General features: G+C 41.2%; 2 protein-coding genes and 1 long non-coding RNA gene across 3 annotated transcripts; 1 reads left to right on the forward strand and 2 right to left on the reverse strand.

The window, feature by feature from the left end:
- Positions 1–6403: 6403 nt before the first annotated feature.
- On the reverse strand, positions 6404–7864 carry LOC145807763 (uncharacterized). Its single transcript, XR_014351115.1, has 2 exons — positions 6915–7864; positions 6404–6789 (listed from the first exon to the last, which is right to left on the reverse strand). It is a non-coding gene; the product is annotated as an uncharacterized LOC145807763 (long non-coding RNA).
- A 299-nt stretch (positions 7865–8163) lies between these two features.
- On the forward strand, positions 8164–8643 carry LOC145807059 (uncharacterized). Its single transcript, XM_082904975.1, has one exon. It carries the CDS (start codon positions 8164–8166, stop codon positions 8641–8643), a length of 480 nt encoding a protein of 159 aa, XP_082761101.1.
- Positions 8644–9547: 904 nt separating this feature from the next.
- LOC114300446 (metallothionein-like protein type 2) lies at positions 9548–10598 on the reverse strand. The gene is made up of 3 exons (XM_028245319.2): positions 10288–10598; positions 10049–10123; positions 9548–9930 (listed from the first exon to the last, which is right to left on the reverse strand). Exons 1-3 carry the CDS (start codon positions 10347–10349, stop codon positions 9837–9839), a joined length of 231 nt encoding a protein of 76 aa, XP_028101120.1. The 5' UTR covers positions 10350–10598; the 3' UTR covers positions 9548–9836.
- Between the last annotated feature and the right edge of the window lie 61491 nt (positions 10599–72089).

Consider the following 72089-nt stretch of genomic DNA (forward strand, 5'->3'; position numbering starts at 1 on the left):
TCTTTTTCCTTGATTGATGGCAATGCTTCTGCTTCAACCCACTTTGTGAAGTAGTCTGTTGCCGCGAGAAAGAACTTCCTACCGCCGGGCGCTGTTGGAAGTGGTCCTACGATGTCCAAACCCCACATTGCGAAAGGCCATGGGCTAGTCAATGGTAGGAGTTCTCTGGCTGGTTGATGTATTTGATGTGCAAATTTCTGGCATTTTTCACACTTCTTCACATATTTCTCTGAGTCTGCCTGCATGTATGGCCACCAATAACCTTGTGAAATGGCCCTGTAAGCTAGGGACCTTCCCCCTTGATGGCTTCCGCACACTCCTTCGTGTATTTTGAACAAGAATGCTTCTACTTTGCTGGGATGAACGCATTTTAGGTAAGGCCCTGAGAATGACTTCTTGTATAATGCCAAAGATGGAGATAGCCAAAATCGCTGCGACTTCGCCCTTATTCTGTTGGCTTCTTTTTTCTCTTCTGGTAAGATGCCGTCTTTTAGGAACAGGATGATGGGATCCATCCAAGAGGGGCCTAGTTCTGCGCAACATACTTCTTCTGCTTCGGGGTCTTCTATGCTTGGTCTTGGTAAGTAGTCGATGAGCAATGGATGAGGGGTAGATGCATCTGCCATCGAGGCAAAGCCTGCTAGTTCGTCTGCTCTGCTGTTTTCCTCCCTGCCAATTTGTTCTATCCTTACTACATCGAACTTTTTGATCTCTGTTCTGACCAGCTCTTGGTATTTGGCCATTCTGTCATCCTTTGCTTCGTAGTCGCTAGAAATTTGGTTTACCACCAGTTGTGAGTCGTTGTAAACCATTAGTTCGGTGGCCTTCATGTAGTGTGTTGACTTGAGTCCTGCGATAAGCGCCTCATACTCCGCTTCATTGTTGGATGCTGGGAAGCCAAGGTTGATTCTTACTCTACAACCAGGCCGTCTGGGGAGATGAGGACTATGCCAAGTCCTGCACCATGTCGGTTGGATGCTCCATCCACAAAGAGCTTCCACATCTCTCCAACGAATAACTTCCAGCAAGTGGAGGGGTCAGATGATGTCGTGGGGTCAAGGATGGTGTTTTCTTCGAGGTCCATGTTTGCTGTCTGCCCTTCGTCCTCTGATTGAACTGTTGGTGAGCCTTTGTTTGTCTCTTCCTTGTTGTCCTTAGTATGGTTTGCCTTGGTGCTTGATTGACTACCCTCTACTAGGGGTTGCGCTATTCCGGCGTCAACTTCCGTCCCTAGATCGGTTGTGTCAGTTAGGTCGACTGGGCAGATATGATGACTTCCAGGAGTAAACTCTGCGACGAAGTCTGCCAAAGATTGGGCTTTTATTGCGGTCTTGGGTTGGAACTTGATGTCGAATTGTCCCAACTCTACTGCCCACTTCAAAATTCGCCCACTAAAGTTCGCCCTTTCAAACAGAGCTTTTAGTGGAAAGGCTGTGAGGACGACTATGGTGTGGGCGTGAAAGTAGTTTGCCAATTTTTTGGATGCCATCATTAATGTTAATGCTAGTTTCTCCAAGGGCAAGTACCTTATTTCGGCTCCCAACAATGTCTTGCTGACATAAAAGATGGGCAAGTGTTGTATTCCTTCTGCACGAACCAACACTGCGCTAACTGCGTGCTGAGAGACTGCCAGGTACAAAAAGAGTTCTTCACCAGGTACTGGAGTAACAAGTAGTGGTGGGGAAGACATGTACTCCTTCAAGCTTTCCAGAGCTTGGTCGCATTCTTCATCCCACTCAAACTTGGCTTTTAAAGCTTGGAAGAATGGTCGTAGTCTGTCTGATGACCTGCTTATGAACCGGTTGAGCGCAGCCGCCATACCAGTGAGATGCTGCACTTCTTTGACTGAGTTTGGTCTCTCCAACTCCTGGATTGCTTTAATCTGAGAGGGGTCTGCTTCTATACCCCGGTTGGTCACAAGGAAGCCCAAGAATTTGCCAGATCCAACTCTGAATGCGCATTTGGACGCATTGAGGCGCAACTTGTGTTTCTTCAAGATCTGGAACATCTCGCCTAGGTCTTTAAGATGGTCATTCTCATCCTTGCTTTTGACCACCATGTCGTCGATGTAAGCCTCCATTGTTCTGCCTAACAATGGTTCAAACATCTTGGTGACCATCCGTTGGAATGTCGCCCCTGCGTTCTTTAGGCCAAAGGGCATGACCTTGTAGCAATATAATCCCCTTGGTGTTGTGAAGGATGTGACCTCCTGGTCTGGTTCATGCATAGCGATCTGGTGGTAGCCTCTGTATGCATCCAGAAAGCTAAGTCGGTTATGTCCTGCCGTTAGGTCCACCAGTTGATCTATCCTTGGTAGAGGAAAGCTATCTTTTGGGCACGCCTTGTTGACTGTTTTGTAGTCGACGCAGACACGTCATTTACCATTCTTTTTTGGCACTACGACTGTGTTGGAGATCCATCTTGGGTAGTGCACTTCTCTTATTGCTTCTGCCTCCAGCAGGTTGCCTACCTCTTCTGCCACTATTTCGGCGTGGTGGAGTGCCGATCTGCGTGTGCATTGAATGACTGGTCTGGCGGATGGGTGGACATTGAGTTGGTGACTGATGAAGTTTGGATCGATACCTGGCATGTCGTAGGGCGTCCAGGCAAACACTTCGATGTTAGAGGTCAAGAATTCCAAGACCTCTAATCTCTCAGCGCTGGACAACGATGAGCCAAGCAAGAAGAACTTATCCGGGCTCTTCTCATCTATTTTTACCTCCACCAAGTCTTCCACCGCTTTCTGATCAGCCTCTTTACCGACGTCCGCGAATAGTTCATTACTTTCTGGTTTTTCTATCGAATGAACACATCCTTTGGCAGCGCGGCTGCCATTCACCGTGGCGAAACATTACTTTGACATGATCTAATCTCCATAGACTTCTTCAATTATACCGGTGTCGTTGGGGAACCGCATTACCTGATGGTATGATGACGCTACCGAACGCATGGCATGCAGCCATATTCTGCCCAAAATGATGTTGTAAGTGGAGGGGACCTTCAATACCCAGAACTCTACTTGTTTTGTTACGCTTCCTGCTCTAACCGGAAGAATTATTTTGCCGACGGGCCATTCTGGCATGGAGTTGAATCCAATTAGGGGAGAAACTGCTGGCGCCAAGTCTTTGTCTTGCAGCTTTAACTGTTTGAATGTTTCGTAGTACATGATCTCACATGAACTACCCTGGTCAATCAAAATCCGCTTGACGTCAAAATCTTTGACTCGGAGAGTGACAACCAGAGCATCATTGTGAGGACAGTATATTCGATCCAGGTCTTTATCCAAAAAAGACATGACGTTTGTTGCCTCTGTCTTCCCTTTCTTGGTGGCAGGTTGGGCACCTAGCACTTCTCTAAAGTGCTCAGCCTTTTTGATTGATCCTTTGAGCTCGCATACGCGCTCAGGTTCAAAAACTCCATGTATGACATTGATAATACCTTGAGGCGGTGCGTCGATTGGCATTCCGTTGGGATGGTTATTATGATCTTGGAGGGCTGGTTGCATCCCTCCTTCAATATATTTGTCCAAGTGGCCTGCTGCCACCAACTCTTCCAAGTGTTGTCTTAACGGTGTGCAATTCTCAGTTCGGTGCCCCTTTTCTTTGTGGAAGGTGCACCGTGATCTGTCGTCGTAGTCTTTCTGAGCTTCCCCTAGCTTGGCTGGCCACTTGACAAAAGGCTCATCTCTTATTTCGCTCAGAATTCGATATATTGGTTTTTTGAACACCGTTGTTATGGTAGTGCGGATTCTCAACCATCTTTTGTCTAGGTCTTCTCCGTTATCTCGTTTGCCACGCCCGTTTTTATTCTGCCGATCTACTGCATTGACCTTTGCTGAGGTCTTCTTTTCTGGTACTGCGGTTGCACTAGATTTTGCTTTGGCACGTGCGCCATCCTCTTCTACCCTGATGTGCTGATGCACTCTTTCCATCAGGGCCTCCATGGTGAGGGGTGGCGTCATGGTGATCGAGTCCCTTAGTCTGTTCCCGACTGGAACGTCTCTTTTATACTGTGCAATGGTGAGATTGGTGGGGCAGTCTCCAATCTGGTTGAATGTCTCCCAGTAGCGACTGTTGTAGGATCTAAGGGTCTCTTTATCCCCCATGTCGATGGAGAGTAGCTGGTCGATCTCCACCGATGTTTTAGTGTTTGTTCGGAACCTTGTTACGAACGCTTCTGCCAATTGGGCCCAGGAGGCTATGCTGCCCTCTGGGAGCTTTTCGAACCAAGTCAAGCCTAGGTCGCCAAGGCTTGATGGGAAGAGTATGCACATTAAAGCCTCGTTTCGCCTGTACACAGCCATGACTTGGCGAAAGTGGCTCAAGTGTAAATACGGGTCCGTCTTCCCTTCATATGTAGTGAATTTCGGCTGAAGGAAGCCTGATGGTAGGGGAGCGTTCTCGATTGCTAGAACAAACGGCGAAGTTTGTAGTCTTGCCAATGCTTTGTCCGTTGGTTCGTCGGCTGGGCGCGGTATTGGCATTCCAACCTCGACGCTTCCATGCGTCCAAGGAGCCAACCGCTGTAAGGCAGAAACTCTGTATGGATCCCTTGCCCTGGCATCCTCCTTGCATCGTGCTTTCTCTTCGAGCACGGTTCGTAAGTCGGATGATCTGGGTAATTCTGTATGTCTAGATCTGGTTTGGTGCGAGTGCGAGGGCCAATACGTGCTCCCTTCAGTGTATGATCTCTCAGATCTCATCCTCTCAGACCTGGAGTGACGAGTTCTGGAAGAAAAGGATTGAGTGTCGCCTGTCCTGAGGCTTCTGCTCTCTCCTTGCGATGGTGTAGTATCCCTACTACGATTTTCTGAGTGGCGAGGGGGCGTCTTGTTTTTGCGCCCCTCTCCTGTCGCCACTTCTTTTTTCTTCATCTGGCGTTTCAAGGCCTCCATGTCCGCCGCCATCTTTCTTATTAATTCATCTTATTCTTTCACGCGATCTTCCAAAACTTGAGGGTCAATCCTCCGTCTTTGCCTGTCTGGACTTTGAGAATGAGAGCGATGGGGGCTGTGAGTCCGTCTCCCCCTAGTATCCCTCCTGGAGGTATGTCTTTGGGGCTCCAAGTCCGCCATGGGAGGGACAGAAGGTAATCCTTCATGCCTTGCGCCCCCATCTGGAGTTAGCCCGTCGACGGCGGACTGCGGTAGTTCTTCAATGTGTGCCATTGATTGAGAAAATGAGAAGCTTAGTCAAGAGGTTTTTGTTCTTGTCTGTTCTTCCCACAAACGGTGCCAATTGTATGGGAAAGAAATACGCCTTCTCGTATAATCCTGTTGACCAAGTCCACGCTCCGCCGTACGACGTTGCTTTGTCACCTGAAAACACAAACGTGAGCTAGCCGGCGGGTGTGTGCCGGAAACCTCTCCGATGCCTAAGTCAGTGGGCTTGACAAATAGACAAAGCTCTATGTTCTCAGAAAGCAAAATTGTGTTGTGTTCAATTACCTCCTCCAAGGTGATGTTTGTGAGCTTTTATCTGTTTCCTGTGGCACAATCCTAGTAGGACTTTTATTCCTCCATGCAGAGTCCTCCTAGGATTCATACTCCTAAGGATAATGCTTATCCTTTTACACCCTCCCCCACTGCTTAAACCAAGTGGGATGGTTTTTACTTTGGTCGAACTACTATATGACCGAAATAAGCTTGGCTATGCAGAGCCACTGAGTAAACCGAACTATTCTTAGTTCGGTTCCACCTTTAACTCTATCTTTATCTCGGTTTTCTCATGTACAACCAATGGTACGGTCTTAGACCGAACCAATGACTTTCGGCCGGTATGACTCCAAGACCGGCATAACTCTAAGTCGTTCCAGGACCGAAGTATCTTTATAATTCCTGAGCCGAAGTAATTTTACCTCCCTAGCCGGAGTAACTTTGTTTCTCCTAGGCCGGAGTAACCTTGCCTCTCCTGGGCCGGAGTTACCTTGCCTCTCCTGGGCCGGAGTAACCTTTTGCATTTTTATTGGGCCAGAGTAATCATTACGGCCTTTTTACTTAGTCCTTCGCATTTTGGGCCACAAAGCCCAACTCGCAGCTCGGCCCAATTTTTCCCAAAAATTACCCTCTCACATACAATCTTTAACCATCTCCCAACAAAAAAAAATAGTGTTAACATATGCCCTTAAGCACATGTGATAAGAAAGTTTGAAACAATTGTGTATTATTTTTTCACTTATTTTTACACATAATGTACAATATTTGTTAACTGGCCTCGTTTACGAACAGGCTATTTTAGTAACTTTTAATTTTTTACGAAAAGATGTGTAGAAAAATAGAGAGGTGATGTGACAACTTTTAGTAACTTTTTGACTTTTTAGCTAAAATAGCCACTCCCCAAACGAGGTAGTAAAAAAATTTAAAACAAATTGTCAAACAAATTGTCAAGAGAGATGCACATATATATGACACAACAATTGAAGGAGCTATATTCATGTCATGTTTGTTTCCACCCTTTCATAGACATACATCAAACTCCATAACCCACAAAGCAGACACAAATGCTTCACAAGTAGCCACAAAAGACATCTACACAATCCAAACAGTTGGACTATTCAGAAGTCCATGGCTGTCTTATTTTACTTTATACCCCAAGACTCTTTCCAACATATGAACACAAAAGCACAGACATTCCTCCTTATTTTTCATTCATGTCAAGCTATATCGCTGCTTTGCTTGAGATCCATTTTTGTTCATTTTAACAGGTACAAGGGTCACACTTGCAGTTTGATCCGCACTTGCAACCATGCCCTCCTTCTGCTCCAAAGCTCTTCTCCGATCCCCCAGAGTACCTACAAGAAATCCACAACTTACAATCCATATCCGTATAGGTACATAATCAAATTTATTTTTTATTTATTCCCAAACGAAAAACAAAAAAATTTAAACTCCGTGAAATGTTGAAGGTGATACGTACATGTTCACTGGTGGTGCAATGCCAGCGATGATGGTTGTAGTGGTGGTGTTCTCTATGTCAGGGTCATCCCACATCTGCCAATAAATTTTCACACAAAATAAAGAAATAAATAATACATAAACACATACTAATTTTTATGTACATGTTGAACCTTTTTTATAGTAAGGAGAGGAAACTATTTTATAGGGAAACAAAAAAATGGCAAGAAAATTGGAGTGCGAGGTTGGGGGAGAGAAAAAGATATACTTGGAGCTGCTGTCGCACTTGCAGTCAGAGCCGCAGTTACAGTTCCCTCCACAGCCAGACATTTTTTTAGGGGGCGAGAAAGAGAGAACAATGGAAAGTTATTTCAGAGGAAATTGAATTGTTTTGCCTCAAAGGTTGGAGGCCTTGACTGCTATTTATAATGCGGGTGAGGGGAGGAGAGGAGCTGATCCACCATATACGTGTCAGAATCACAGAGGACTTGACGCTTTGGTTGGTTATTATATAATAGCCGCACAAAGTGCATATCAGCATAATTTCCTCAAGCAAGAGCTAACAAGAAAATCCATACCTCTCAATCATTGTCAGTATAGACCAATTGATTAGCTCAGTTGAAAACAATATTGAAGAAGCATAGGAAATTGGATGGTGGTAATTTTATTATGTATACTTGCTAAAATAGAATTCAAGAGATTACATAGGCTCTAATGTCATTGTGACTTTGTGTATTTTTAGGTTTATAAAGATCTAAAGCTTACTCAAAACTCAAAAAATAAAAATAAAAATAAAAAGAAGATAGGAAAAGAAATGAAATCGCGTTTTAGTATATGTCACGTCCAATAATTGCTGAATAATTTCCTTATTCATTAAACCATTCAAAACTATTAGATGTTTTTCTCATTTATCAAAGTATTCCTCAATCACTAAACCATTTTAAATTTTAATTATAAAATTATACCACCCTCAAACAGATGGTCAGACGGAAGTTGTCAACCGTACCCTAGAGATGTACTTGCGATGTATCACTTCAGATAGACCTAAGGAATGGACCACTTGGCTGCCATGGATTGAGTACATCTACAACACATCCTCCCATAGCACAACCAAATCCACACCGTTTGAAGTAATCTACGGTCGAACTCCTCCATCCCTGCTTGCTTATATTCCGGGCACCACTAAGCTCGAAGCCGTAGACCAAGCTCTACAAGCTCGGGATGAGATGTTACGGGTGATTCGTCACTAGTTACAGCTGAGCCAAAATCAAATGAAACAAATTTATGATTTGAAGTATCGTGAGGTTAGGTTTTCTGTCGGTGACTGGGTTTACTTGAAGAAACAACCATATCGGCAATCCAGTATGTCCAAACAGTTCAACCAGAAATTGTCACCAAAGTTTTTTGGCCCTCATCAGATCATCCATAAAATTAGTCTTGTGGCCTACAAGCTCTCTTTGCCAACTGATTGCAAAATTCATCCCGTGTTTCATGTTTCACTCCTCAAGAAAAGAATTGGTCCTGAAGCCGTGGTTCAAAGCGCGCCCCCAGCTTATACCAATCTTTCTGATCAGCCCGTCCTGCCACAAGCCATATTAGAAACCCATGTTCGGCCAACTGGCAAGCAACTGCTCGTCCATTGGAAGAATCATTCGCCGGTGGAAGCTACATGGGAAGATTTGGCCGACTTCAAACTACGGTACACTGATTTTGTCCTTGAGGACAAGGAAGCTCTCAACAGGAAGGGATGATACGTGCATGCATGGGCGTGTCCCACGACTTGTCCTTTATTATTATCCTTGTTTTGTATATTGTTTTAGTTTACCAAGTTTGAGGCGTTAGTTGTGCTGGGTAGTGGAGTCTTGTCGTGGGTTGTATATTGTTCATGTCCTAGAAAATACGATCATGCACATATCACAAATCTGCACATATCTATATCTATTTAAAGAGTCCTTGAGTCATGTATTAGGGATGCTTTTGAAATATAATCAGAAAAGACTATTTACTAGTCAACTTGGAGATCCAGCTTCTCTCGAACGAGGCTCCCTCTCTCTCTAAATTCTTTTTGTTTTTCTTTTCCGTAACCAAAGCTCACAACGGGTCGAAAGACTCGAATTAATTCTAAGATGTTGCGATCCGACGAAGGTGATCGCAACACACACCCACCTTGAGACAAGTTGAGCAGACCAACAAAATGCAAACCTAACTACTCTAACAGAAAACCACACTACCAAATATGATTTCCACCTTCCTCACAAAATAGTTTCTCACATTTGCAAAAAACCACATCAACCACCAAAAATAAACATAGTAAATCACCCCCCTAATCACTCAAAGAGAAAGAAACATTATACACATTACCATGCTCATAGCATACTGAATCAGAATGGATAGCAACTAAATCAGCCAATAGAGTAAACAAGTTGAATCAAATAAATCCAAATCAAATAAATTTACCTTTCCAAATCAAACAGACCATTCAATTCATAAAAATTGATCAATATTACCCCATATAGATTTTATGGATAATTTTTCTTTATTTTTTACACTCATTTTTATACATAATATACCATATTTGTTAATTTCGTAACATATGCCCTAAAAGCACACGTAAGTAAAAAAAATTAAAAAAATTTGTCAAAAGATATGCAAATATAGACGACACAACAATTGAAGGAGGTATATTCATATCATGTTTGTTTCCACCCTTTCATAGACATACATCAAACTCCACAAAGCAAACACAAGTGCTTGACAAGTAGCCACAAAAGACATCTACACAATCCAAACAGTTGGACTATTCAAAAGTCCATGGCTATCTTATTTTGCTTTATATAACCCCAAGACTCTTTCCAACATACAAACACAAAAGCACAGACATTCCTTATTTTTCATTCATGTCAAGCCATATTGCTGCTTTGCTTGAAATCCATATTTGTTCATTTTAACAGGTACAAGGGTCACACTTGCAGTTTGATCCACACTTGCAACCATGCCCTCCTTCTGCTCCAAAGCTCTTCTCCGATCCCTCAGAGTACCTACAAGAAATCCACAACTTACAATCCATATCCATATAGGTATATAATCAAATTTATTTTTTATTTATTCCCAAACAAAAAAATTTAAACTCCGTGAAATGTTGAAGGTGATACGTACATGTTCACTGGTGGTGCAACGCCAGCCAGGATGGTTGTAGTGGTGGTGTTCTCTATGTCAGGGTACATCCCACATCTGCCGATAAATTTTCACACAAAATAAAGAAATAAATAAACACTTACTAATTTTTATGTACATGTTGAACCTTTTTTTTTAACGAGAGGAAACTACTTTATAGGGGAAACAAAAAAATGGCAAGAAAATTGGAGTGTGAGGTTGGGGGAGAGAAAAAGATATACTTGGAGCTACTGTCGCACTTGCAGTCAGAGCCGCAGTTACAGTTTCCTCCACAGCCAGACATTTTTTTTTTTGGGGGTGAGAAATAGAGAACAATGGAAAGTGATTTCAGAGGAAATTGAATTGTTTTGCTTCAAAGGTTGGAGGCCCTGACTGCTATTTATAATGCAGGTGAGGGGAGGAGAGGAGCTGATCCACCATACACGTGTCAGAATCACAGAGGACTTGAGGCCTTGGTTGGTTATTATATTATAGCCTCACAAAGTGCATATCAGCATATTTTCCTCAAACAAGAGCTAACAAGAAAATCTATACCTCTCAATCAATGTCAGTATAGACTAATTAATTAGCTTAGTAGAAAACAATAAAAATAAAAAGAAGATAGGATAAGAAATGAAATCACCTCTTGGTATATGTCACGTCCAATAATTGCTGAATAATTTCTTTATTCATTAAACTATTCAAAACTATTAACTGTTTTTCTCATTTATCAAAGTAATCCTCAATCACTAAACCATTTAAAATTTTAATTATAAAATTATAAACACATCATATTTACAACTATCATTAATATATACATATATATATATATATTAAGATGGAAGTCACTTTCAGTGCATGATTAGTGTTGACATGATTGCCGATTTGGCATTTTCATCTGTGCCAAACATTTGGCCGTTTATATCCATGATATGATCCCGCCAAAAAAAGGAGATTGAAATTGTCAATTCCTGGACAGCTGCACAGATCATAGCTCCTCCATAGTCCATACATATAAGACACTTCATTTGTAAAGACAGTAAAAAAAACAAAAGTTGATACAACTTATTTGGAGCTATTGGATCCAAGCCATCACTAAACTCTGAAATTCTCTAGTATGAATACTGTTTTTATTTTTTATTTATTTAGTAACTATTAGGTAATTATAGAGCACAAGTTATGAGATGGCTTTGAAGATAAGCGCTTCATAAAGTTTGGGGGGACATGGCTTTGTAATTAAATTAATTACCAAACTAAATCAAATCAAGTCTTGTGTTCTAGGTCAGTTACTTGAATTATTTTCTGTCATTATCGTGCATCAAATTTGACTAAGAAAATTAGGATTTAGATCTGAACATGTACTGAATCGCAATAGGAGGTAATAAGATGCAAAATGAGAGACTAAAAAAAATTCAAACCAATTGGCTAAATACAATATTGATAACATTTTGTTAAATTTTTTTTTCATAATCTTTGAATTAATCCAAATCTGAAATAGAATATACAATCTAAAAAAATTGATAATCGCAAAACTAATAGTCCTAACGAAGGGTATAAAAGGTGTTGGAAAAAATGATTTTTTGATGACTTTAATGTGAAATTAAAGTAGGTCCTAACCATTGGTTGAGGTAAGATTAAATAGGTTTATATATTTTGTAACAAGGTCTTTACACAACAAAAAGAATGACAAAAAACCATTAAGAATTGAATGAGAAATTGTCTCATAAAATTGGCCTTATAAATGAGGTATTGGGAATTGTGTATAACTACCAATCTCACATTGGTTGTAGAAGAAAGCTTTGATGGGTATTTAAATCTCAAGATTATGAGAAGGGCATGAACCCTTTGGGGCATCCAAATTTTCCGAAGAAAGGGAGGCATGGGTGCTTCAAGGATGGACTTGTGCCAAGACTATAGTCCAAGTTAATTATAACAAAATTGCCACGCGCGCACCGCCCGCCCTGGCAGGGTCGGGTCTGTGGATCATGGGACTTGGGCATGGGCATGAGGCCTGAGCCGGATTGGTGGTCCACCAACTTATTCTTTTTGTTCCAGATCTACTGCAGGCTCAAGTCTGTTGCAGAAATGTATATTATACACATATGTGTATATTGTGTATAACTCACACTTTGAATTCCCATCAGTTTTGTACATTACTCCAGCAGTTTTGCAAGAGTGATGGCCTCCATTAGTGGCCAGCCTTGATGGTTGGAAACTTCTCCTCTCTCCCCCATTGTGTATAAGGGGAGACCCATTTCCCTTGGTTTGGTACATAAGTTTTTGCCTTCCAATCACATAGTCAGTTTGCTTACTATTATAATATTCTTTCAGAAGGTGCTTCTGTTAGCCGATCTAAACTGTCTTATCCTGGGAAATAAAAATCGACGTTCCTCTAGTACTCATGGTGAGGTGGGTAATCTATTTTAAGAACACTGTGGTATCACACAGAATTTGGTTTGATTCCTTTTCAATATTTCTGTTAATCATGTTTCGTGCTCTACAATGTAATCTATCAAATATAAATTTATTGGATGTATTATTTAATTTGATCAAATATGAATCTATTTATCTTGTTTAATCACACAATATTGTTAACAAAAGGTACATCACATGCCTAAAACCAAAAAGCTTTTGATTTGAGAACTTTTACCTTTGCAAAAAGGTGATCCTAGTCTACTCGTGATGCCTCCCTTGCATTGCCATACCTTTAAGTTAACAAACACATATCCTAGTTTCAACTAACATCTTTTCTCTTTTGCGAAGAAAAAAGGTTACATAAACATAATTTTTATAGACAATTTTTATGTGAAATGATAAGATGATGGTATTTTTCAAATTAAAAGTCACAAAAAACACATTATTCTGTATAAATTTTTTTGTATAAAAATATTGTTTGTACATATAGCAAAACTCTTTTATATACCCACATTTCCAACCTCTGAGACACTATAAGTTTCATTTTTATTTATTTATTTATTTATTTGTTATGATATTCTGATTGTGTATAAATATAACACACATTACATGGGAGCACATGGGCAAACTTAACAGCAATTGTTCCCTTAACGTCCAAATGCAGCATCAATGCTACATTGGTATTGAGGAAAACATTATTCTGGCTTCACATAACAAAGTTGCACTTGCAAAAGACCAATCATGCAACCCATACGAGGTAAAGCCATGCGATGATAGAACAACAAATGAATTTTCTTATTGGAAAAACAATGCTAATAAGGAAAGAAACACGATAATATGAACAGGAGATGGCGCTTTTGGAGTAGTTTAACTTTTTATCCATACACATATCAACATTTCTACTCCATGGACCAAAATTCATGTACACAATACTTCAAACCAAATTTAATAATTTGAAATCATATATATATATACATATTCAAGAATGCATCAGAGGCACTAGTTGATTAGATTTGGTGATCCATTATTCTAAATTTACGAGATAATGATTATCTCAAAATTTATTAATTACACTAGGGAAAACAGAAAACCGTAGAGCGGACTGACTCAAAGACAGAAGGTTTGTGAATTCCTGAAGAAATGCATGTTTGATCAGTCTTACGCATCAACGAATCATACCATAAGTCATGTTGAAGTTTCTCAATTCGTTGTGGATCAATTCTATCAATGATCTTTCAACTATGAAGTATGGATACTTTGAAAAACATGTCGTACCCGTACCGGGTACTTACCGGTATATGGTACTTCTGCATACGTACCGGTTACACAAAGCATGTACCCAAATTTTCTTCTTAATCTTTTGGCGTATCCAGACGTACTAAGTATATACTCAAGCCGTATCGTACCTCAGTTGAATCAAAATTTTCTTCTACTACAAAGATAAAATTTCTTTGACTAGACCACTTTTTTATTTTTCGTTTTATGCTTAGCATGATTTTAAAATTAAGTTATGATTTGTAAGTTATTAATATAATTTTAATTTATACCTTTAGTTTTTGCATTAAATGTTAATGGTAGGTTGGATCCTAACAAATTAAACCATTTAATCAATTTTTTACATTAGTCTAAATTTAAAATAAATATTTTTTACAAACGTACCAAGTCATACCTTATTTTTTTTAGATTTTATGGTACATACGTATCTGTATTGTACCAATACTCATACCCATATATATGCTTCATAGTCTTTCAGTTTCAATTTCAATCTATTTGGGCATCAATAAAGAAGTCGATATTCACCATCTGCTTCCTCTAATCTTCTACTGCGAAAAGAGAAACAAAAAGGGAAGATGAAGTCTCACCTAGAGGGGTTCACAAGCTTTGCTAGGCTTCATGCCTTCACATCAGCTGCAGTTAGCAAACAATCTAAATCTGCCATCTTTAGGCCAGCAGCAGCTACCTTTGCACAATCAGATCTATCTGAGGGAGCTACGCCTTTGAACAACTATCTACTCACTGAAGCCAAAGCCACTCTACAATTGGGGGAAACTCTTGGTATCCAATACAATGGGGAAGAAGATGTCGTCCTCAGCAAGATTGTTGATCTAGAACTAAAGGATAAGGAGAAGATTAACCAGGGTGGGAAGGCACAGTAGCAAGCTGCTGCAGATGGGGGATTTTGAGTGCAGCATTTGTTTCCTCATGAAGCTTCTATCTTGGAATATTAGGGGGTTGGGAAAGGCTGAAAAGCAAGGTAGAATAAAAAAAACTACTAAAAGATAGACACATAGATGTTGCCTTTTTTCAAGAGACCAAGAAGGCAGTGGTGTCTGAAATTGCTGCTAGAAGACTCTAGGGTTGTAGAAATATGGATTATATGTCTGTAGACCCTGAAGGAACAGCTGGGGAGTTATTATGTATTTGGGACCCTGATGTATTTCAACTCTCTGGTTGCTGCTGTAGTAGGAGGTACATTTTGCTATCTGGTTCCCTATATAATTCTTTTAATTGTGTGTTGCTTAACATTTATGCTCCTAATGAAGTTAACAACAGATCCATCTTTTGGGACAATCTTATAAAGCTCAAAGTCCCTTTCCCTAATCCTTGGTGCTTGGGGGGTGACTTCAATGAAATCAGGCATATGGGTGAAAGGTTAGGATGCTCCAGGAGAGATAGGGGAATGAGGCATCTAAATGATTTTATTGAAAAAAGTGAACTCACTGATTTACCCCTCCATGGTAGGAAATTCACTTGGTGCAATGCTCAAGAATCAGAGAAATGGAGCAGAATAGATAGAATCTTGCTCAGTCCTGAGTGGTTGATTAACTTTTCAATGAAATTATGGGGGTTACCCAGGTTAATTTCAGATCACTGCCCTTTGTTGATGAAAGAGGATGACAGAGATTGGGGCCCCAAACCTTTCAGGTTCTTAAATGCTTGGACTCTTCACCCTACTTTCCCCCAGCTTTTTGTTTCCTCCTGGTCAAATGCTACCTTTTCTGGGTGGTCTGGGTATATTCTTGTTCAAAAACTCAAACATCTTAAGTTGTCTCTTAAAGCCTGGAACACTGAGGTGTTTGGAAACATTTCTTTAAAACTCAAGACCTTTGAGGAAGAGCTACATGCTTTGGATATTGAAGCAGAGGGAAGGGCATTGCAGAATTTGGAAAAGGCAAGAAGAATTGTGGTTAGAAGTGAAATATGGAAGCTTTATAGAATGCTAGAATGGTCATGGCATCAAAAGTCCAGAGTGAACTGGACTCTTCATGGGGATAGAAACTCTAGATTCTTCCATGTTGTTGCTAGCTCCAGGCAGAGTCGAAATCTAATAAACTCTATTACAGTTAATGGTGTGATTTTTGAGGATCCTAGCAGGGTCAGGCATGAGGTACTTCAACACTTCAAGACTCAATTCACTGAATCATGGGTGAGGAGACCTACTCTAGGTGGGGAGTTCACAACTATTGCGGCTGATTTTGTCTCTCACCATCTTGTACCTGTGTTCAGTGCTGCAGAGATTTTGGCAGCAATCAAAGAATGCAACAACAATAAAGCTCCAGGCCCTGACGGATTCAACTTGCTATGTTTTCAAAAATTTTGGTTGGTTATGAAACAAGAGCTTGTGCAATTTTTTAAGGAATTTCACTCCAACAGCAAACTCACTTATGGCATTAACAGCATCTTCATTACCCTTATCCCTAAGCTAGAAAATCCCATTGGCTTATCAAACTATAGGCCCATTAGTCTTGTGGGTTCTATCTACAAAATCTTAGCCAAAGTTTTAGCACACAGATTAAAGTTAGTGCTTCCCTCCATCATTGGTGAAACCCAGTCAGCCTTCATAGGTGGGCGATATATTCTCGATGGGGTGTTAATTGCTAATGAAGTAGTAGATGGATGGAAGAAGACCAAGAAGCACGAGTTGATCCTCAAGCTGGATTTCGAGAAAACATTTGATTCTGTAAATTGGGAATTCCTATTCTCCATGATGATTAACTTTGGCTTCGGGGTTCAATGGGTCTCTTGGATGAAAGCTTGTGTGACTACATCAAGAATCTCCATTCTAGTAAATGGATCTCCTACTGAGGAATTCTCACCCCAGCGAGGTCTTCGGCAGGGTGACCCACTCTCCCCTTTTTTGTTTAACATAGTGGCTGAAGGGCTTAACATCCTCCTCACTAGAGCACTTAACCTTGGCATCCTTAAAGGTGTGCTAGTTGGAGCTAATAATGTTCGTGTTTCACATTTGCAATTTACTGATGATTCAATTCTCTTTTGTGAAGCTCATTGGGATCAATTGGTGTTAGTCAAAAGAATTCTCAGATGTTTTGAAGTTCTATCCGGTCTCAAAATCAACTATCATAAGAGTGTTGTGTGTGGTATTGGTGTAACTGATGATCTTATGCTTTCCTTTGCTAATCTTCTCAACTGCAAGGTGCAGAGCCTCCCTTTAAAATTCCTGGGACTACCATTAGGAGCCAATCCTGGTAGGAAATCTACATGGAAGCCTGTTCTTGACAACATCAAATCTAAACTGTCAGGGTGGAAGAGAAAGTTATTATCATTTGCAGGCAGACTAACCTTGATTAAGTCTACACTTTCAAGCTTACCTATCTACTTCCTTTCCCTGTTTAAAATGCCTGAAGGTGTGGCTAGAGAGCTGGAAAAGATTGAGGCTACATTCCTGTGGGGTGGCAATAATCTAAAAAGGAAAGTTCATTTAGTGAAGTGGGTGGAGGCTACAAAAAGTATTGACCAAGGGGGTCTGGGCATCAGAAGAATCAGAGATGTAAATTCTTGTTTACTACTTAAATGGTGGTGGAAATTTGGGACCCAAATCAATGCTCTTTGGAGGAGAGTAATTTGCAGCAAATACAAGATTATCGAGGACTGTTGGCATCCTCCTGTAAGGCCCTCTTATAAGCATTCTAGAATATGGAGTGACATCTTATCCATTAGGGCCTCCAGCAACTCCATCTTTAATTTCTTTTTGGCCAATTGTCTAATTAAAGTAGGGAATGAGAAGAGAATTAAGTTTTGGACTGATAGATGGTGTGGTGTTATTTGCCTGAAATCTGATTTTCCACTTCTCTTTAACCTCTCAACTGATAAAGAAGGCTCTCTCCACCACTTCTTTGCCAGGAAAACCAGCTCATGTGCCTGGAACTTTCCGTATAGAAGAGAATTGTATGATTGGGAATTGATTGAAGAAGTTAATTTGATTGCAGTTCTATCCTATGCTCCTCCTTCATGTAATGAAAATGCAGACTACCTTATATGGTCTTATGATGCTGCAGCCCATAATCAGTTCTCTGTATCTGACCTATATGCTTACAGCTCTTCCCTCCTTGGCCCTAATCTAAGAATTTGCAAACAGGTGTGGTGCTCTTTGTTGCCCCCAAAAGTCTCCTTCTTTTGCTGGCTGGCCTGGAAAAATAAAGTGAAATCTTTAGAGTTCTTGCACAAGATTGGCATACTTGATAACAGTACTTCGATTCTCTGTCCATTTTGTAATTCTAATCCTGAAACTAATATCCATGTCTTGCTCCATTGTCCTTTCTCTTGGCTGATTTGGTCTTCAGTGATTAAAGAATGGGGGCTTCAATGGTGCATTTCAAACTCAGTAGCTGGTTTATTTCATTGGTGGATGAGTGAGAAATTTCAGAAGTATGTTAGAATAATTTGGAGAGCCCTCCCCTTAGTCATATTGTGGTCTATTTGGAAGCATAGGAATGACTGTGTCTTTTCTAAGGCTCAGCCCAATTTTTCTGGTCTGCTGGATCTCATCAAATTTAGATCTGCCCTCTGGCTCAAAGCATCAGTCAAGGATTTCCCCTTCTCAGTGGATGATATAGTCTTCAAGTGGAAGCAGATCAGGGGCTCAGATTGATCTTCCTTGCTGCTATTTTACTCTGTTCTACCTGCTGGAAGGCAGTTCGGCTATCAGTCTGGCTCCGCTGTCTGCTGCATTAGTCTGTTCTTCCTTGGTGCTCTGTTCTGCTGTGATCACTGATGCATCAGCTCCTCCACAGTTGGTCAGTTGATAAGCAAAGGAGTTGAGTCCGATGGGTTTGGAAGGAATCTGATCTGTTGGTCTCATCAGTTGCTGGATGTTGGTTCTGGGTTGGCCTTGGCTGGTCTGATCTGTTGGTCTGCTCTCTGGTTTAGGCTCAAGTCTTCAGTTGCTTTGTTAGTTCTGCTGGATGTTGGTCTGCTTTGTAAGGTCTAGTATGGTTTGATCCACTGTCTTTGTGCTGTGTTGTGGTTCAGTGGTTCAGTGGTGGTCTGGGTTTCTTGGCTGCTGATCTGTTTTGTTTTTCTTCTTCTGTTTCTCTGTTGGTTTCTCACCAACTGGAGCTTTGGAGCTTAGCTCCAAGCTCCTCTTTATTGATGTTTTATATCTTTTTGCATATTTTCATCAATAAAGATCTTCTTTGCCGTTCAAAAAATAATAATAATAAATAAAGAAGTCGATATCCGAGTTAATAATTTTAAAACAAAAAAAACACATTCAGCCTTCCCCCAATGCAGGTTCTGTATTCCAAGCGAACATATTGATGATAAACAAACGATCCACATAAAATAAATAAAACACCATAAAAGTTGTTTCTTCAAACCGTTTTCTAGTCACGACAGTGTGTCAATTGGGGTTCAACTTAGCAACAAGTAAGGCATAAAATTTCTTTGGCGCTTATGAGGCATCACTGCGCGCCCCCGCCAAAGAAAGGGAGGTGGAAATCGGTTTTGATCCTATGGGCCTATGACTCGTTTGGCAATTGATTATTGATTATTTTAGATTTTGTTTGTCAATGGCATATTTTAGTCAAAAAAAAAAAAAAATTAAAATGTCACTATAAATGATCACATTCTGTTTTTTTTATTTTTTTCATAAAAAATTAAAAAATTACTAAAATAGTATATTTTCAAACGAAGTCTTAGTTGATTTTTAAATTTTTTTTTTTAAGAAAACAGATTTTAGAAAATAAAAAGAATAATAAATTCAAAAATATTAGAGATTCTAAAAATTCTATCAAAAATTCTACATGTGAAACATTTGATAAAATTTTAAAAATTTCTAACATTACTTTAATAAATTTTTAATTTTTAATTTTTTTTGGTTACAAATGCTAATTTCCTAACGGACCTATATTATATAGGACATTTGCTTCTTGCGAGAGAATCACATCATGATCACTATAAAGATGTTTTTAATACATATTTTTTTGAGGTTTTAAAAATTACTACACATGTATTACACGTGGTATGTAATTTTTCATTAATTGTTAACATTGTAATTATATGTGTCTCTTAAATTGGTATGTGATATGTATACAAAATAAGAAAACTTGTATAGATAAATTGATCTGTGTGGGAGCTGAATAATTTTATATGTAGGAAAGCCGAATAAATTTAAAGAAAATCAGGATATATACTATTCGGCTCCATCTTGGGGGATCCTGAAGCTGAATAACTAAATCGGCCATAAAATCAGCTGTACAATAAGCCAAGTGTGAATTGGCACACAACAGAATGACCGAGTGAGCAATTATGTGCTGGATTAAAAGTGGGCCCGACCCCCGAGATCAGGGACGAGTATAAAGGAAAGGAGCATCAACCAAAGAGAGATATGTGAGAACAGATGAAAAAAACTTAAGACACAAGCAAACGAGAGAATATATACTAACTTGTCTGTCGGAGTGCTAATTTCGGCACCCTCGACCGGAGTGTTAATCCCTTTTTCAGGTGGCAATCAGAGGATCAAGAACGTTCTTCAGGATCCAAGAGTATTTCCAAACCACTTCTCCACAATCTGCATTCAAAATGTAACTAAGTAAAAAATGAACACATACTTAGCTGAAAAATTTTAAAATAATAAATGAGAAATTTTATAAACATAAAATGTGTACATGAGGTACATTATTTTTATTAAACTTCACAATAAATAAGACAATTCCTATTTCAGTTTGTCAAACTTTACTTAGAGAGTATGTTGCAATAGATCTTCTGTAAATTTTGTTTCACCATCTTCTTATTTTTCTTCTTACTTATCATTATAGCTCATTGTAATAAAAATATTTTGATGAGTAAGAGTTTGAAAATATCATATTGTTATAATTTTCAAAATCTATTTTCCTTCAATAATGTGATTTTTCCTATGAGGGAAAAAATTAAACACAATTATTGTCGCGATGGAAATGTTTTGCAAAGTGTTAGTTTGTTATTGAAAGTGTTTGTTATGGGTACTTGTTTGTATGATATGTATGTATATATGTATTGAATATAAATTGATAGGAAAACAACACCCAATTCCGTAGTTTTTTCTTAACAAATATAACTATATTGCTAAAGGAAAAATGTTTGGGGGCCCTAATTCTGTGGCTCAAATGTGGCTCAAATGGCCAAAACGACGTCGTTTTGGCCATTTGAGCCACATTTGAGCCACAGAATTTGGGCCCTCTACCATTGCTCATTGCTAAAGCATTATATGTTAAAAAATTAAAATTTTAATCCGATGGTAATATAGCATTATAGATGAACAATGTATAAACACAGTAACATATATAAATTTGCATTTATATTATATATATATATATATATATATGTAGACATTGACATATATAAATTATCACAAAAGTAATATGTAAAATATTTTTTAATAATATAATACAGGTAACAATAAGAAGTTAATTATTAATAATTAAATAGTTTTTCGTAATGTAGATGTTTACATTTTTGTGTGTACGCACTATTTTTTAATTAAATTATTAAATTCACATAAAAATTTAAAAGAATTTGTGAAAAATTTAAAAGAATTTGTGAATAATTTATGTAAAATTAGAGATTAGTGAAGAAATATTTTAAAAAATAGAAGTTTATAGTATTTGGTTTTGTTTGTTTTTTCAAATTTTTGTTTTAACTTTTTTGATTTTCATGTTTTATTGTCTTTGACACTTCTTTTTTTTTTTTAATAACGCCTTTATTTTCTTTTCAGATTCACTTAATTTAATACTTTTTTATTTTTAAAATTTTACTTTTAGATTTAGATTCACATAATCTAAATACACTTAGAAAATATTTGTTGTGTATTCTTTTTAGAAAAAAATTATGAATATTAAATAATAATAATAATAATAATAATAATAATAATAATAATAATAATATATAATAATGAAAAATCAGTACATGTTTGAATTCATACGATTTTTTTACCAATATTTTACATTTTAATTCTATTTAAATTACTAGATATCAGATTTTCATGTAAAAGTATGATTTAAATATAAATCTGAAGAAATTTCAGTATCTTTAATCACAAAAACTGAAAAAATAATCAAAAATTAAAAACCAATTTTAAAAAATAAAACCAACGAAAGTGATTCTTATCTAGAATTTTGGCATCATACCTTGTGTGAGACCCCTAACTTTTGTAAACCTTATTAGGTCCCTAAATTTTGAGTTATTATAATAAAACCCTTAATTCGTCGATTATTCGCAAATTAAACCCTAGAACCAAAAACACATCACAGACGAACCCATATAAACCCTAATTGACCCTGGAAGCTTAGAAATTATTTCTAACACTCTAATATTGATTATTTAACTCTCAAATTTTAAATTAATCTCTTTAAACCTTAACTTTCGATTTTCACAGTTTTCGTTCGATTATTTACCTTTCAATTTCAAAGCAAGATAATACAAACCAAATTATTTTTCCTAACACTAATTTATTAACTCTATACTTGAAATAGATACTTTAATTGAGCCCAAGCCTTCACATTTTTATTAAATCACAAATTGACCCCAAACAAGTAACCATTATATATTTATATATACACTTATACCTTAAAATCTTTTTTTAACACTATATTTTAAAATTTCCAAGATTTGTACACAAAAAAATATAAAATAATTCCCTCAAATCACTATTTATGGCCAGCCATACCTACATAGATATGATGAATATATTTTTTGATACAATTTTGCATGATTTAAGGAAGAAAATCTTTGATTTGGTGCAAACTTTTATATATGTATATATGCAACTCGAATGGTTTGATTAGGAGAAAAACCTTAACTAGATCATATTTAGGAACCTAATTAAGACCTTTAATCCTCCACTATTCCATTGAATTCAAACTAAATTCAAACTATCCAATCCAATTCATTAAAAACGAGTGAGCGGTTTGTGAGAAAATATGATTTTCGTAATGGTCGATGAATTTGAACAAACCTGAGTATTTCTGAAATAACTAAAAATCTGGAAAAGCTATTCCATTTCCGAAATATGTTCTGAAAACTAGATAAAATTCCCTACGAACCATAGAAAAGCCGAGCTCTGGAAAACTCTGAAATAGCCCTTTTGAGTATAATCTTTAGGTAGTACTGAATTTGGAAATTCTGTTTCCATTGGTGTTTTATGCTCTTGTGTTCATGAATATGCTTATTAATTTATGATCATGTCTCGGTATGATATTACACGTGTCATAGGTTTATATATTTTATTTTAATCCATCGATGGTTCTCCACTTATGCAAATCTGGAAATTATATTCTTATGCGAAATTATTCCCTTAGTTACTTGAATATGCCTAGAGCTACTTGTGTCTATCTTCATATGTGAATCTCATGTGTTGTAACTTTATTTCCTTCTATTTGTACTATTTAGTTGTTCATACTTGTGCAATAGATGTTGTTTTAAGAGCATGTCCTAACTCTAACTTAATTTATCTAACTCAAACAGGAAACTTAATGGGTGGTAATGGGTTGCAAATTTTTGGACATGTTACTAAGATATCGATTGGTTGACGAGATGCGTTCCCTATTTGGAAGTAAAAGTCTTGCGCAAGTGGTTTTGCAGAACCCTTGAACGGAGTGGTTGTATTCGGACCCCAGGTATTTGGTGTAAGGAGGGATTTGGGCAAGGCCCATTATTACTGTCTCTTTTGAGGCCCTACGATTGGCGCTACGCGGTAAATAACTGTTGCTATGCATTCGAGGTAAGTTTTGTAACAAAGTAGCAAAAGAGGGGGCATACTGAATAATCTGCGTCCAGTTCTTGCGATTGAGGGAACGAAATCTCTTTGGGGGATTTCTAGACTACTAACAACTAATCCTATAACCTGTGTTAATTACTTGAATGTCACACTTATTTCCCCTATTGTTGTAATTTGCTATTGTGTATTAGATTGGGAAAAAGGGACGGGGTTTGTGTGCATTTACTGGGCATTTAAAGCTCATGGCGTTTCATGCCAAGTATCGAAGAAATGTACGAAGCCAACGAAGAGTCAAAGACATTTGAAAACTTAAGTTTGCCTTAGAGAAAGTTCGGAACCATTTCGCTTATTAGTTTGATTGTGCTTTTATTTATTCTTGGATTGTAATAGTAATGGGACTCGTTTTGTAAATTTAAAATTTGAGACACTGTAATTATTATTTACCTTGTAATCATGTGCCTATCTCTGTGTTGCTTATGAGACCTTGCGACAATGCCTTTTAAGATCTGTCAAAAGGGTAGTGCGCTATCTAAGAAAGCTGGACTTAGAAGGGAGGCTAACTTGACTCCTCCGGCGATTTGGGATCTTACTTGGTTATTGGCCATAGGACTCATTATTGTCGTTTCCTAGACTCCTAACCTTAGATAAACCCTGTATTTAATTATTAATATATTTTCTGATGTTTGCAATTTTTGGGACGTCAAAACTTGGCATCAAAGCCTACGTTCAACCCTCAACCCATGTAACTCGATTTGCGACTCTAGTTGCTTTTTCCCATACACTAGTTTATTATTATAACACTATTATTTAAAATTAACTTAAAAGAAAACTAATAACGGATTCCCTCTCCTTGACATAGGATGACTAGTGACCCATCAAACATCTGGTAATACAACCACTGGGGTTGTTATTGTTTCCAAGAAGACCAACACATTGAACTCCTTGACCCACAAGTTTACGACCAATGGTGTAGAAGAACAGAGGAGGAAAGATGATCGAGGAAGTAAGGAAAGTGGAGGAAATACACCCTTATCTCACCCCTGAACAAAAGGGAGCCGTAATTCAACGCCAACTCAAAAGTCAGTATCGGGCTCTCAAGTATGCACCTGAGCTTGAGAAGACGAAAAAATTTTAGAAGCAATTTTCGAGGCACTTCAGAATGGGCTTGGGTTTTTCTCACATTCCACAATTCGAGAGCGAAACTTTTTATTCGGAGTTCATACTCAAACCAAAATCCCATCTAATTGAACCGGCAGAGATTCCCAATAAAGTCAAGAGCGGTAGGCGCGTCAGGGTCACTGTTCCTCACACTACGGCAAGAAGTTGACTCATTTCAAGACCTTGATCGATGCAGTAGCAACCAATGTTAGAGTTGTAATCTGTAATCTCTAATTGTTGTAAACGTATGCGTCAATATAGGTGTAGTACGATCTAGTATAACTCTAAGAATAGTAGTAGGAAGTGTGGCAGCCATAGTTGTGCTATCAAATTGTAATCTTTTGTAATGAAGCCTACTACCTTTTGTAATGGCACCTACTATTATATATGAAGTAGTATTGTGTTTTTCTCTAAATTTGTTATCTACTATTTGATCTTGTTGTTTCAAACACCCTAGGATAACTCTAACTTAAGATTAGTTGATTACCCTTTTGCATCCATAATTAGACTCCGACTTATGCCTTACTATGTACTATAAATAGAGAAATGGTGGACTACACTCAAGCCCAATGCAATAAATGGTGCCGGGAACTCAAAATTCTGAGAATGAACTAATGCACACGATTGAAATTTTGCATATCGGGGGTCAAATTTCGGAAGGATTAGGACACCTATGAGGAAACAAACAAGATGGTAGGATTCACTTCTTTTTAGAGTTTAGGGGACAAAAATCGCCCTAGTTTACAGGAGTATTAGATTCAAGGACGGTAGGAAACTGGCTTCAGCAAATTGAGAAAATACTAGATACAATGGGAGTAACAGAGCATGCTTATAGAATTACTCTAGCTGGATATGAACTGGGAAGGGAAACAGACCATTAGTGGACCTTAATCAAGGAATCTAGGGACACCACAGTGATAACATGGGCACAGTTTAGAAATTTATTCTTAGGAAAGTATCTCTCGGGTGCGATCAAATAGGAAAGGATTCGAGAATTTCAGAAGCTAGAGCAAGACACAATAACTCAATATGTAGTAAATGTTGAAGAAAAGACGCGAAGATTCGAGTGGGGCCTAGACCCTATAATTAGAGGAAGGGTCTTACCTCGACAACTCTAAAAATATGATGAAGTAATAGACACTGCCTTAGATAGGCAAATAGCTAACGCAAGGAGGATTTACAACAAAAGGAAAAAGAGTCAATCATTTGTAGGACCCTAGAGAAACCAAAAGGGAAACGTGGCACAAAAACCTTATTCCAGGCTGCCACCATAACAATCACAACAGCAAAATTTGAAGAAAAATTTTCAGGAAAGACTAGCAGAACTGATCCAATGCTATCATTGTTAATAGATGGGATATAGAGGGTTCAAATGACCCCAACAGGACAGAGATCAAGAAAAAAAACTTAAGACAATGACCATGGGTAATTAAGCTAGAGACTGCGAAACAACAAAATTTCAAGGTGAATGATATTAGGAACCAAGCCAAATTAGCACTTTATGATAAAGGAACACAAGGACAACAAAGGCATAGTGAAGAATGGAGGAATATGATGAGGAAATGTTACAAGTGTGGCCAACCTAGACATTTTAAGAATAGGTGTCCTCAACTCGCTCAATTAAGATATCAAGTAAAAAGAAAGGGAGCAAACATGCAAGGGATTAGCGATCAGAAGCCACGGACAAATATAACAAATTGGTCGACTATATCAGTGGGTAGGAAACAACAAGAAGCCTAGGCTTAGCAGCAGTTAGAGGCCAATCGGCAGAGCATTCACATTACTAGCAAAAGAAGATCTCACTGCGCCACATCCAAAGGACAAGTAAGGTGCCGCAAACAGACTTGAAGAACCACAAAAAGAGCTTAATGAAGGTATAACTAGGATAATAGTTAGGACTGTGAGGCCCCTAAAAATCTTAATTTCTTAAAATCCCCTTACTGTTAAATTATTTCCTTGAAGTCCCTCAGATTCTTAATTACAACCCTAGGATCAAAATACATGCGCCAACAAAAAACCGCAAACCCTAGGATCAAAATACATGCGCCAACAAAAAACTACAAACCCTAATCGATTTTGGAAACTTAGAAATAATTTCTAATACTCTAATTGACTCCCTAAATATGAAATTACCACTTGGAAACCCTAGGTTTTTCTGGTCTTTATCATGTTCGTCGATTGATCGCGTTTTTGTTCGAAACAAGAAATTCAAACCGAATTAGATTCTCTAACCTTAACTTAGTTAAATCTTACTCTAAAATAAATGTTCCAAAATTAAGGCCTTAGCCCTCATATTTTACTTAAATCACAAATTGACCTCAAGTTAGTACCATTGTATATATATATATTTGTATCTCTTATTCATCGAATCTTTTTGTACACAATATCTATGGAATTTGTACACAAAATAAATAGGAAAATCTCCCCAAATCTTGAGCACATGGCTAGCCATCATACCTCCTAGGCTATAATCATTGTACTTTAGTACAAACAAATCCCTTAAAATCTTGGAGCAATAATGATCTTGGTACCTATAAAGATTTGCTATGAGTGTACTTCTAACTAGAAGGTATTTAAATTAGCCCTAAACCTAACTAGGTCATAATTAAATACATGAGTTTAATTCCAAGTCATAATTAAACTAGTACATGTACTTTTTATACTATAGTACCACCAAATCAATTTGTGAATCTATATATATACATTGGGAATATATCCATAGTACTCATATATTGAACAAAATATATCCCATTTCCCTTCTCCATGGCTGGCCAACCTAAGAGAGTGTGAGGGATCAATTTTCAAGGCCTGTAATCATGGCAATCTAGAAGCAAAAGTACCAAGTACCCCTAAATCTAGGGATTGTGTCCCCAACCTAGTTCCATTCCAACTAGAGACTAACTAAATCTTGTCTAATCACATAATTAAGCCCCCTAATCACTCCCTATTCCATTAGACTCCAAGTAAATCCAAACTTTTCAATCCAATTCCAATTAATGGGCCTTTGTGTCTTTTCACACCAAATTTGACTATATATACAACCACCTACTTAGCATAGCATACACAAACAACACACACACACACCCCTACATTCGGCCTAGAGAAAAGAAAGGCGAGCAAGAGAAAAGTCTTGAGAGGGAGAGGAAAGAAGAGGAGAGCAATCTTGTTCAACTTGGCCTAGCCTAGCAAGTAAGCCACAATACAATTCTCTCTTTTATTTTCCTTTTTCAAATACATGCTCTTAGAAGTTTTAAACATTCATTTCAGATGTGGTTTGATGGTATTCTTGTGTTAGAAATGAAAGAAGAGCCTTGATTCTGCCCTTCTTGTATTTCTCTTAATTGGTATAAGACTACCTTTTTTCCATATCAAACTCTCAAAATTTCCAAAGGTACACCTTCACCTCAAATTTTTCAGTTTAATACATATTATTTGGCATGTTTTCATCACAAGATAACTAGAAAATTTCCCCTAGTTGACCTCTTTTCTCACCAACTTTCTTGTTGTAAGAACTGTGCCAGAAAAATCTATTTTACAGCCAACTTTCAAAATTTCTAGAAAAATGTAGAAAAATATTATGGACCTCCATTTTATGTAAAAATCTTCCTTAAGGAGTTATCTTTAAACTAAAATTAGTTTCATTGAAAATGAGTGAACGATTTGTGAGAACCTCCAATTTTTGTAACGGTCAACGAATCTGGACAGCGCTAGAACATTTCTTAAATAACTAAAAATCTAGAAAAGCTATCACATTTCCGAAACATGTTCTGAAAACTAGATTGAAATATCTACGAACCATAGGAAGGCTAGGTTCGGGAAATATCTGAAATAGCCCTTTTGATTTTAATCTTTAAATGGTATTAAATCTGAAAATTTAGTGTTGCATCGGTGTTTTATGCTCTTGTATACATGAATATGCTTATTAGTTTATGATCATGTCTTGGTATGGTATTTCATGTGTTATGGTTATGTTCCTTATCTTCTTCATTTTAATGATGCTCATGCTTATGTGGCTATTACTATCTTTTTGAGTTTGTTCTAACTTGACTTAAAATATTGATCCAAACGGAAAACTTAATTGGGATGGTATTGGGTTTTCGATCACTTGAATAATGAAGAGATGATAATGTGTTATGTATGGATTGATGGGATGTGCTCCCTAATTGAAGGTTAAGTCTTACGTAAGCGGTTGTCGCATAAACCCTAGAATGAAACAGACGTATTCAGACTTTTTACGATGGTTTGATTGGTGAGATAAGGTTGGGTTCGGATGGGACATTCAGGAAGACAAAATTTTTTTGGAAGGATAAGGTTAGATTCAGGAGATAAAACCTTTTCTTTTCGCTGTCCCTTTTGAGGCCCTGCGGTTGGCACTACGCGGTATATAACCGTTGGTAGGCATCCGAGGTTAGTTCTGCAACAAAGCAACAGAAGGGGGAGTTCTGAATAGTCCGGTGTCCAATTCTTGTGGTTGGGAGGATGAAATCTCTTTGGGGGATTTCTAGAATACTAACCACTAACATTATAACCTTTGTTATCTATTTGAATGACATGTTCCTTTCCTTTATTATTGAAATTGTTGTTATTGACTTGAATATCATGCTCCACTACTTGCTTGCTATAAATATGATAGTGTATTGGATTGGGAAAAAAGGAATGGGATATGTGTGCGTTTACTGGGCATTCAAAGCTCATGGCGTTTCATGCCAGGTATTGAAGACCATTAGACCGGTCGAAGGCAAAGCTGAAGCATTTGAGGATGTACGGCTACCCCTAGGAGGATTAGAAACTAGTTTGTAAACGTGTTTGACATTGTAAGTGATAGATTCCATGTTGTATTTAAGACATAATTTGTAATTTGTATATATACAACATTTATAACATATCCTTATACCTCGTCAACTCATGTAAGCCTTCTGTTAATACCTTGTCAAGATCTGTCAAAAAGGTAGCTTTGCTATCTAAAGTGATTAGACTTTGAAGGGAGGCTATTTTGACTCCTCCGACCTTCCTGGGATCTTCCTTGGTTATTAGCCAAAGGACTCATTAGTGATGTTTCCTACTTTTGTAACCTTAGATAAACCCTGTATTTAATGGTTAATATATTATCTAATGTTCCCAATTTTTGGGGCGTCACAAGGACCCTCTTTGAAGGACTTTTTGTAATCCGAGTATAAGGTGTAAATTCTCCTTAATTAATCCAAGTCTTAGTACTTTTACACTCGTTTCATAATTCTTAAATACATGTTTTATCCATCACATCCCTCATAACTATGCTATATTGGACCATTAGAACTTGTATGTGGACCCTTAGAAATTGAATGTACGACAATTCTTGACTCCCAAAGAATGAAGACACCCAACATCAACCTCATCCGAGAAATAGATTTGTTACTCGCGCCTTAGCTATTATCGAAAGTTACCAAAAGAAGGAGACGACTTACCCGTCCAACGGAATGCTTTAAGGGGGATAGATTAGTTTTCATGATTCAACAAATCAACAAGCACAATGGCATCAACAATTACCAAAGGAAAAAGTAGATCACCACATTAAGGATTTGGCAATACAAGCCTTCACACTGGAACAACAACGTCATTACCCATATAATTAACAGTTCAAAGTTTTCAAAGAACGCGAAAGATTAACGCATCTCCTTAGTCATTAATCGAGGAGGAATTCGATTCAAAACACTACTATTAGAACAAGACTAAGGACAGAACGGGAAAGAACTTAAGCCGAGACATTTGAAGACTTAAGTTTGCCTTAAAGAAAGGTCGGAACTATTTCGCTTATTAGTTTGACTGTGCTTTTATTTATTCTTGGATTGTAATAGTAATGGGACTCGTTTTGTGAATTTAAAATTTGAGACATTGTAATTATTATTTACCTTGTAATCATGTGCCTATCTCTGCGTTGCTTATGAGACCTTGCGACAATGCCTTTTAAGATTTGTCAAAAGGGTAGTGCGCTACCTAAGAAAACTGGATTTAGAAGGGAGGCTAACTTGACTCCTCTGGCAATCTGAGATCTTACTTGGTTATTGGCCATATGACTCATTAGTGTCGTTTCCTAGACTTCTAACCTTAAATAAGCCCTATATTTAATTATTAATATATTCTCTAATGTTCGCGATTTTTTAGGCGTCACACCTTGATTATTGAAGTACAATGTAAAATATTACAGTTCGTAAAATATAATTTAAACAAAAAGAAAGTGCATAAAGATAACCTACGAATTTTTGAGATACAGTACAAATCTCTATTTTAAAAATGTATGCTCTTTCCTCTGTCTAAATTCAAATGAATGCACATGTACGAGCGTAGAATAATCTTCTCGTATAATCCTGTTGATCAAGTTTGAGCTCCTCCAAACGTCGTCGCTTTACTCCCTGAAAACACAAATGTGAGCTAACCGGCGGATGTGTGCCGGATACCTCTCTGATACCTAAGTCAGTAAACTAGACAAATAGACAAAACACTCTGTGTATTCAAGGACTAAAGTTGTGTTACCTATACATAGGTTCTGTTGAGAGCTTTGTGGTTTTTGCCTAGCACAATCCTAGTAGGACTCTTACTTCTCAATGTAGAGTCCTCATAGGAATCACACTCCTGAAAGATAATGTTCATCCTTCAACACCCTCCTCACTGTTTAAACCAAGTGAGATGGTTTTACCACGGTTGAATAACAAAGCAGCCGAGCTAACAAACGCTGATGCAGCTAATTACACCGAACTCTCTTTAGCTCGGTTCTACCTTGCTTTACCTAGCTTGGAATGAACTTGTTTGTACGACTCCCTGTACCTCGGTTCGGAATACTCGAACCGAGCTAACTTTAGTTATCCATGACCGGGCTAACAGAGTCCAGCGGCGAAACCCATTCTTCTCGGTCCATAGTTCGGTGCGCTTCTTCCCTGTCCTAGCTCGGCCCAGACTTACGCTTTTTACCCTCTCAATTGCCCCTTAATTCCATCTGCGTAGCATGATTGGGATAACTCTTCTTTAGCCGAGCTAAAAACATACAAGCCAACCGAGGTCACTCCCTACCGGGCTACCGACTAGTCCAATTCATAAACGTCCTTTCATTCTATACATATGAATCGTTTCCTATTCGTGTGGACATGTGGCTGGCCACTACTAGTCAAGTACAACTGTTGCCGTCGCCCTCGTACTCCGAAAATTTGAATAGTCCTGCCTTTTCTTTGCTTTATACGAAAAACCTCCTTTTTGAATCAAAACGCTCATGTTCATCTTCTCTCTCATGCTCTCTGAGTTTCTACCCTTTTGATCACAGTATTTGTGAAGCTCGCGTTTTTGGCCAACATCCTTGCTGTTCTAATCTTTGTTCTTCCATTTCAAAGTGGTAAGTAGCTGAATCCCTGCTTTTTTGTTTTTACTTTTGCGAATGTGTATAGTATAGCATTACACACACATGCTTTCTGAAACACATTCTTGTAGTTTTAAAACAAATCTTCAAAAAACTCACATACCCAAACTTCTTAACCACACTTTATCTGAATATCACGATCAATCCATTTATGAAATCCCTTTTATCCAAAATAGCACCACGACCGAACTAGGAACTCGTTTGTATTTCATGTGTACTCAGCCGAACTAGAAAGCTTTCCCAGTGATCGAGCTAAAAACCGGTTTAAGCAACTCCAAGCTTAAACTCGACCGAACTAAAAACTCGTGCCCTGACCGTGTTAGGGTTCATAATGCTCAATGACCGAGGCTAAAAACTCGCACTATGACCGAGCTAAAGGTTGCAACCCAGTTAGCCGATCTAGAGTTTTTATCATTTGCTTATCCTTCTTATTTAGCCCGGTGTAGTTATTTAGGCATAACACTTTTTATCTTCACTTTGCAGACTGACTAGGTTTGACCAGGCACACCTTTGCACGCTCAACCGAGATACTCAACGTTATCTCAACACCGGGCTAAGGCTCCGAGCTAATTTATACATAATTTTAATTGAAATGGGTAAATACCGATTTTTAGTAAATTCCCCTGGCGCTACTGCCGAATTCCGCAAGGATTACAACATCCCTGACGACGTCCACCTTTCATTAGCCGAGCTAGATACAACTCCATGGGGAAAAGATGGTTTCGTTCCCTTCTCCATCATATCCATTGTAGAGGCCGATCTCCGTTTTCCCGTTCAGCCTCTTCTTTGTGAATTCCTTAGGCAAACAAGACTTTGCCCTACCCAGCTTTCCACAAATTCATACAGAATAATAAATGGTATCGCCGAGCAAAATCGCCGGCTTGGCCTCAACCTCGGTTTAGTCGAGCTATTTCACCAATACTCCCTTGGCCAGAATGAAGACGGCTAGGTATATTGTTTAAGAATAAGACGCCGCTGAGAGAAAATAATTAAAAATACACCGGACAAAGATGTCAATGATGATGACTTCTTCTGGGTTTCTGGCAACTTCGAAGACTAGGAAGCCCTAATACCGGGATACGAAATTAATTGGAATAAAGGAGTAGCCAGTATGAATACTTTGGCTTAGCTTGTGTATTCTTTACTCTTGCTGTTTATAATTCTTGTACCGGGCTAACCGTTGCCTTTTTTTTATGCAGACTTGAACCACCTAAAGTCACAGTACCAATATCCCAACTTAGACACACTCCGCGCTGCGCTTCGGTACCGTGACCAAGGTTGGGCCGAGCTACTCAATTTCTAACCGACATACAGATACAGTAGTAAGAGGAAGACCAGGGTGACAGATTTCCTTCTGGAACCTTCACCAGAACCAGATCCAACACTACCCCAAATAAATCTCATTCTACTAACCGAAGAACAAGAAATGGCAAAGCACCGAGCTGTGCGAGCCCTTATTACCGAGACAACCTCAATCCTAGATAGCGGGGTTCAGACCGAGACCACTCCAGCTGGTCAAACCGTTGATGCAGTGGTGGCTCTGCCAACAGTCCAAGCCTCGTCATCCCGGTCGAGAAAGCGCGCTCGCACTCCTTCAACCGAGCCACAACACCTTGTGGATGACGATGACACCCTGCTCCCCCAGTCAACGCAACCGAGCCAAGAGCCCGCGGGTTCTGACCGGGCTAGCCCTTCTTAATGGGCTCCAAAGATCACATACAAGAACCGGCCTGTTTCCAGCACTGATTCGGTGGTAGCAGATAAGGACCACTCGCTCGTTTTTAATCTTGCCAAAAGCATGTGTCTGCCCGCCGATATGGAACATCATGACCATTTGACCGAGCTAAAGGCCATCCGGTCGGCGACAAATTCAATGGTGTTGGTAAGTGCTTCTTTTAACCATATTTCATTTTACATCGTCTGTTTGCTCGGCTTTTATTCGTAATTACTATCTCTCCTTTTGTAGGCCACGCAGAAGAACCACATTGCTCACAAATGTGTGTTGGAACATCGCAAGACAACAAGGCTGGCCGTGGCTAAGGCCGACAGCAAGACGACCAAGTTAAACAAAGCCAAACAGAAAATGGCCGAGCTTGAATCAGAAATCGCCCGACTTACCGGGCTGGTTAACTCGGCTGAAACAGACAAGCAGAAGGCTTTGGCCGAGCGGAAAGACAAATATCTACGAGAGCTGGCCAAACTCATGAAAAAGAAAGATGTGGAGATTGCCGAGCTAAAAAAGAGCGCGGACGATGCTGAAGACCGCGGTTACAAGGAAGGAGAGGCCTCTTACATCCAGCAATGTGAAGCTGCAAAAGATATGTTCTTCAAATATGGATGGAAGGCGGCTGTGGTGAAGCTCGGACATGACCAAGAGACCGAGGTCTTTCAGAACCCTCCTCCCCATTTTATACCAAGCTACATGGCGGAGTATGCCAATGCCATTCAGCAAAAATTTCTTCAAGTTGGGGAGGAGGATGAGGCATCCCCAGAGCCCAACAACACCCCGACTGTTATTACTAATCCCGGTCTGCAAGCCGCTCAATCAGCTCGAGTGGAGCCCCAAGTGCCCAGTACAGTTGAAGATGTGACCGACCTTTCTACTGGAGCTGGGCTACGGAGTGATGAAACTCGAGTTGACCTGGACGCAGACCTGGATGATCTTTTTGCTTGATTTTGTATTTTTTCTTCTTTTGATATCAATAAAGTTTGTAACCGGGCTATAGCCCCTCATTTTGTACTGCACTTTGGAATGAAATCTTCAATTTGGAATGAAGTCTTCAATTTCTTTATCTTTTTGTACGGTTATGCTTTGTCTTGTAATTTGTCTTCTTTTTGTTACCGAGATAACCATCTTTGCATTAAAAGTTTTGACAACTGTTTGCTGTGTTGGTTATACAACACTTAGTTTTCTCCAGCCCACCTCTTTTCAGCTTAGATCCTTATCTCGGCGGAAGAGTACCCGAAGTCGGTTAGTCCAATCAACCACTCTTCAGCCTAGATCCTTATCTCGGCTGAAGAGTACCCAAAGTTGGTTATCCTAGCCAACCACTATTTAGCCTAGATCCTTATCTCGACTAAAGAGTACCCAAAGTTGGCTATTCCAACCAACCACTCTTCATACTAGATCCTTATCTCGACTAAAGAGTACCCAAAGTTGGTTATTCCAGCTAACCACTCTTCAGCTTAGATCCTTATCTCGGCTGAAGAGTACCCAAAGTTGGTTATTCCGGCCAACCACTCTTCAGCCTAGATCCTTATCTCGGCTGAAGAGTACCCAAAGTTAGTTATTCCAGCCAACCACTCTTTAGCCTAGATCCTTATCATGGCTGAAGAGTACTCAAAGTTGGTTATTCCTGCCAACCTCTCTTCAGCCTAGATCCTCATCCTGGCTGAAGCGTATTCAAAGTTAGTTATTCCGACCAACCTCTCTTCAGCTTAGATCCTTATCCTGGCTGAAGAATATTCAAAGTTGGTTATTCCAGCCAACCACTCTTCGGCCTAGATCCTTATCCTGGCTGAAGAGTATTCAAAGTTGGTTATTCCTGCCAACCTCTCTTCTGTTGCCCCTATCTAATATTGTCTAAGAACAACTTTACAATAGAGAGAAAAACTACTTGTTTAATTAAAGAAAGAAAAATTACAAGTATTTAAAGAAAAGCCAAAAATAAAATAGTTTGAGACTGGCAGTGTTCCATGGCTTGGGTACAGGCTTGCTGTCTTCATCTTCCAAGTGATATGCCCATTTTCCTACTAAGCCAACCACTTTGTATGGTCCTTCCCAATTAGGCCCTAACTTGCCATCTCCGAGTACCAGAGTGTTTCCCATTACTTTGCGCAGCACCCAATCTCTAATCTTGAATTGCCTCAGATGTATCGTCTTGTTATATTTTCTGGATAACTCTTGCTGGTATGAGGCAATGTGAACCAGTGCTTTTTCTTTTCTCTCTTCTGCAAGGTCGAGTTCTAAGGCTATGGCTTCTCCATTTAAGTCGGGGTCAAAATTTTCACTTCTAATAGTGGAGAGGCCTACTTCCAGTGGGATTACTGCCTTCATGCCATAAGCCAGTGAGAAAGGCATTTCTCCAGTTGACAGCTAAGGTGTGGTACGGTAAGCCTATAAAACATGAGAAAGCTCTTCAGCCCACTTGCCTTTTGCCTTCTCCAACCTTTTCTTCAATCCATCTAAGACGACTTTGTTTGATGCTTCCGCCTGGCCATTTGCTTGGGGGTATGCTGGTGTAGAGTTATAAAATTCTATCTTGTATTCCTCACAAAAGCCTCTAAAAATTTTGCCATCAAACTGAGTGCCGTTGTCAATTATTAGAGCCTTGGGTATGCCGAATCGAGTGATGATATTCTGTCAAACGAACTTCTTCACGTCATTCTCCTTTCTTGATGCGAGTGCTTCAGCCTCCACCCACTTTGTGAAGTAGTCTGTTGCTGCAAGAAAGAACTTTCTATTGCCAGGTACCGTTGGAAGTGGTCCTACTATATCCAAGCCCCATATCGCAAAAAGCCATGGGCTAGTTAATGGTAGAAGCTCTCTGGCTGGTTGATGTATTTGGTGTGCGAACTTTTGGCATTTCTCGCACCTCTTGACATACTTCTCTGAATCTGCTTGCATGTATGGCGACCAATATCCTTGTGAAATTGCTCTGTAGGCCAATGATCTTCCCCCTTGGTGGCTTTCGCATATGCCTTCGTGTATCTCGAATAAGAATGCCTCGACCTTGCTAGGATGGACACATTTCAAATAAGGTCCTGTGAAGGATTTTTTGTATAACGCCAATGTTGGAGAGAGCCAAAATCGCTGTGACTTTGCTCTGATCTTGTTGGCCTCTTTCTTCTCTTCAGGTAAGATGCCGTCTTTTAAGAATAAAATAATGGGATCCATCCATGAAGGGCCTAGTTCGGCACAACATACCTCTGTTACTTTGGGCTCCTCAATACTTGGTCTGGGTAAGAAGTCAATTAGTAATGGATGTGGGATAGATGTGTCTGCCATGGAGGCAAAACCTGCCAGTTTGTCTGCTCTGCTGTTTTCATCTCGGTCGATCTGCTCAATTCGTACTACTTCGAACTTCATGATCTCCTTTCTGACTAACTCTTGGTATCTAGCCATCCTTTCATCTTTTGCCTCGTAGTCACCTAAAATCTGGTTTACTACCAGCTGGGAGTCACTGTAAACCATTAGCTCGGTGGCCTTTATAAAGAGTGCTTACTTTAGGCCTGCTAGAAGTGCTTTGTACTCTGCTTCATTGTTTGATGCTGGGAAGCCAAGGTTGACTGCTTGTTCCACTATTAGGCCATCTAGTGAAATGAGGACTATACCAAGTCCTGCACCGTGCCTATTGGATACTCCATCCACAAAGAGTTTCCACATCTCTCCAACAAATACCTTCCAGCAAGTGGAGGGGTCGGATGACATCTTGGGGTCATAAATATTGTTGATATTGTCTTCCAAGTCCATGCCTACTGTTGGGGTTTGCTCTTTACTGTCTGACTGCCCTAAGTTTTCACTTGTTGATGAGTCCTCACTGGGAATGGCATGGTTTATTCCTTTCTTTTGATCCTCAAGCCTGTGTGGTTTGCAATGTGGTTGGGTATCCTGTATTAGGGGTTGCGCATTTCCTGCGGCACTTTCCATCCCCATTTCTGTTGTACCAGTCAAGTCAACTGGGCAGATATGATGACTTCCTGGTGTGAACTCTGTCACAAAGTCTGCCAAAGCTTGGGCTTTTATTGCGGTTCTGGGTTGAAACTTAATGTCGAACTGTCTCAATTCCACCGCCCATTTCAAGATTCGTCCAGAAAAGTCTACCCTTTCGAACAAAGCTTTTAAGGGAAAAGCTGTCAGGACGATTATGGTGTGGACGTGTAAGTAATGTGACAACTTCCTTGAGGCCATCATCAAAGCTAAGGCCAGCTTTTCCAATGGTAGGTACCTGGTTTCTGTCCCCAGCAAGGTTTTGCTAACATAAAAGATAGACAGGTGTTGGATTCCTTCCGCTCTGACCAACACTGCGCTGACTGCATGCTGTGATACTGCCAAGTATAAAAAGAGTTCTTCTCCAGGTACTGGGGTTACTAGTAATGGAGGAGAAGTCATGTAGTCTTTCAGGCTCTTTAGGGCGCGATCGCATTCTTCATCCCACTCAAATTTGGCCTTCAGTGCTTAGGAGAATGGTTGACATCTGTCTGATGACCGACTTATGAACCGGTTGAGTGCAGCAGCTAGGCCAGTGAGATGCTGCACCTCTTTGTAGATGCGCCCCGAGGGCTCTCAAGCTCCGCGCTGCGAAGGGCACAGAATTCGTTTGCTCTCTAGCTACTACAAGTTCAGACTCATGTCATGGTTCTAAATCTAATCTCACGATGTGCGATGTAAGATCGATAAATCACCAAAGAGTCCAAATCCGGCAAATCGTTTTGGAAAACTGATTTTTAATAAAGAAATGCCAAACATGGACTGCTTTGCCAGTTACAGAGTCGCCACCTAAGTATTTTATTTTTGGGGGGAATTTAGGAAACCCTGACTCGTACTTAAGGCCACGTGTCCGTCATCACCAAAGTTGGCTCGGCTCGGGAACTTGGGTACGAGAGGGGAAGGTCATGCAATAAGCACCCCCGCTCACCCGATCAAAGATTGGCCTGTACTAAGCGTGATATTTTGTTTTTGAAAGCACATGTGTTCTTATTCCGGTTAATTAGCTAATCTTACTACGTGACACGCACAGCATACAAGTATAGACTAGATCGCCTAATTTGGAACAAAACATTGCATGTTTGTTTGTGAAAATGGTTTGAAGTTTGTTACTCGCAAGTAGGCTAAATTCGGGATTCAATGAATTGTTCCTATTCAAGTAACCCAACCTTCACCCACAGGCATTCAGGCAGTTATAGCAACTAAGCAGTTAGCCTCATGGCAAGCATGCTTTCATGGCAGTCAATAACACACATGCGGTATGCTAAAGCATAAACACTCAAAGTGTACTCCCAGACAAAACAAAGAACTAGTTAGAAATCATGCATGATCCTAGTTCATGTTAAGATAGCAAATGCAACACATGCGAAAATGTAACTAAGATAAGCTCGGCTATCCTAAGAGTGTTATGTGAAATGTAACTTGGTACATGAATTCAAATTGGAATTGAAATACAATGCAATTAATATGATGCGCCGAGCCTGGTGTATGCAAAACAGATGAATGGATACACGCATACAAAACATAAGGTATGCTAATCGAAATATGCCCTAAAACTAACCATCGTAAGCGGTTAAGTAAAAAGGAGAAAGAAATGGGGATTGGAAGACATGCATCACACACACGCACGCTTATTACAACAATTGACCCTCTCGACAGAGGGACCGAATAAGAAGCTAACTATCTAATCTAAGCTAATTAAACTAATTATTACAAAACAAATTGAAATAGCTAAACGCATTAACTATTAAAGAACAAAACAAAGCATAAGCTAGCTATCTAAGCATGGCAGCTAAAGAAAGCAATAAAACAGGAGCCTCGAGAGGGAGAAGACTGGATGCATGCTCGGTCGCCTCGTTCGGAAATCCAATGCGATGCCCTGATTTGCCTCTGTTTTCAATTGTCCTCAGAACCTTGAACCAAGCTCCAGAAAGCTGAAACTCCATCATGGGAACCTGTGGGAGGGCTACCAACCAGTTGTTGAGGAAGGAGACCACCTGTCGACCACTTTCTGTGCTGAAAAACCAGAAAAGTGGTTGGCCAGCTAGTAATACTGGTCGGCCGACCAGTTGTTGCTGCTGAATTCCAGTTTGCTACAACAGAGAGCAAGAAAGGGCATGGCAATGTATTTGCAAGGTATGTGTGCACAACCACCCTCCCTATCATTTCATAAGCTCAAGAGAGTGTGGTTCTCGACCATCGGGACACCAATCACGCATTTCAATGCATGATGGCCGAGAGGCGAAGCTACCCAATTCAATATGAAATGAATGCACAAGTACACACATAAAGCCTAAAACTCTATCATGCTAGATCAAGAGCGTTGGCGACCGAAAATTGAGGCACGTTTCATTACTTCAAGTATGAAACGTCCCTCGTTTCTCGTGCTCAGATTAACACTTAATCCAAACAACGATGCAACAACATGGCATACACAATGCAAACAACAACATGGCATACTTAATGCAATGTGACATGATCAACTTAACAAAGCTAATGACATGTGAACAATGCAAATGCATGCATGCACAATGCAATGCTACAAGGGCAACTTAGCAATGTTAGGAACACGCATACTCAATGCAAAGAAACAACTTGGCATACACAATGCAAATAACCACATGGTATACACAATGCAATGTAAGATGGCATACATAATGCAATGAACAACAAGCATGCGAACAACATGTAAACAAACATGCTACATGGACTTAAACCAAAAAAGGGTAGACCTCAGTCATGCCCAAATCAGCGGCCATTGGTGATAAAGTTAAGGCACATGAAGCATATACAAGCATACACATGCAATGGCCCATCAAAGAGGCCTAAGAGCACAACTCTCAAGAGTGCTCAAAGAGTGACAAACATGGAAGTGTAACAACACTAAGTGCACTGAAATAAGGTAAGAAATGATGCCAAATCATTCCAACAAAACAAGCAAAGCATTCAATGGTCCTTAAAACATTAAAGCTAACAAAGAGGACCACAAAGGGGGAATGCAATACATGGCACAAATGCATGAACCAATCATGGACAGAGCTTAAATAGGTCAAAACAAAGACCTAAACATGTTGAGATAGGGGGCTCAAAGACCTAGGCATGCAAGCATACAAGCTAAACCATAAAAGAGGCAACAATGCACAACACTCAAAGGCATTCAAAGCATGAAAGAAGTGGGAATATGACAATGCTATAAGCTCTGGAATGAAGTATTAAATGATGCCAAATCATCTAAATAGCTCAAAGATAGCATGCATGAGTCAACAAAACACAAAGCTAGCAAGGCCAATTACACTACAGCTATATAAAGCATGAAGGATATGGCAAAGGCAACCCAAAACAGTCCTAGATCATGCCAAAATGATACGAAAACATGCATGGAAGAAAGCCAAAACAAGCTAGCATGAAGGGCATAAGGCATGGTGCATATAAGGCAAATAAGGTGGATTACACTACACCTATTAAGACCAAGCATGGAATGACTTAACCAATAAAAATTAGAGTTATATCATGGCAAAATAACCCCCAAAACACATTGAAATGATGGCTCACAAGCTTACCATGAAGGCATACACAATGGTTCATGTTAAGGCATAAAGGGGGAAACCCTTCAACGCATTGAATAAGTGAAAGATGCAAGTGCCTAAGCATGAAACATGGACTGAAATCACATGATAAATGATGCCAAATCATCTAAACAGTCCAAGTAAAGCATGCTAGTGGACTTGACATACAAAGCTAACAAGCTAGAATGCACTATAGCTATACAAAGCATGGCATGCATGACCAAAAAAATACAGATCAGAGCTAAGGCATGTTAAAACATGGACAAAAACTTCTTAGAGTTAAGTCAAAAGCATGCTAGAATGACATGTCAAAGCATGAGACACATTAGGCTAATTCATGGAATTGCACTACAAGTGCATGGAGCATGCAAGAGGTGACCAAACCAAACCCTAACAGAGGTATGACATGGTAGAACATCACCAAAAACATGCTGAAATGGACTCAACATAAGCTAGAAAGACATGCTACTTCATGAAGCATACATGACTAGTTTATGAAATTTACACTACAAGTGTAAAAGGCATGCAAGAGCCAACGAAACCAACCCAAAACAGATCTAAGGCATGTCAAAATAACACCAAAAACCTACTAAGATGGCCCCAAAACCAGCTAGAAAGACAAGCTCAAACATGAGGCACACAAAGCTAGTTTGCAAGATTTACACTACAAGTGTATAAGGCATGCATGGAATGACCAAACCAAGTCAAAAACAGATCTGAGGCATGCTGAATAACCCCAAATACATGCTAAGAATAAGCCAACACAACCTTAATAAACATGCTTAAACATGAGGCATATGAAGCAAGTATTCAAAACATAAGGAGAAGGGATGACCCTCTCCTTTTTGGGACCTCAAAACCTCCTCTCCACCACTGAAAATCCTCTGGATTTCAGTGGTAGAAAGGTCATGCAAAGGTGATCCCAAAGCTTAAAAAGAAGGCGCAAAAGCAAGGCCAAACAAGGCCCAAGGGGGGGTAGACAACCCCCAACACAAAAGTGACCTTAAACAAAGATCTTAAGGACCAAAAATCAAAAATTTTTGTAGTTAAGAGTTAGTCCTAAAACAGCATGCAAATAAGCTCAAAAGCTTAAGAAAAAATAGGGGATTTAAGGGTTAGAAACTCACCCTTGAAAACCACCTTTAAAGCTACAACTCCAGCAGCTTCTTCAAGCTCAAACCAACCCAAGAAGACCAAAAACAACTCCTAAGCACCTCAGCAACTAAGGGATGGTGTTTGAGTGTGTGTTTGTGTGTTAAAGTAAGACAAAACTACACTTTTGAAGCACAAAAATGAAGTAAAGGGCAAGATAGATACAAGGGTGTATCTATAACTCTCAAGGCAATTTTTCTGAACCTAGAGGAGGAAGGAGGTGGTTCTCTCTTATAGAGAACCAAAAGCTAAAGCTTCTCAAGGAAGCTAAGCTTCAAGGCCATCCCTCCATACACATGTATGGAGGATGGCTTTAGTGCCCTCCAGCTGTGCCAGCTGGAGAAAAATATTTCCAAAAAGGTGACAAAAAGTAGCTGACCACTTGAAGTGGTCGGCTAGCTACATAAAGTGGTCTCCCAAAACAAAAACTGGTCGGCCATAGGTGGGAGAAGTCTACACACTGAAAGCAAGGTGGTGGTATGGTGGCCGACCAGAAAAGGTGGCCCAAAGACCAAGAAAGCCAGTTATCCGACCAGAAAATTGGCTGGCAGGAGGAAAAGTGATCTCCAAGAGGAAAAACTGGTCTTCCACCCTTGTACCACCTTCTAAACAAGGAAAACAAGGTTTGTACCAAAAACAAACCAAAACAGATGCAAGACGAGAGATCGGGAGGCAAAGCACGCGGCCGAAAGCCTCGAAAACTAGTCTACTGGCATCAAAAGTGGTACACGACCACAAAAGTGGTCTCTCGGACCACAGTGTTCCTCTAGGCAGAGGCAACAAGGCATGGTTCAAAAACCACGCCAAACGGAGAACGTTAAGCAGTCTCGAGACAAGGCGCGCAGTCAAAGGCTCTAAAAATCAGAAACTAGTCTCCAAACGGGAAAAGTGGCTTACGATCACAAAAAGTGGTCTACGACCACAAAGAGATGGTCTACAAGACCTTTCCCTCCCTCCGGGAAGAGAAAACAAGATTCGATCCACAAACCGAGCCAAAGCACAAAGAATTCAGCGGCACGGAGGCAAGGCCCTCAGCCAAAAACTCAGAAACCTCAGAACGAGCACAACATGCACAATCACCAAGCGCTCAATTGATAATGTCTGAGTCTTAAGATCAGTCAAAAATGGGATGTCTACAATTACCCCTCTTTGACAGAACTCGGAAGTCATAAGCGACGGGAGTGAATGTCAAAGCCCAGAGACGACCCATTTTTGTCAAGGCCGAAGACTTAGACACACAGGCAAGATAACAAAGACACGCGCTCACAGGCTGGGGCAAGATGCAAAAGACATGCACGAAGTTGAACATAACTTATGATCATGCAAAGAAAGCTGTAATGAAGTAATTATACACAATAAATGTAACAGTTTTAAGTAAGTGAATACAAATCAAACTACATTACATGCAGAAAGGATGTAAGAGAATTATATAATTCTCGCTACGTCTCACGCGGAGTACATACAATACCGTCTAGTTTTTTTGGTCACGCCAGCTTCAAATGAACCGTACATACAATATCGTCTGGTCGCACCAGCCTCAAATGAACTATACAAACAATATCGTGCCTGCATAAGAAAGAAACTCAACAGGTACAATATAGTTAGCAATACATGTTCAACGCTATATCAAATGCGGACACATATGATATCGATGGAAACGTGCATAGCAATGCAAGTGAAATGCGCGTGAAGAGTGCATGACAATGCAAGTGGAAGAGTGCATGACAATGCAACCTAAGTATGCGCATAACAATGCGAGGGGTGCATGACAATGCAACCTAGGTGTGACGCATAACAATGCGAGTAAAACAAGCATAACAATGCGAGTAAAGTGAGCATAACAATGCCACTAAAAGAGTGTAGGTGCATAACAATGCAACGGAAGTACGCATAGCAATATAAGTAAAACGAGCGTGACAACACAAGTAATGAATGCATAACAAAGCAACGAGTGGTGTGCATAACAAAAGCAAGAGAGGAAAGTGTGCATAACAATGCGGGAGTGGTATAACTTCAATAGCATGCCCTGAAATAAAATGCCAGTTAAAGAAAAATAAGCCTTAACGCGAGCAAATTAATCGGAACCTCCGATTTACCTCTCGGAGGGGTCACAACATACTTAAAAAAAAGGATATACCTCACTCTTTGATAAGTGACGATGAGCCATGCATCGAAGACTTGAATTGAAGTTCCCGCGGGGACAATTTCACGCCAAAAAGTGTACTTTTCTTGCACTTTCTCGAGAGACGAGAGCTCCAATTATCACCAAAACACACAGGGAGAACAATGGAGCTCTGAAGATCACCTAGGAGGGTGGCCGACCAGTTATACCAGTGGCCGACCAGTTGTTGCCCATCAAAGTGGTCGGCCGACCAGAAAAACTGGCTGGCCAACCAGTTTATGCAAACAGGGGCAGTTTTGTCTCTTAATGCTCGGATCTTTAAGTACACATCTCCAAATCAGTTTTGCTCACACCTCCAAGGCCGAAATCAACTTCTCTTCCTCCCTAGACCCTTTTCTCTCTCAGATCTGCACTTTATACGCGTTTTCCAACGCCCCACGCAAAGTTGTTTCGCGAAAACTTTTGATTCTCTTCGTTTTGAACCGATTAAAAATTGTTTTCGGAGCTTCTTTCTCCATTTTCACCACTTGAGGTATGTTTGTCTCAAAGTTTAGCACCTTTTCTCGGGCGTTGACTTTTGTTGACTTTTTCTCTTCTCGAGAGTTGACTTTTATTGACTTTTTAAAATTTTGGCTAATTTCGCTCATTTTTGCATCATCTTGCAGATTTCTTCAAATGGCCGACGATATTCCATATGGCAGAGGTTCTCCATATGCAGGGTACGAGCCCGACATTATACCATTACCTTTGAGGATTCGGCCGTTCGACCCGGAGGAGTACGACCCGCAGGAGCACATTCTACCTCCTAGCACCTTCCACCACTTCACGGACTTCGCATGTCGGGCGCCCGCAGACCTGCTGTTACGGGAGCTGGAGTCCCATCTATCTCATCGGGCGCATGAGGTGCGTACTTTACTTTTGTATTTCTCGCACACTTTTACTTCTGCATGTTCTGAACATAACTTGCACACAGCATCCTGTTCATACAGGCACACAGCTCACAACACAACACTTAGTTAATTCGGCACACAGCTCATTTTGGCACACAGCACATTTTGGGCACGCAACTCATTTTGGGCACACAGCTCATTATACTGCTCAATCTGAACACACAGTTCATAGCGTAGCATTCTGTTTAGTTGGCACACAACTCATTATACAGCTCAATCTTACCACACAGTTCATAACACGGCATTCTGTTTAGTTGGCACACAGCTCATTATACTGCTCAATCTGAACATACTGTTCATAACACAGTATTCTGTTTAGTTGGCACACAGCTCATTATACTGCTCAATCTGAACACACAGTTCATAACACAGCATACTGTTTAGTTGGCACACAGCTCATTATACTGCTCAATCTGAACACACAATTCACAACACAGCATTCTGTTTATTGTCACGCAGCTCAATTTGAACACGCAGTTCATAACGCGATATACTTTTTCATAACCTAGCACACTGCTCAATCTGAACACGCAGTTCATAACACAGTATTCTTTTATAGCACACTGCTCAATCTGAACACGCAGTCCATAACACAGTATTCGGTTTATTGTCATAACATAGCACACCGCTCAATCTAAACACGCAGTTCATAACGCGATATACTTTTTCATAACATAGTACACTACTCAATCTGGACACGCAGTCCATAACACAGTATTCGGTTTATTGTCATAACATAGCACACCGCTCAATCTGAACACACAGTTCATAACGCGATATACTTTTTCATAACATAACACGCTGCTCAATCTGGACACGCAGTCCATAACACAGTATTCAGTTTATTGTCATAACATAGCACACTGCTTAATCTGAACATGCAGTTCATAACGCGGCATACTTTTTCATAACATAGCACACTGCTCAATTTAAACACGCAGTTCATAACACAGTATTCGGTTTATTGTCATAACATAGCACACCGCTCAATCTGAACACGCAGTTCATAACGCGATATACTTTTTCATAACATAGCACACTACTCAATTTGGACACGCAGTCCATAACACAGTATTCTTTTATTGTCATAACATAGCACACCACTCAATCTGAACACACAGTTCATAACGCGATATACTTTTTCATAACATAGCACACTGCTCAATCTAAACACGCAATTCATAACACAGTATTCGGTTTATTATCATAACATAGTATACCGCTCAATCTGAACACGCAGTTCATAACGCGATATACTTTTTCATAACATAGCACACTGCTCAATCTGAACACGCAGTTCATAACACAGTATTCTTTTATAGCACACTGCTCAATCTGAACACGCAGTCCATAACACAGTATACAGTTTATTGTTATAACATAGCACACCGCTCAATCTGAACACGCAGTTCATAACGCGATATACTTTTTCATAACATAGCACACTGCTCAATCTGAACACGCAGTTCATAACACAGTATTTGATTTATAGCACATTGCTCAATTTGAACACGCAGTCCATAACACAATATACTTTTTCATAACATAGCACACTGCTCAATCTAAACACGCAGTTCATAACACGGTATTCGGTTTATAGCACACTGCTCAATCTGAACACGCAGTCCATAACACAGTATACTTTTTCCTTGGCACGCAACTCATATTTTTCATTTTGAACACACAGCTCACACTTTTCAAATTTGAACACACAGCTCATACTTTTCATTCTGAACACACAGCTCATACTTTTCAAATTTTGTACACACAGCTCATACTTTTCATTCTGAACACACAGCTCATACTTTTCAATCTGAACACACAGCTCATACTTTTCATTCTGAACACAGCTCATACTTTTCATTCTGAACACACAGCTCATACTTTTCAATTTGAAACTAAATATATCTGTTCATTCTGAATGCAGGTATCCTCCCGTTTCACACGGGGTTATGGATCGATCCTCACGAGAGAGTGGTATATGGAGCTCCCAGACGTTGTCCGGCATATTGTGGATAAGGCAGGGTTTGGCCCATTTTGTGCGGGATTGTCGTGTCATCCAGCGAGCAGGACCCTCCTGGGCACACTTGTAGAGAGATGGTGGGACACCACCAACTCCTTCCATTTTTCAGCCACCGGGGACATGACGATGACCCCATATGATTTCTCCATGTTGATGGGCCTTGACGTGGCAGGCCGGCCAATCCCATACGATGCAGATATAGGTGAGTGGGAGGCTGCTTGGATTTATCTGCTCAGAGCCCATTCGCCGATCGACAGATCATCAGGCAGGGTCAGGTACACCTGGTTCTCCGAGTAGTACAGGAGGACTACGCCCATGACCATTGAGGCCATGCAGCAGTATGCTCGGGGATTTTTGATGTTCCTCCTCGGGACCACTCTGTTCTCCGACAAGGGGAACACAGTTGGGCTTTATCTGCTCAGTGCTCTGGTAGACCTATCACAGGTCAGTCAGTATGATTGGGGTGGTGCTGGCCTCGCTACCCTTTATTGCTACATGAGCGCGACCTCCCGCGAGCGAGGGACCATAGTTGAAGGCTATTGGCGAGCCTGGGAGGTACATTCTACCCTCTTGATTTACATTACTGCTTTTCATTATCCGTGCACTACATACTGCACGCATTACATTCTGTACTCTACATTCCGCACTCAGCATTCTGCCTTTTCTATACATTCTGTATTCGCATTCTACACTCAGCATTCTACATTCTATATATTCTGTATTCGCATTATACACTTAGCATTCTGTATTTTATATATCCTGTATTCGCATTCTGCACTCAACATTCTGCATTCTATATATCCTGTATTCGCATTCTGCACTCAGCATTCTGCATTCTGCATTCTATATATCCTGTACTTGCATTCTGCACTCAGCATTCTGTATTTTCTATACATTCCGTACTCTGACAGCCATTGCCTTACCTTTCACAGCTATAGGTTTACGCATACTTCCCGACATTGTCCCCTGAGCTCGAGGTTGAGACACCTCTTGAGATCCCCTACTCACGCAGATTTGAGGGTCGGTGCCGGCCCAGGCCTCAGGAGACTCTGCTCTATCTCCGGTAATTCTTCGATACTGTACGGGCGATAGAGGTGATACAAAACTCTCAGTTCTTCATGCTTTCAGCTTTGATTTATCTTGCATATTTATGACATCTAATCAATTTATGCACTTGTTACCCGTAAGTGACCTGGCAGCCTTAGATCGACATGCCAGGGAATCCTCGATTTTTGTTTGCTGGGGCATGGGGCTCCTCCCGATATAGGGTCTTGTTTGAGAGACTGGTCGGTAGCGCCTGGTTTCTCGAAGAGCGCTTTATGCGCCAGACGATGGGCAACTTTGATCAGGACGTCCCCTCACTGCCTCCATCAGAGATACGGTCCGCAGGGGGTCTCACACCCCGAAAGGTGAAGGACCTTATGTTGGGTATTGACGCAGTCCTTTTCCAGGAGGAGGGGGATTACACGACATATCGCCATACGTACCTGATGCCTCGGTTGTTAGGTGTCCGCACCCCCAGGAGGAGAGCTGCTGACATGCCTTCCTCGAGTCGCGCCTGAGCCGGAGACATTCCTTCGACCAGCGGGGCCGGCACATCGAGAGGCAGGACTGGAGGGATGCCCTCGACTTGGCAGTATATTGGATGGCCAGATCTTTCGACCGAGCTGACGAGCTGGCAGTATGCGACATCATACCAGATTCCGCTGGAGACCATCGATACGTCAGTGACCCTGACTCACCACTGGTATGTTTTACAGTTTTCATTTATCACTCAGATATTTATACATTCATTTATTCACTGATGACTTGAACTTACATCTGCAGCCTCCCAGAGAGTATACTAAGGGGTTGCTCGGAGTGGTGGCCTCACTCGAGAGTATGGTTCTGCGGAGGGAGACGCTGCTATATGCCTCCGGCGTTCAGGTACTTTTCAATTCCCTTGCATTTATCATACTTCTGATGACATATGGAAACTGAACATTTCACTGCATTGATTCATTGCATGTGTAGAGCACATCTGACACATCACATTCACACACTATAACTGTATGCACCCACTTTATGTATCATTCTCACATCTACATCTGACATATATACTGGCTGATGCATTCAAACTGTCCTTTTTCAGGTTCCACCTCTGCAGACTGGACCATCCAGGCCTTCTCGAGTAGCTAAGAGAGGAGTCTCAGCACGCGGCCGGGGGGGATGCAGAGCACCTGTTAGACAGGATGACGAGTCTAGCGAAGAGGAGGAGCCAGAACATCCACAGTCAGAGACATCTGCAGGCAAGGATGATGACTCTGGTTCCGGTTCGGAGGGCGGAAGCGACACCGAGGACGTTTCCGAGGATGGTGGCTCTGATTCAAACGGAGATGCTGACAATGGTGGCGCGAATGCTGCTCAACCGAAGAGGGTGAAGAGGGCCTCTCGGTCTTGAGCTTGATGGCACTGATGCAGATGTTCCTGCTTTATTTTTCTTTTTACATGTAGTTGTAGCACATTGTACAGCTTAGGTAGTTTTATTTTCTTCAAAACTTGTACCCTTTTGTAAAATGTTGTAAAAAGAAGCTATGATGAAATGAAAACAAATTTTGTTCAAAAAGTGTTGTATTTATATTCTTAACATCGCATCGCACCATTTTGCACAAAAGAAATGGATTGAATGGAATTTGAACATCGTACATTGCCAAGTCAAGTAGTGAACCAACGCAACAAAACAACTCAATCCTAAAAAAACAACAACAAGACTTCAACAAGTTTACAACTTGATAAGCGAAGAGTAACAACTCGATAAATAAAGAGCAACAACTCGATAACCAAAAAGCAACAACTCGACAAACGAATGAGCAACAACTCAATAAATAAATGAGCAACAACTCGATAAGCAAAGAGCAACAACTCGATAAACAAATGCATTTTAGACAAACAAGGCGACGGAATGCATCCGAAACAGAGGTAAACTTGGACCTTCAGCACTCTCTGCACACAGGAAAGCTAGAGACTCTCTTCTGGAGGCAAGGAAAAGGTTGTAGACAACTTTTGCTCCATGGCCGACCACCAACAGCGGCTGGCTGACCACTTTCTTGGCCTGGAGACCAGAAAAGTAGCTGGCCGACCAGAAAAATTGGCTGGCCAACCAAAAAAAGTAGTCGATCGACCAGTTAGCCTGGGGACCTCCAGTTTTCTAACACTTGTCCTCCAAACAGTGCCTTATCCTTCATAAAGGTTCCAGCTTCGTGGTTCCCTCATTCCAACTCAGTTTTGCACCAAAATGGAGGCATTTCTTGTCTAAAATCTCACAAATTGGATCACCAACTTAGATGGCTCGGAAAAGCTGAACTTCCGGGGCTTCAGCATAAATGCACTATTCATGTTGAGTCGCACCCCACTGCGTTTTCCGTTCCTTCATGTCGTGGCAAGATGTTGGAATCCGGTAACTCACGTTTTTAGCTTTGGCGGACAAGAGATGTGTCTTACTTTCAAAGACTTCCAAACTCTAATGGAGTCCGAGCGCGAAGAAGAGATTTTGCCATAATTCCGTTTTGGCCACGTCCAAGCCTTAGGACGCATGTGCAGGCTCACTTTGCATGACACTCGATCATTAACTCGCGACGGAGTACTGGATATTCCGAGCTTGGTTCATCGGTTATGTAATGCCGGCGACAGCGGCGACCATGACTGGCAGGGTTTCCGGCGATATGCACTTTGCTTGTGTATGTTGTCACATTTCTTGCTTGCCCCAGGCTCTGGTGGGTTTAGCGCTCGTTTGATTGAGGTTACCGAGGGCTTAAAAGAGGGCAAGAGCAGTATCGCCATGACACTAACTGAGATATTGATGGGTTTGGACGCTTTCCATCGTCGAGAGACGACTAGATTCGCGGGGAGTCCACTACTGCTGCAGGTAATGTTTCCCACCCTATCTCACATATATTTCTCACATCACTCGACCCTCAGGCTCAGTTTTTCTCTCAAAACCATTTTCTCACTTTTCTCTCCACATACACCTCTCTATTCTTTTATCTCTCATTTTTCATCCCTCCCCAGATATGGTTGATGGACAAATTAAGGGTTGTGCACTCATACCCAGCATATTCAGCTCGCAGCTATTTCTTCCGGCAACATTTAGTCGATGCCCCTGATGAGGGATGGTGGTACGAATGGATGCGCAGTTTGATTGCTCTTGACATTGCTTGGTGCTGCCCCTAGTTTAATCTACCGGCGATAAGCTATAGCATGACTCGCTAGCCTGGGATTCAATTTATCGGTCTGACACACCGTGTCCTTTACTTCCCGTTTCGAATCCGGCGTCAGTTTGGCCATGATCAGACTTGCCCGAAGGAAGGGATAGAGTACCCTGCTGCATTCCCAATCCGAGGTGCACAGCTAGCTCGGTATGCCACAGCATGGAGGACGAGAGAGCTTCTGGCCCCGCTCCCACTTTCAGTTGCACCCTCTTTGATGAGTGCATAGCTTGGCTTGATAAGGAGGCGCAGATCGGGCCTACTTTGGCATCAGAGGCTTCGACCAGTTGTAGGAGGGGACACAGGAACACCTGACTATGCCCCGAATTTATTTGCTTTAATCAGTACTTTCAAGTTTTCTTTATGAATGTAAAAAACAACTTCAATTTGTATTCAAGAGTAGGAGAGCTTTGTATTGAAATCAATGCAATTGAAGGTTGTGGGTACTAAAAATTTTCCGTTTGGTCTAAAAATGGTCTAAGTCGTAAAAAGATTAATTTGAGCAAAATCAACTTTTATTAAAACTTTTCAAAACCATTTTCGATATGGATCACAACTAGAGATGTCCGAGATCTATCACTGAGATGTACAACCTCGGATTCTTAGCAACTGGAAAGTTGCCCCTAGTTTGAATAGCACTGCATTGGAGATCACAAACCAAGCTCTTGAATGCAGAATAGACAAAGATAACCAAACATGATCACATGGACAAAGTTGGTCGAGCAAGTGTTTATGGCTGGACTTCATAATGAAGTTGCCTACGTATCCCAAATATGGGAATCAAGCCTTACGTAGTTCGGCTCGGGTTCACTTGTGTATTAACTCTCTCCTTTTGCGCTTTAATTTTTGCCAAGGCCGCCCTTTTTGGGTTTTCAACCTTGCGAGCTCAGTTTTTATTATTTCATATTTTTCATACTCTAACTTTTGCCTAGGTCACCCTTTCGGGTTTTCGGCCTAGCGAGCCACTCAGGGAAAGTATTTCTTCAACTTGTTCATGTTGATCGGTTGGGAGAACTCTAGGCTATCTAGGTCCATCAGAACGACAGCTCTACCATCAGAACGACAGCTCTACCCGACCAGATAGACTTGATGATGTAAGGACCAGTCCAATTGGGTCTGAACTTGCCCCTAGGGTCGTGGATGGGAGCTCGGTTGTCTTTGAGCACCAAATCTTCTTCTTTCAAATTCCTAGACTTAACCTTCTTGTTGAAAGCCTTGGAAATTCGTCGTTAATAACCCTGAACATGGTACAGTGCTTTCAGCCTTCTCTCATCAAAGAGCATAAGTTCTTCGAACCTGCTTTGCTGCCAATCTGCCTCAGCTATCTGACACTCAGCCAATACTTGTAATGACGGAACCACAACTTCAATGGGCAAAACAGCCTCCATCTCTTAAACCAAGGAATACGGAGTCACCCCGGTAGAAGTTCGAATTGAAGTCCGGTAACCCCACAGAGCAAATGGCAGCTTATCTGGCCAGTCCTAGTAGGTTTCCACCATCTTCTGTAGAATGTGCTTGATGTTCTTGTCGGCGGCCTCAACTGCTCCATTGGTATGCGGCCGATATGTTGATGACTTATGAAAAGCCACATTATACTTCTCCAACAAGTCGATCACTTCCTTCTTGAAATGAGAACCGTTGTCTGAAATGATCTCATTCGGAACCCCGTAGTGACAAATGATGTTGTTCTTGATGAACTTGGCGACATGCGAAGCCTTCAAAATCACATAAGATTAGGCCTCACCCATTTTCTGAAGTAGTCTATCACTACCAGAATGTACTCATGCCCATTGGACCCATTCGGAGTGACAGCCCTGATTACATCAATCCCCCAGACTAAAAATGGCCATGGCGAAGTCATGTTGTACAACATTGACGGCGGAATGTTCATGCGGTTTGCATGGATCTGACACTTGTGGCATCGCCAAACAAAACCAATACAATCCTCCTCCATGGTGGACTAGTAATAACCCTGTCTAAGGATCTTCCGAGCTAGCATCACCCCGTTCATGTGCGCTCCGCACTCTCCTCCATGGATGGCCTCCATTAGGCACTTGGATTCTTCAGCATCAACACACAGTTTATGCATCCTGAGATGACCTCTCTTGTACAGTTTACCTCCACAGACGATGAACTGAGCAGCCATTCTTTGAATTGCCCTCTTATCTTTAGCATTTGCCCCTGGTGGATACACCTCTTTTTCTAAGAAGTTCCAGCCATCATAATACCAGGGATTTTCATTTTGTACCTCATCTATGGCAGCAATCAGCTCGTAGGCCGGCACAAATTTCTGTTCGATGATGATCGGATACATCCGGACTCCGAAAGGGATGTCTATCATGGAAGATAGAGTTGCTAATGAATCTACGAACCTGTTGTTCTCTCTTAACAGATGAGCGAAATTCAGCTTCTCAAACCAAGGAATTAACACATCCAAGGTCTGGTGATAAATTTTCATCTTTTCTTCTTTAACTTTCCAATCTCCTTTAGCTTGAGATACAACAAGGTTCGAGTCCCCGATGACATCCAACCGTTTTGCCCCTAGTTCTAGGGCGGCTTCTAAACCGGCAATACATGCCTCATACTCTGCCTCATTGTTCGATACTCTGAACCGGAGTTTGAATGCTAGAGGTATACGGGAATTGTCGGGCGCTATCAACAACACCCCTATCCCATACCTGTATTAGTTTGACGCTCCGTCAAAGTACATCGTCCAAGTTTCTTCTTCGACATGCAGAATAGCCTCGTCTAGGAATAAGTACTCAACTGCTTCATCCCCTTTAATTGGGTGATTGGCTAGGAACTCCGTTACCGCTCTCTCTTTCACTAACTTGCGCGTCACGTATTTCAGATCGAATTCGAAAAGCAGAAGCAACCAACGGGCTAGCCTACCCGTAAGTGTCAGTTTCTTGAAAAAATATTTGATGGGATCTAATCTTGAAACCAGTATTACGGAGTGAGCTAACAGGTAGTGCCGTAGCTTCTTGGTAGCCCATACCAAGGCCAAACAAGCCTTCTCCAATGAAGTGTAACGGGTCTCGTAATCCAGCATTTTCTTGCTCAGATAGTAGATAACTTTCTCCACTTTGTCCTCGGACTCTTGTGCAAGCATGCAACCCATTGTAGTTTCAGTCACTGAAAGATACAGAATCAATAGTTTCCCCGACTCAGGGGGTGACAACACAGGTGGGTTCTGTAGATATTGTTTGATCTACTCGAAAGCTGCTTGGCATCGGCCGTCCCATTGGAACTTCTTTCCTTTACCAAAGAGTGGTTCACAAGTCAAGGTTAATTTTGCGATAAACCATCTTATGAATTGCACTTTACCCAGAAAGCCTCGCATCTCGTTTTCAGTCCTTGGTGGTGGCATTTCTAAGATGGCCTTGATTCTGGAAGGGTCGACTTCGATGCCCCTTTGTGTGATCAAGAATCCCAGTATTTTTCTTACTGTAACACCAAACGTACATTTTTGAGAATTTAGCTGCAATTGATACTCTCTGATCCGTTTGAAGAATTTCTGCAAGGCGGTGTAGTGGTCCTCTCTTTCCTAGGACTTGACAATCATGTATTCCACGTTCACCTCAACCTCTTTATGGATCATGTCGTGCAATATTGTGGTCGCAGCCCATTGATATGTAGCCCCAGCGTTCTTCAGCCCAAACGGCATAACCCTATAACAATTGGTCCCCCACGGGGTGGTGAAAGCAGTCTTCTCTCGATCTTCGGGTGCCATCAGAATATGATTGTAGCCAGAAAACCCATCCATGAATGAGAGCAACGCATGCCCAGCAGTGAAGTCCACTAACTCATCGATATGCGGCAGAGGAAAGTCGTCCTTCGGATTGGCTTTGTTCAAATCCCTGAAGTCCATACATACCCGAATTCTGCCACCCTTCTTCGGCACTGGAACTATGTTGGCCAACCAAGTTGGGCATTCGGATACCAGCAAGAACCCTACGTCAATTTGCTTGGTGACCTCTTCTTTGATCTCGAGAGCCCAGTCTGGGCGGATCTTTCTGAGTTTCTGCTTAACAGGTCGGGACTCTGGGTCAAGAGGGATCCGGTGCTATACAATCTCAGGATCGATTCCAGGCATGTCTTCGTAGGACCACTCGAAAACATCTTTGAAATCTTTTAACAAAACGACTAAGCGCTTGCGCTCCTCCGAAGACAACGTGGACCCAATCTGGACCAGTTGCGGGTCTTTCTCAGTACCAACATTAATTGTGGTGATTTCATCAACCAAGGGTTTTACAAACCTTTCCTGCTCTTGATCAAGCAAAAACTTCAAAACCAGAGGAATTTCTTCCTTGTTGTTTTCATCGAAATTTTGAAAGTCCTAATTAATGCAATAAATCAAAGGCACAGAAAAGTAATCGAAGGCCACAGCCACACAATTCTCATTAATCACCTCCAAGTCGTCTGATTCCTCTGTTACAACAGACTCAAACGAAAAAGAAAAAGACGACCTAGACAGGACTGTGGCATCCGGGTAGTTACCCCCAAGAATACCGGACTCAGACTCAGACAAGCTGAACCTGATTCTAACTCTACGGACTCAGTGGAATCAGATTTCGGCTCATTACTTGACCCGGTGCTATTCGATAAGAAGCCCTCTTTGTATTGCCAGACGAGAGAGGGTGCGATGGATGCATCTAGAATGTTTGAAGATGGGCTCGCAGCAGTTTCATTCCCGATCATGGACACCGAGAAGTTATCCCCCAAGCACTCATGTAGGATCGGAGGATCTGAAAGTAGACAAGCCAGTGTTACCCCCATTTCAATCTCTGTGCTCTCGGAATCCTCTTCCCTACACTGCTCAACCTCAACTGATGGGTCTGCCTGCTCCTCGGAAACATCATCCCCAGACAATTGCAAATCAAATAATATCTCAACCCTGGCAACCGCCGCCTTTCTGCGTTTAGCCATGGCTCTAGGAAGCCGCAGAATGGGAAGTCTTCCCCCTCCCGGACAAAGCGTCCGTTTAAGGTGCCCTGAATGGGCCGGTGCACCAACTCATAAGGTTTCCCGGTTCGCTTGGCTCTAGCCCTTCCGGCCATCTCTTTGCCTTTCCTCACCCAGTCCTCCTTGGTAGGCAGATAACCTAAACCAAAGGTATACGGGTTATGTGACACTTCGGCCGATGCTTCAACGCCTTTCTGGCCATTTTTCCCTAATCCCATCCCGAGGATGTGCTGGAGCTTGTTCATGAGGTACACAGACTGTGCACTGACATATAACCCTTTGTCAATAGCTAATATGTTCTGTACAACCCGAGCCTCAGCTAGGGTGAACCTCGACAAAAATACATCCTCTGTGCCATGTTCGATCTCCAGAACCGGTGTAGACACCTTTGGCGGCGGATGGATTGAAGAATTCCCAAAAATAATAGCCACCCCCTTCCCGTAGGGGTACTTCAGCATCTGATGCAGAGTGGAGGAGACTGCCTTCACCTGGTGCAGCCACGGCTACCCTAAGAGTAAGTTGAAGGTTGCGGGAACGTTCAAAACATGAAAGTCAATATTCTGTTGTCCTGGACCAACCTGAGTCTGAATCTGCACAATCTCCATCACTTCTCTGCTAGTATTGTCATATGCCAGTATCACCTGGGCAGTAGGCACAAAGTTCGCGGGCTTCAACCTGATTGCATATGTCGTCCTCGACGGACACACGTTGATAGCAGATCCCGTGTCAATAAGAACTATCGGTATCCATTTATCTCTACATTCTACAGAGATGTAGAGAGGTTTGTTATGGTTTGCGCCCTCAGGTGGCAACTCCTTGTCAGTGAAGGTCAACATCGGGGAAGCTCCTCCTGGAAAGACTAACCCTACCAGCTGCTTAGGCGTGGTGTCGATCGAAAGTTTGGCCCTGTCCATCGCAGAAAAGACAACTTGTCTATGAACTCTTGAAGCCATAAGCAGTCCCCAGATGAAGATGTCTGCTTGTATCTTTTTTAAGCTGTTTCAACACAGCCTCCTCCTCGAGTAACTTTTCTTTCTGCTTCTCTACTTCCTTGTCTTTTCCGAACGCCTCTAGTTGATCTAAGTGTGGGGGCTTAAAATACCGCACACTCCTGGTCATGTGGTCCACTTCTCCCACGTACCAGGTATTATCCGGTTGGCCCTGCCCCCAATCTTCATCGGTGTGGGCAAGACATAGGTCGTCATCTTCCCACCACATACCCTCGGCCATCGACAGGCAGCTATCTGGTTCTGTTGCATCTATTCCTGTGCGCACAGCACATTTCATTCTCGTGCTCACAGCACATTCCATCCCCACAGGGGCTTTGGCCTCTCTGGCCCTCTCCCGATCTTCGATCTTTTCCTGTTCAAATTGTTTTAGTGCAGCCTGATGCTCAGTATCCTCTGTACTCAAAGTGCTTTGATCCCGAGCAAAATTCTTAACACCGGTGCTCTCCAACGGTTCTCTCCGTTCCTCAGCCATTTCGGCCACTGATAATGTCCCCGTTTCTGACGGACCCTGTTCTGGCTGAGACTACTCAACAACATCTGGCTCGTCACTGAGCCACGCAGTAGCTTCTGCTGACCCTTCCAGGTCAAACCAGTTGACAATTACGTCCTTTGAATCCTGTTCTTCGAAGAATTACAGATTCGCGATATCCTCATCGAGTTCCACTAGGTCATCTAGCCCTTGATTAGGTCCATCCTCTCGAACTACACAGATCTCTACCCTAACCGGGAGCTCTACTCTTAGTCTAGTCTGATCCATTGAAGTAATATAACCGCTCGGGTTGTACTCAAAACTCGCATATCCCTCAGGCTCTAAATTATCATTCTTCTTTGCTCCCAAAGTGATCCATGCTCTATCTTCGATAGTCACCACCACCGGTTCTGGTTGGGTTTAGGAGGTACTCAACATGCACAAGTCAGTGCTATCAGGAATGAACACCTCCAGCTTGGGTAGGTGAGAAGGGATGATATATATACTAGGGTCGTATGACACAACCCCAGTTTGGATTAGGTTGATGCGTTTGGAAGGTGGAGCTTGGTTATGTGGTGGGAGAGCGTTGGTTATGACATTCGGTTTCTCCGGAGGCATAATCACCCTGTTGTCAATGAGATCTTGAATCTCATGACGCAATCGAAAGCACTGGTCGGTTTCGTGACCATGTTGTTGATGATAGGCACAGTACTTCGCCGGGTTATGGGAAGGAGGAAGTTTTTCTGGTAAGGGTCGCGGCTCCTGGGGCTTCAAGTGCCCTTTCTTGATCAAAACCCCCAAAGCTTTGGACAGGGGCATATATAATGGGGTGAAGGTTCTTTGGCCTCTGGGTGCGTATCTGGCTGTTTGCCAGCTACTTCCGGACATGCTGGTAAAGGGTGTAGCTGCAAGGGCTTTAGAAGCGGTGGTGGTGACCATTCCTACATCTGAAGATCTAGCAGCTGTAACATTGCTTGTGCCTGCATTCATACTGCGGTTGAATGTCCTCCTGGGCTGTTCTCTTTTAGGGTCAATCAGACCTTGTTTCATTGCGTCCTCGATCTGCACCCCAATCTCATGTAAATCTGAAAAGGTGGGTAGGGGGAGGACGATCATCTTTTGCATAAGCTTGGGTTGGAGGTTGCGCATAACCATCTGTATCTAATCTTTATCAACGGGCCTGATGGTCATCATCGAGGCTTTAGCCCTCCAGCGGGTCACAAAATCGGAGAAGCTCTCCTTCGGCTCTTGCCTGGTTGTCTCGAGATCACGAGTTATGACCTCGATTTGAGTGTTGTAGGAGTATTGAGCTATGAAGACCTCAGCTATCTCCTCCCAGTTCCTATTAACAGAGTCTTCCAGTTTTGCATACTAAATAGCCGCTACACTCGACAGGGTCCGGCTAAATAGAAAAAGCTTCTGCAATCTGGAAAGGCCCATTGGCCTTAAGATATTCGAAAACAATTGTAGGTGTACCATAGGATCCCCAGACCCATCAAAGCGGTCGATGTGCGGCATCTTAAACCGATCTGGCAGAGTCACGGCCGAGTCGGTATACCCATCCTCTATATCCGGAATGGAATGAACTCCTTGAGACTTCTTGAAGAGCTTTTCTAACTTGCTCACTTTTAACGCCGTTGGATCCACCTCGAACTCAAACAGTGAATCCACTAGGTTAGTGGCCGTTTTGGATAGCTGGGTAAGATTGAGGGTGGAGCTGGCCCTGTTGGAATGTCCGTATTTTCCTAGACATTTGGCGTCTCCCCGAGTATTGGAACTCTGGGTGGGGGAGGAGGTGTGTGCGAAGTAAATGCCCCGGTTTGTTACTGTAGTCTGGCAATTAACTCTGCCTATTGGGTCACTACCTCGGCTTGACGTGCAGACACTTCTGCCTGACGGGCAACATCCTGCTGCATGGCTTACATACTTTTCTGGAGCTGACGCATCATCTTTTCCATACCTGCCATCATGTACTGATCTATCTGAATAATCGGCATATGTTCCCTTCCTGCAGGAGAAGCAGAACTCTGATCCCTACTGTACTTAGGTGGGGTAGACAAAGTCCTCTGAACTGACTGCTGAACTGATATCCTTTGCCTAACTGCCCTCCGTCTAGTAACCGGGGGTAAAGAGTGGTACACTGGTTGTCCGTCTTTCAAATCCTTGGATCGATGAAGTCTACGGCCTCTAACCCAAAGTGCTTGGGGAATATCTGCTTGGTTGGATGCAATTGTGCTAAACTACCTTGCAAAAAGATAAATAAAGCATAATAAGGAAATAAACAACCAAAACGTGCAGCGTGCTATGTTATGAGCTAAATAAATTAAAGACAACACACAGTTAGCCTGACAACCCACAGTTGGCACTTGTAAGCTAAGTACACTGTTCTCAAACACTATTTACTGTGCCCAAATGGCTGCCCCAAATCTGATATCCTCGGATAAAGCTGATTCTCCAAACACTGATGCCCGCAGGCCTAATACTCAAACTTGCAAACTGATACATGCATTCCCCTGTAGAGACACACTCTAAAAGCATATAGCAAGCAAATGAGAGCCAAAACACCCCTATGTTAGGGTAGGGTTTCCCTATCCTATTTTGTCAGGAGCTAGGGTTTCACTACGCACACAGCGGTTTCAACACAACCTACAATCGGGTAAGTAACCTGTCCTAGCTTGGAATGGTCACTACGGATTCCAAATATGCACTAGGTCAAATGGTCAAAAGGGTGCCCCAGTAAAAATCAGAGTTTGTGTTCCCGTCATGGCAGAGCCTGCAACCGGTCAGCCTTATGGCACGCTTCTCAAAGCGAGCCTCCGGCAAACTGTTCAGGAATAGCATACGGCAAACACGGTGTCCTAGGCGCACCAATGCAAATGCAATGCAAAGAGACACATAAGTGTAAACAAAACAAGATATCATGAGTTCGAGTCAAGTTCTCTAAGTCTCCAGCAAAGTCACCAGAAACTATAGACGCGCCCCGAGGGCTCCCGAGCTCCATGCTGCGAAGGGCACGAAATTCGTTTGCTCTCTAGCTACCACAAGTTCGAACTCATGTCACGGTTCTGAATCTAAATCCGACAAATCGTTTTGGAAAACTGATTTTTAATAAAGAAGTGCCAAACATGGACTATTTTGCCAGATATAGAGTCGCCACCTAAATATTTTATTTATGGGGGGAATTTAGGAAATCCTGACTCGTGCCTAAGGCCACGTGTCCGTCATCACCAAAGTTGCCTCGGCTCGGGAACTTGGGTACGAGTGGGGAAGGTCATGCAATGAGTACCCCCGCTCGCCCGATCAAAGATTGGCCTGTACTAAGCGTGATATTTTGTTTTTGAAAACACATGTGTTCTTATTCCGGTTAATTAGCTAATCTTACTACGTGACGCGCACAGCATACAAGTATAGACTAGATCGCCTAATTTGGAACAAAACATTGCAATGTTTGTTTGTGAAAATGGTTTGAAGTTTGTTACTCGCAAGTAGGCTAAATTCGGATTCAATGAATTGTTCCAATCAAGTAATCCAACCTTCACCCACAGGCATTCAGGCAGTTATATCAACTAAGCAGTTAGCCTCATGGCAAGCATGCTTTCATGGCAGTCAATAACACACATGCGGTATGCTAAAGCATAAACACTCAAAGTGTACTCCCAGACAAAACAGAGAACTAGTTAGAAATCAAGCATGATCCTAGTTCATGTTAAGATGGCTAATGCAACACATGCGAAAATGCAACTAAGATAGGCTCGGCTATCCTAAGAGTGTTATGTGAAATGCAACTTGGTACATGTATTCAAATTGGAATTGAAATACAATGTAGTTAGTATGATACGCTGAGCCTGGTGCATGCAAGACAGATGAATGGATGCACGCATGCAAAGCATAAGGTATGCTATTCGAAATATGCCCTAAAACTAACCATCGTAAGTGGTTAAGTAAAAGGGAGAAAGAAATGGGGATTGGAAGACATGCATCACACACACGCACGCTTATTACAACAATTAGCCCTATCGACAAAGGGACCGAATAAGAAACTAACTAGCTAATCTAAGCTAATTAAACTAATTATTACAAAACAAATTGAAATAGCTAAACGCATTAACTATTAAAGCACAAAACAAAGCATAAGCTAGCTATCTAAGCATGGCAAGAAAGGAAAGCAATAAAATAAGAGCCTCGAGAGGGAGAAGACTGGATGCATGCTCGGTCGCCTCGTTCGAAAATCCAATGCGATGCCCCGATTTGCCTCTGTTTTCAATTATCCTCAGAACCTTGAACCAAGCTCCAGAAAGCTGAAACTCCATCATGGGAACCTATGGGAGGGTTGCCGACTAGTTGTTGAGGAAGGAGACCACCTACCGACCACTTTCTGTGCTGAAAAACTAGAAAAAGTGGTCGGCCAGCTAGTAATACTGGTCGGCCGACCAGTTGTTGCTGCTGAATTCCAGTTTGCTGCAACAGAGAGCAAGAAAGGGCATGGCAATGAATTTGCAAGGTATGTGTGCACAACCACTCTCCCTATCATTTCATAAGCTCAAGGGAGTGTGGTTCTCGATCCTCGGGCCACCAATCGCGTATTTCGATGCATGATGGCTGAGAGGCGAAGTTGCACAATTCAATATGAAATGAATGCACAAGTAAACACATAATGCCTAAAACTCTATCATGCTTGATTAAGAGCGTCGGCGACCGAGAATTGAGGCACATTTTATCACTTCAAGTATGAAACGTCCCTCGTTTCTCATGCTCGGATTAACACTTAATCCAAACAACGATGCAACAACATGGCATATACAACGCAAACAACAACATGGCATACTCAATGCAATGTGACATGATCAACTTAACAAAGCTAATGACATGCGAACAATTCAAATGCATGCATGCACAATGCAATGCTACAAGGGCAACTTAACAATGTTAGGAACATGCATACTCAATGCAAAGAAACAACTTGGCATACACAATGCAAATAACCACATGGTATGCACAATGCAATGTAAGATGGCATACTTAATGCAATGAACAACAAGCATTTGAACAACATGTAAACAAACATGCTACATGGACTTAAACCAAAAGGGGGTAAACCTCAGTCATGCCCAAATCAGTGGCCATTGGTGATAAAGTTAAGGCACATGAAGCATATGCAAGCATGCACATGCAATGGCCGATCAAAGAGGCCTAAGAGCACAACTCTCAAGAGTGCTCAAAGAGTGACAAACATGGAAGTGTAATAACACTAAGTGCACTGAAATAAGGTAAGAAATGATGCCAAATCATTCCAACAAAACAAGCAAAGCATGCAATGGTCCTTAAAGCATTAAAGCTAACAAAGAGGACCACAAAAGGGGAATGCAATACATGGCACAAATGCATGAACCAATCATAGACAGAGGTTAAATAGGTCAAAACAAAGACCTAAACATACTGAGATAGGGGGCTCAAGGACCTAGGCATACAAGCATACAAGCTAAACCGTAAAAGAGGCAACAACGCACAACACTCAAAGGCATTCGAAGCATGAAAGAAGTGGGAATATGGAAATGCTATAAGCTCTGGAATGAAGTACTAAATGATGCTAAATCTTCTAAATAGCTCAAAGATAGCATGCATGAGTCAACAAAACACAAAGCTAACAAGGCTAATTACACTACGGTTATACAAAGCATGAAGGATATGGCAAAGGCAACCCAAAACAATCCTAGATCATTCCAAAATGATACTAAAACATGCATAGAAGAAAGCCAAAACAAGCTAGCATGAAGGGCATAAGGCATGGTGCATACAAGGCAAATAAGGTGGATTACACTACACCTATTAAGACCAAGCATAGGATGACTCAACCAATAAAAATTAGAGTTATATCATGGCAAAATAACCCCAAAAACACATTGAAATGATGGCTCACAAGCTTAGGCATAAAGGCATACACAATGGTTCATGTTAAGGCATAAAAGGGGAAACCCTCCAACGCATTGAATAAGTGAAAGATGCAAGTGCCTAAGCATGAAACATGGACTAAAATCACATGATAAATGATACCAAATCATCTAAACAGTCCAAGTAAAGCATGCTAGTAGACTTGACATACAAAGCTAACAAGCTAGAATGCACTATAGCTATACAAAGCATGGCATGTATGACCAAAACAATACATATCAGAGCTAAAGTATGTTAAAACATGGACAAAAGCTTCTTAGAGTTAAGCCAAAAGCATGCTAGAATGACATGTCAAAGCATGAGACACATTAGGCTAATTCATGGAATTGCACTACAAGTGCATGGAGCATGCAAGCGGTGACCAAACCAAACCCTAACAGAGGTATGACATGGTAGAACATCACCAAAAACATGCTGAAATGGACTCAACATAAGCTAGAAAGACATGCTACTTCATGAAGCATACAAGACTGGTTTATGAAATTTACACTACAAGTGTAAAAGGCATGCAAGAGCCAACGAAACCAACCCAAAACAGATCTAAGGCATGTCAAAATAACACCAAAAACCTACTGAGATGGCCCCAAAACCAGCTAGAAAGACAAGTTCAAACATGAGGCACACAAAGCTAGTTTGCAAGATTTACACTACAAGTGTTTAAGGCATGCGTGGAATGACCAAACCAAGTCAAAACAGATCTAAGGCATGCTGAAATAACCCCAAATACATGTTAAGAACAAGCCAACACAAGCTTAATAAACATGCTCAAACATGAGACATATGAAGCAAGTATTCAAAATACAAGGAGAGGGGATGACCCTCTCCTTTTTGGGACCTCAAAACCTTCTCTCCACCACTGAAAATCCTCTGGATTTCAGTGGTAGAAAGTTCATGCAAAGGTGATCCCAAAGCTTAAAAAGAAGGCACAAAAGCAAGGCCAAACAAGGCCTAAGGGGGGGTAGACAACCCCTAACACAAAAGTGACCTTAAACAAAGATCTTAAGGGCCAAAAATCAAAAAAAATTGTAGTTAAGAATTAGTCCTAAAACAGCATGAAAATAGGCTCCAAAGTTTAAGCAAAAATGGGGGATTTAAGGGTTAGAAACTCACCCTTGAAGACCACCTTTAAAGCTGCAACTCCAGCAGCTTCTTCAAGCTCAAACCAACCCAAGAACACCAAAAACAACTCTTAAACACCTCAACAACTAAAGGATGGTGTTTGAGTGTGTGTTTGTGTGTTAAAGTAAGACAAAACCACACTTTTGAAGCACAAAAATGAAGTAAAGGGCAAGATAGATACAAGGGTGTATCTATAACTCTCAAGGCAATTTTTCTGAACCTAGAGGAGGGAGGAGGTGGTTCTCTCTTATAGAGAACCAAAAGCTAAAGCTTCTCAAGGAAGCTAAGCTTCAAGGCCATCCCTCTATACACGTGTATGGAGGATGGCTTCAGTGCCCTCCAGCTGCAGCTGGAGGAAAATATCTCCAAAAATGTGACAAAAAGCAGCCGACCACTTGAAGTGGTCAGCCAGCTACTTAAAGTGGTCGGCCGACCACTTCAAGTGGTCTCCCAGAACAAAAACCGGTCGGCCATAGGTGGGAGAAGTCTACATATTGAAAACAAGGTGGTGGTATAGTAGCCGACCAGAAAAGGTGGCCCAAAGACCAAGAAAGCCAGTTATCCGACCAGAAAATTGGCTGGCAGGAGAAAAAGTGGTCTCCAAGGGGAAAAACTGGTCTCCCACCCTTGTACCACCTTCCAAACAAGGAAAACAAGGGTTGTACCGAAAACAAACAAAAACGGATGCAAGACGAGAGATCGGGAGACAAAGCACGCGGCCAAAAGCCTTGAAAACTAGTCTACTGGTATCAAAAGTGGTATACAACCACAAAAGTGGTCTCCTGGACCACAGTGTTCCTCTACGCAGAGGCAACAAGGCATGGTTCAAAAACCACGCCAAACAAAGAACGTTAAGTGGTCCCGAGACAAGGCGTGCGGCCGAAGGCTCTAAAAATCGAAAACTAGTCTCCAAACGGGAAAAGTGGCCTACGATCACAAAAAGTGTTCTACGACCACAAAGAGATGGTCTACAAGACCTCTCCCTCCCTCTGGGAAGATAAAACAAGATTCGGTCCACAAACCGAGCCAAAGCACAAAGAGTTTAGAGGCCTGGAGGCAAGGCTCTCAGCCAAAAACTCCAAAACCTCAGAACGAGCACAATATGCACAATCACCAAGCGCTCAATTGATGATGTCTGAGTCTTAAGGTCGGTCAAAATGGGGTGTCTACACTCTTTTACTGTGTTGGGCCTCTTTAGATCCTGGATTCTTTTATTTGAGAGGGGTCTACTTCTATACCTCGGTTGGTCACCAGGAAGCCTAGGAATTTGCCTGATCCTACGCCGAATGCACACTTGGATGCATTTAGACGCAATTTGTTCTTCTTTAGGATTTGGAACATTTCGTCTAGGTCCCTGAGATGGTCTTTCTCATCCTTGCTTTTGACCACCATATCATCTATGTAAGCTTCCATTGTTTTGCCTAACAATGGTTCAAACATCTTGGTGATCATCCGTTGGAATGTAGCCCATGCGTTCTTTACGCCAAAGGGCATGACCTTGTAACAATACAGTCCTCTTGGCGTTGTAAACGATGTGACCTCCTGGTCTAGCTCATACATGGAGATCTGATGGTAGCCTCTATACGCATCAAGAAAGCTTAGCCGGTTATGACCTGCCGTTAGGTCCACCAATTAGTCTATTCGTGGCAGGGGGAAACTGTCCTTTAGGCATGCCTTGTTGACTTTTTTGTAGTCCACGCAAAGACGCCATATTCTATTTTTCTTTGGTACTACGACAATATTAGAGATCCATCTTGGATAGTGCACTTCTTTGATGGCCCCTGCCACCAGCAGGTTTCCTACTTTCTCTACCACTATCTCCGCGTGGTGGAATGCTAACCTGCGAGTGCGCTGTATGACCGGTCTGGCGTTTAGGTGGACATTAAGTTGGTGGCAGATGAACTTTTGGTCAATGCCAGGCATGTTGTATGGCATCCAGGCGAACACTTCAATATTTGAGATTAAGAATTCCATTAACTCGGTCCTCTCAGTGTTGGACAAAGACGAGCCTAGCAAAAAGAATTTTTCTATGTCTTTTTCATCTACCTTTACCTCAACCAAGTCCTCCACCGCCTTTTGCTCTGCTGCTTTGCCCACGTTCGCAAACTGTTCATTCCTTTCTGGCTCTTCCACTATTTGTACATAGCCTTTTGCAGCTCGGCTACCATTTACTGTGACGAAGCACTATTTTGACATGATTTGGTCTCCCAAGACCTCTTCAATTACTGCGGCTTTGTTAGGGAACCGCAATGCTTGATAGTAGGTTAAAGCTATCGATCGCATAGCGTGCGGCCATGTTCTTCCCAGGATTATGTTGTAAGTGGAAGGGACCTTCAATACCCAGAATTCCACTTGTTTAGTCATGGTCACAGCTTTGACTGTGAGGATTATCTTGCTTATTGGCCATTCTGGCATTGAGTTAAAGCCGACTAGGGGGGATGTTGCAGGGGCCAAGTCTTTGTCCTCTAGCTTCAGCTGTTTGAAGGTTTCATAGTACATTATTTCGCACAAACTTCCTTGGTCAATCAGGATTCTCTTGACTTCGAAGTTCTTGACGCGCAGATTTACCACCAGTGCGTCATTGTATGGGCAATGTAGCCTCGCTAGGTCCTTGTCTGAGAAGGATATGACGTTCGTAGCCTTTGTTTTGCCCTTTTTTATGGCGGATTGTGCACCTAGTATCTCCTTCAGGTGTTCTGCCTTCTTTATCATCCCACTGAGTTCACATACCCGCTCAGGTTCAATGATCCCATGAATAACATTGATTACGCCTTGGGGTGGTCCATCCACTGGTATCCCATTTGGCGCGTTGAGGTCCTGGGGGGCCGGCTGTGTTCCCCCTTCGATATACTGGTCTAGGTGGCCAGCAACTACTAATTCTTCCAGATGTTGCCTCAGGGGTGTGCAGTTTTCAGTTAAGTGCCCCTTCTCATCATGGAAGGTGCAGCAGGACCTCTCGTCATAGACCCTTTGTGTTACTCCCAACTTGGTTGGCCACTGAACGGAGGGTTCATTTTTTATCTTGCTGAGAATTCGGTAGATGGGCTTATTGTACACGGTGGTGATGGCAGTGCGAACTCTTAACCTCCTTTTTTCTAGGTCTTCCCTGTTGGCTCGCCTGCTTCGCCCATTCTTATTTGGTTGTTCTACCATGTTGACTTTTGCTCCAGTCTTCTTATCTGGCATTACTGTTGAGCCAGATTTTGCTTTAGCCCAAGCGCTATCTTTCTCCACGCGGATATGTTAGTGTACCCTTTCCATTAGGGCCTCCATCGTGAGGGGCGGCATCATAGTAATTGAGTCCCTCAACTTATTTCCGACTGGTAAGCCCCTTTTGTATTGCGCGATGGCGAGATTTGTGGGGCAATCTCCTATCTGGTTAAAAGTCTCCCAATATCGACTGTTGTAGGATCTCAACGTCTCCTTGTTGCCCATGTCAATGGAGAGTAACTGATCGATCTCCACTGGTGTCCTAGTGTTTGTTCTGAACCTAGTCACGAACGCCTCTGCCAATTGTGCCCAAGAGGCGATACTGCATTCTGGTAGCCTTTCGAACCAAGTTAGACCTAAGTTGCCAAGGTTGGACGGGAACAAGATGCACATTAGGGCCTCGTCCCGCCGGTATACTGCCATAACCTGGCGAAAGTGGCTCAAGTGCATGTATGGGTCCGTCTTTCCCTCATAGATTGTGAACTTGGACTGGTGGAAGCCTGAAGGTAATGGTGCGTTCTCTATTGCCGGAACGAACGGAGAGCTCTATAACCTTGCTAACACTTTGTCCGCTGGTTCGTAAGTAAAGCGCGGCATTGGCATTCCTACCTCAACACTCTCATGTGTCCTAGGGGCCAATCGTTGTAGTGCTGAAACCCTGCGTGGGTCGCGAGCCCTGGTGTCCTCTTTCCATCAGGCCCTTTTCTCAAGTACTGTTCGCAAGTCAGATGATCTAGGCAACTCCGTGTGCCTAGATGTCGTCTGGTGCATGTGCGAGGGCCGATAGGTGCTTCCCCCAGTGTACGACCTCTCAGTTCTCGTTCTCTCCGACCTAGAGTAACGAATCCTGGAAGTCCTCGATTGAGTGTCGCCTGTTCTAAGGCTCTTACTTTCTGCTTGCGATGGGGTGACCTGTTGCCTGTCACGATCCTCTAAGTGGCGAAAGGGCGTGTTGCCTTTGCGCCCCTCTCCTGTCGCCACCCCTTTTCCTTTTATCTGGCGCTTCATTAACTCCATGTCCACCGTCATCCTTCTTATTAACTCGTCTTGTTCCCTAACGCGATCCTCCAAAACCTGGGAGTCCAATCTCCGCCTCCGTCTTTCAGGACTTTGAGAGCAACGGGGGCTGCTACCTCGTCTTCCACTTGCATCCCTTCGGGGGTTCTGTCGTTGGGGTTCTAAGTCCGCCATGGGTAGGATAGAAGGTAAACCTTCGCACCTCCCACCCCATTCTGGGGTTTTTCCGTCGATAGCAGACTGCGACAAATCCTCATTGTGCGCCATTGGTTTCAGCTAGAGAGGAAGACTTGATCAAGAGGTTTTTTTCTTTCTGTAAGTTTCCTGAGATCCTTATCCTGGCGGAAGAGTATTCAAAGTTGGTTATTCCTGCCAACCTCTCTTTAGCCTAGATCCTTATTAATATATTCTCTGATGTTCGCGATTTTTGGGGCGTCACACCTTGATTATTAAAGTACAATGTAAAATATTACAGTTCGTAAAATATAATTTAAACAAAAAGAAAGTGCATAAAAATAACCTACGAATTTTTGAGATACTGTACAAATCTCTATTTTAAAAATGTATGCGCTTTCCTCTGTCTAAATTCAAATGAATACATACAACTTTAAGATTCAATCAAAATTCTTTACAATGATTTGATTCATAATGGAGAACTATAAATATTATGCATATTAGTATAAAAATAGACACAAAAAATTAAAAAAAAAAGTAATTATATTTTATTCTTCAATTATCATCACTGCAAAAAAAATAGGGAGACGATTTTGTTTTTGGATAAGAAGGGAGACAATTTGTTTATATGTATGTATGACTCTTGGAAATAGATATATTATTTTTGAGTGTTCAACTCCAAAAGTAAATAGATAGTTGGTTTATATAGGATTCTTCATGACTTTTACAAAATATAGCAGATTTAAGAGGGTAAAATTGGGATTTAAAAAAATAAAAAATATGGTAAGTTCTTCACACTTTTATATAAGCAAAAGGGAATTTCTAATGAGAAGCCTCCTAAGAATTCCAAACTCTCATTTTAAAATTATTTATTTTTTAATTTACAAAATAGATTAAAAAAACTATTGGTTGATTTATTTATTTAATTGTTTTAAAAATAATAATTATCCCTTAATTTATGAATTTCAAATGGAAAAATAATAAAAATATTTCATAATCTCTCTATCCTAATCTCTCTCGCCGATTTTTAAACAAAAATATTAAAATCTATTTTTCTTCTCTCCCTCCAAAAAATCAAATAATAATTTTCGTGGAAGTTGTGGATATCTATCTATATCTAATATATTATATTATAACATAAAATAAAAATAAAAAAACAGATATACAAATAGATAAAATTAATAACTTTAGTTTCTATTTATTCAGTTAAAATCTTTCTTTTGCATCACAATATCCAATTTTAAATTTAAAAATCTTTAAATTTCTATTTAAATAAATCTAATTTGAAAATATCTCAAATCATCATATTTTAAATCAATAAAACTCACATTATAACTTACCTAAATAATAATAATAATAATAAACAAATAGAAACCACATATAAATTAAATTTAAAAAATAGAAACCCACAATTCCATCTTAAATAAATTGAAAAAAAAAATAGAAATCACACAAAAATAAAAAAAGATAAGAATTTAGGTATGAATCTAAAAAATATATGACAATATCTAAATTTGAATTATGATTTAGTAATATAACTATCGATTTTTTTGATGTATATCTATCAAAATTTTGAATCACTTAACAGGACAAATTAATGAATTTTTAAGTGTTATTTAAAGAATAATTTGATTAGTCACCTCAACTTCTAGACTTTGCATGCACTGGCGGAGGAGCTGACGGATTGGGCTGAGTGAAGTATAATTTGTTGGAGGTAACATCCTACCACTCCATAAATTTATTTGCTTTTTAATTTTATTTTTTTTCCTATATGATTCTCTTTCTCTGTTGTTAGTTTTGGTTTTAGTGGGGTTTATGTGTTTGTTACAGATTTGCATTGTGGGGAAAAATTATTGATGATTGAGAGGGAAGTTTTTATATGCACTAGGGCCGAGCTAGGCCAAGGCGCGGTAATGGGCCATTCTGTGGGCCGCGGTAAACAGGGCCGAGTGAAAGGACCTTGCGGTTAGCTCGATCTAATTGCGGTTGTGGTTACCACGGTCGTTATGGTGATATTTAGCTCGGTCATGGTATTCAGAACTGAGGTATTTGGGCTTCTTATGGTGGACTTTACTCTCGTTAGCTCGGTCAAAGCTTACTGCGGTTAGCTCGGTCTCAACGAACCAAACCGAGGTACAAGCAATAAAGGGAAGAACCAAGTCAGTTGAAGCTCAGTCATTTCTGCCGCTTTAGCATGGCCATGTTAGCTCGGTCGTTTTGTCATACTATCGAGGTAAAACCATCTCACTTTGTTTAAGCAGTGAGGGGGTGTTGAAGGATAAGCATTATCTTTCAGGAGTGTGATTCTTATGAGGACTCTACATGGAGGAATAAGAGTCCTAGTAGGATTGTACCACACGGAACCTATAAAAAGCTCATAACAAAACCCATAGAGGAGGTAACACAACTTTGATTCC

The sequence above is a fragment of the Camellia sinensis genome, chromosome 14, assembly GCF_055761805.1.
Source record: "Camellia sinensis isolate YWXY chromosome 14, ASM5576180v1, whole genome shotgun sequence".
Lineage (NCBI taxonomy): Eukaryota > Viridiplantae > Streptophyta > Magnoliopsida > Ericales > Theaceae > Camellia > Camellia sinensis.

Bases quoted from the DNA above. Each gene is read 5' to 3' on its own strand.
- LOC145807059 (XM_082904975.1), top strand. From the start codon at position 8,164: ATGAAACAAATTTATGATTTGAAGTATCGTGAGGTTAGGTTTTCTGTC.
- LOC114300446 (XM_028245319.2), bottom strand. From the start codon at position 10,349: ATGTCTGGCTGTGGAGGAAACTGTAACTGCGGCTCTGACTGCAAGTGC. The intron at 10,124-10,287 runs GTATATCTTTTT...ATTTATCGGCAG, and splicing joins AAGTGCGACAGTAGCTCCAA to ATGTGGGATGTACCCTGACA. The intron at 9,931-10,048 runs GTACGTATCACC...GATTTCTTGTAG, and splicing joins GTTGCACCACCAGTGAACAT to GTACTCTGAGGGATCGGAGA.